Consider the following 72,089-nt stretch of genomic DNA (forward strand, 5'->3'; position numbering starts at 1 on the left):
AGCCGGCTTCTCCAAGATTTTAAGATGAGGCATAAGGCCCAAAAGAATGCTGCTGTGTTTCAATGTAAACAAAAGGATCTTTATAAAATGTTTTGTTTTGGGTTCTCAGATTTCTAGTTCTACAGAGAGACAATGACACCGCAAAATGACATGTGAATAATACTAGAAGAGAATAAGGAACAAAATATGGAAGTAGGTACATATAAATACGTGTTGATTGGACAGAAAACAATGAGATGTAATATCCCAAACCAACAGGCAAAGGGCTAGCAGGAAGGGGCAATGTGCCTGACTCTGTTGCCAAGTATGGCAAAGCTTCACTGTGTATGGGGTTGAAAGTCCCAGAGGGAGAGCACTGGGTGGGAAGAGGGCTGGGCTCTGGAGATGGGTGCTTATTTGATTCTAATTACGTAATTTTCTCCAGTGTCAAAGTTAGACCTACTTCGTCAAAAAATTTAAGGATAACTTATTATTTACTGAGCACATGGAGAGGTGGCAGAACATAAGCAAGATGTTGGTGCAGCCTGAGCCACACTTGCCAGGAACCTCTTAACTCATTATTTCTGGTTCAGCCATAACTGATGGAGCTAACCATGTTGGAAGAAGTTCTTGATAATGAGAGCCACGTTGTCAAGCACATACAATCCAGACACCATGCTAAGCATTCTATACCCAATATTTCCTTTTGCCCTTTTAAATGTCCTTTGGGGTAGCTTGGCATACAAGTCCCCAAGCTCATTGCACAAGAGAGAGATTGGAGCAGGAAGGGTGAGTTTCTGGCTCAGGTTCTCTGTGGTCCAGACTGGAAGTGCATGATATTGCTCTAGATACAGCTTCTCATACCACTTCACTATACACTTACTGGCTTTCAAGGGCTTTAGATTTTTCTTTGGTCATTTAAGAGAAAATTTAAAAATATAGTAAGGAAAGAGACTAAAGTATCCTTTCTCTTTTCATTGTGTTGGTGGGAGGGGGTAAGTAAGACAGTATTACATGGCCCAGGCTGGCTTTAAACTCATGTAGTTGAGATGACTTTGAACTTTTGATTCTCCTGCCTCCACTCTTGGAGAGTTGATACTGCCACACCCACCTTTTCTCATGTACTTATTTGTTTTGAGATAGGATCTCATTGTGTTGTCCAAGATGGCCGCAAACTCACGGTAACCCTCCCCTTCCCAAGTGCTGAAATTATAGGCACAAGGTGTCATGCTCAGATTTTTTTATCTTAAAGATTCCTTTAAAATTTCCACCAAACTTTTAAAAATACACATTTTAAGTATTATCAGTATATAACCTAAAGAATAAAGTGAAAACATGAGTTAATGATGATATAAAAAATAAATGGAGAAATAAACAGAAGACTATCTCTTCTGTGCATAAGGATTCCAGTGAACCACTGTAGAAAGAATGAGAGAAATAGAATATTACCCGTGTAACTCCAAAATGAGAGTTGTTATAGGTAAGAGCCATTAATGGCTTAGTTGATAAAAAGTTTGAGAAATAAAACATTAGCACAGTGACCAAGCAGAACTCTTTAAAAGTCACAGGTAGGAGAAACTGTCACAGTCTGAATGAGACTAAGGAGACCTGAGAATTAAGCACATGTCATCCTGACTAGATCCCGGGACAGTAAAGGACAACACGAGAAAAACAGGTAAAATCTGAGCGTGACAATGTAACTTTAATTGGGTGGCAGTCCTTCAGTCATTGACAATGCTACCCAGAAGGAAAGCTAGGTAGAATATGAACTCTTGTTTAACTTGTGCAGCTCTTAATGACAATATTATCTTTTTTAAAATTAGAAAAAATAATCATGAGGTTAATTGGATAGTTTAGTAGAATAAAAATTACAGGCCATGGCAAATAACCTCTGACTATTTCATGGGTTTGGCTAAAGATAATATTTTTATTATCTCATGGAACTCATTTGCACCCCAACCCTTCATTGCATTGACCCAAAACAAAAACAAAAAACAACCAAACAAAACCCCCACAGTTCACTTCCCAAAGTGCATGGCCCCAGTTTTGAGGTTGAGAGAAACATCAGAAAAAAAAAAAAAAAAGAAGTTCCAACAGAAGGATGTTCAACAGTTCAAAGGTCTTGGAGACAGTTACCTTTATGTTCAACTTGATGATGCTGCAATGCCCAACTGTTTAACCAAACACTAACAGTGTGTCATTGTGAAGGTGCTTTATAGATGTAGTTAGCATCTATGATAGGTTTCCTAAAGGCAACCAACCATATGTGGGTGGGGCCTCATGCAATCAGTTGAAAGTGTTAAAGCAAAAGCTGAGGTTTTCCTAGGTAAAGAAAATACTGCCTCTGAAAGGGCTGCAATACAAAAGGGTTACATCATCAACCACGCCAGCCTCCTGTGGCAGGATGAGTCAAACACGGGGCTTGCAGCAGCAGCTCCTTCCTGTCTACTCTAGCCTAGACTCAAACCATACCAGTACTTCCTTAAAAAAAATAGACAGAGAGACAGAAGATAGAGATGTAGAGAGATAGATAGATAGATAGATAGATAGATAGATAGATAGATAGATACATAGATACATAGATACATAGATAGATAGATAAATAGATAGATAGATACATAGATAGATACATAGATACATAGATACATACATGGATACATAGATACATACATGGATACATAGATACATAGATACATAGAATGATTCTCCTCTACTGGTTTTGCTTCTCTGGAGAACATTGACTAACACTCTTGAAAAAGAGAAAAGTCTCAGAAGTGGTAACAGCCAAGAAGATCCCACAAAAGTGTGACAACTGAATGCAATGTGGGATCCTGGGTTGAGACCCTGGGATAGAAAAAAAGATGTTCAATAAAACTAGAAAGCTTGAAGAGAATATGAATTCTGGCTAATAATAATGTATCTTTATTACTTATTATCCAAAATAACCGACTCATTTAAGATGTTGTCACCAGGAAAGTTATATGGGAAGTCTCTGTTAAAAAAAGTATAATTTTTCCATAAGTCTGAATTATTTGAAATTAAAATTGTATTAGAAAAATAAGTACAAAATAAACCTTTCCCAAGGAACTAAAGTCTTCATTCAAACTTTGCAGGGTCTGAATAGGTTACAGCTACCGTGCACTCATGTTAGTTAGTCAATGTAACTTTATAGGTTGGTAAGTATTACTCAGGTTATTCGGGTATTTAGACCCCCTTTAACAGATCACTGAGGCAAAGTGACAAGAAAAATATATTTGATGTTTGGGACCCAAAGACTCTTCAGTGAACACTTCTGAATTTTCTCCCTAGAGAATAACCACTGTTCTTTGGAACTGTCTCATCATGATCAAAGGAGTCTGAAGGTCACGGGAATTGGGGGGGGGGGGCAGGCAAAATTCCAATGCTAGTGCTCATAAAAGGTTCCCTCGGTCCCAGGCCTGCTCATGCATGGACCTGACTTCTGCTGCTGCCTTTGACTGGAATAGCAGGCCCAAGGAGCTGCAAAGAGACCCTGTGGTGTCACAATGTCCAAAACACTTATTCATTTAGCCTAATGCAGAAAAGGCCATGTGAGCCTTACTATAGGTGACTTACTATACTCTCCATGTTATGAATATACATTTGGATACCCAAAGCACAAGCCTATGCTAGTTACAGAATCATAAAGCCGGTCACAGACCAGTTTGGGGGAAATTTGAGAAAGCTATCAGCTAAACCATGTAAAAATCTGAATTTCCATGAAAGACCCGCAGAGGTGAAGCTGCCTTTGTGCTATGTATAGAAACACATTTCTTCAAAAGAGTCGTAGGCACCTTCATACTTGGCGGCCAAGCTGGACTCACAATGAATGATCCCTTGGTTTCCCCCCTCCCTCTCCTTTCCTTCCTCCTTTCTCTCCTTCTCTCTCTCTAGTCCTCCTTCTCAATCTATCTTCTCCAAAGAGAAGGATGGTTAGCTCTACCTGATAAAGGAGACCTTGTGCACAGCCTGGGAAAGTAGGAAGAAACTTGATAGGGAGCAAAATGCTGATGAAGATTCAGAAAAATCATTGGGTGATTTTGCTCACAGAACCAACTTGGTTCAATTCATTCCCCAACACAGACTGAATATCTAATTTCCCAGAACATAATGGGTGGCATGATTTGTGTGTGTGTTCAAATCACAAGTGTTAAATCAGACAAGACATAAATGAGACTGGCAGGCCTGTGATAAAATATGTTAATAAAATAATAATTGTATCTACAAAACACCCACCATTGACTGAGAGCTGTTCTCTATTTATATAATTAGCTTTTAATACCATTACAGCAAGTCTATAAGATAGTGTGCTTTCAAGCTGGGCGTGGTGTCGCACGCCTTTAATCCCAGCACTCGGGAGGCAGAGGCAGGCGGATTTCTGAGTTGGAGGCTAGCCTGGTCTACAGAGTGAGTTCCAGGACAGCCAGGGCCACACAGAAAAACCCTGTCTCGAAAAACCAAAAAAAAAAAAAAAAAAAAAAAAAAAAGATAGTGTGCTTTCTATGTGTAATAAAAGAATGTACTAGAGCTTAGAGAAGTTACATCTGCTGGGGACACCAACTGGTCTAGGTTGGATTCATGTCACAGGTAACCTTATTAAACTCAGAATGCCTCTGTTTGCTTTGTTTTGTTTTCATGTATGTGTTTCTATGTTGAAGGCATTTTCTTCTAGATATGTACAGCCTTCTCTCTAAAGTTGTCTAAGGTATACTGAAGACATGGATGAATCAGGGAAGAAGAAAAGTTTAAGATTATTATGATGGAAACAGGGGTTAAGCCCGGTTTATTTTCAGCTTCAAAATCTAAAAGTAGATTTTCAATTCATTCGTAAGAAAATAGGCTTGAAATCCAAGTTTGTCGACAGAGAAGGGGCTTCTCGAAATCCCCTGTGTCCTCAAGAACAATTTCTGGGAGCAATGTGCTCTGGGTGTTCTCCAGTTTTACCGTCAAAACGTGAGGGAAAACGAACTGGCTCTCTCCACAGAAAAAATAGTAAGCTTCCCAAAAGCTTATACTTGCCTGGAACAAAGGATGTGATGGCGTTGCTTGAAGAAGACCTCACATGCCCAATTTGCTGCAGTTTCATGACCCCCGAGTGTTGCCCTGCTCACACAACTTCTGCAAAAAATGCTTAGAAGGGCTCTTAGAGGGGAAAGTATGAAATTCCCTGCGGAGACCATCTCCATTCAAGTGTCCTACCTGCTGTAAGGAAACCTCAGCTACTGGAGTCAATTGTCTGCAGGTCAATTACTCCCTAAAGGTTATCGTGGAGAAATACAACAAAATCAAGATTTCTCCCAAGATGCCAGTGTGCAAAGGACATTTGGGGCAGCCTCTCAACATGTTCTGCGTAACTGATATGCAGCTGATTTGTGGGATCTGTGCTCCTCGAGGCGCGCACACCAAGCATGTCTTCTCTTCTATTGAAGATGCCTACGCTCGAGAAAAGAATGCCTTTGAGTCCCTCTTTCAGAGAGACTTGGCGCCGGGGAGATGCTCTTTCCCACTTGGATACTTTGGAAACAAACAAGAGGAAAGCCCTCCAGTTACTCCCTAAGGATTCAGATAAAGTAAAGGAGTTTTTTGAGAAGTTACAGCACACCTTGGGTCAAAAGAAGAATGAAATCCTGTCTGACTTTGAAACTATGAAGCTTGCAGTTATGCAAACCTGTGACCCAGAGATCAACAAAATCAACACTATTTTACAGGAGCAGCGGATGGCCTTCAACATTGCTGAGGCTTTCAAAGATGTCTCAGAACCTATTATATTTTTGCAACAGATGCAAGAGTTCAAGGAGAAAATCAGAGTAATCAAGGAAACTCCTTTGCCACACTCTAATTTGCCCACAAGCCCCTTTAATGAAGAAGAACTTTGATACCAGTCAGTGGGGAGACATTAAACTAGTTGATGTGGATAAACTGTCTTTGCCTCAAGACACAGGTGTGTTCAGTAGCAAGATTCCCTGGTACCCCTATCTGCTGCTCATGATGGTAGTTCTGCTGGGTCTCCTCATATTCTTTGGCCCCACTGTATTCCTGGAGTGGTCTCCACTTGTTGAATTGGCAACTTGGAAAGACTATCTTTCAAGCTTCAATTCTTACCTGACTAAATCAGCTGATTTTATAGAATGATCGGTTTTTTACTGGGAACAGGTGACAGATGGGTTTTTCATTTTTGGTGAAAGAGTAAAAAAATGTTAGTTTGGTGGCACTGAACAAATGTGGCAGAATTTATATGCAAATACAAACTATTATAAAGTCTTTCAATTACACAGTTCTGCTTCTTGATGGGATTGTTGGAGAACACAGGAATAATTCAGATCTGATCAAGATTTCAGTCTGTTTCTTTTTAAAGTATTTCTTCAATGTCATTTGAAGTTTAGTAGTCCTAAGCCTTCCCTTCCTTCTTAAAGACAGTTTTAAAATAAATATTGTTTCTCTCTAAAAACAAAAACAAAAACAACAAACAAACAAACAAACAAAACAACAACAAAAAAACTATTTCTGGATGACTTGCTTGGGACTTTCATACAGGAGCCATCACCCAGGAAAGCTCCCTGTGGCAAGGCGGACAGAACTCGGTACACACAGTGGGATACACCCCTCATCTTCTCTCACTGCCAAAGTCCATGAGAGAAGGGGAAGAGTAGAGACGGTGATTAGAAAGCTCAGTCTGAGGAGATTTTACTCTGCTTCTGTTGAAGACTTGAGAAGAACCTCCAGCGTGAACTGTTCAACTCCAACACGGAGGCAGCCATGCTGAAGTGACCTCAGAAAGGAACATGTTGGGCAGGAGAAAGGGTGCTCTTAGGTCCCTAGAGAACTTCAGTCCCATGTGGTTCAGAGGGCCTGAAGAAGAGAGTAGAGTCTAGCTTGGGAGCTTGTCAAAAGCACTCATGTGCAAGGTGTCCTCCTGCCCCATTAACACCAGGTAATGTGTAAGGGTAGAAGAAAAAGACCGACCTAAGAAGACCAACCTGAGAGAGGAGAACACTCCCTAGCTTAGCTGCAGACAGCAGTGTAGCACCTGATACTCTTGGCAGTTGCTAGTCCAGATGTGGCTCTTGGGGACATTCTGGTACTCAAACGATGCACCCCCTACCCAAGTTCTTTAAGGCACAGTACAAGCTGGAGGAAAGGTACCAACAATATGACAAACCTGAACATCTCCAAAGAGACAGAATATTATTACTAAAGAGGCAATTTAAACTATCAGCTTGAATTTGATTATTTCATGAAACTAAAGTACATATAAAGTATCCTGTGAAAATTAAGGAGAAAAACTTCACTCTCAATGGAAGTGTTCAGGCAGAGTCTGAGCACAATGGGGTTAAATTGGTCTGATCCCCGACCCAGTGTTCTGTTTTACTATTGTTGGTTTGTGTGTGTGTGCATATACAATGTGTGAGAGTGCTGACAAGCATGCAGAGGTCAAAGGACAACTTTCTTGAGTTGGTTCTCTCCTTCTCCATAGTGGGTTGCAGAAAACTCAGGTCTCAGAGGTGCTGAGGGTACTCATGGGTCTGATGACTAAGTTGTCAGTCTGTTGAGAATGCCTGGCACCGATTGGACACAGATCTTAAATGGGTTCAATCACAGTGAAAGCTGGTGCTTCTACTCGATGTTTTGGGGGAAAACCTCTCTTTGGATACTGTAGTAACTATAACTGTGACCTAAAATTGCTGTCACCAGTTTACCCACTATGTCTTTTAAGCTGAATCAGCCATTCTCAAATTTCCTGTTGGAGGATAATTTTAATTCCTCCCGAAATTATTGGTGACTCCAAAGATCCTTCATTTCTCAGCCTCAGTTTCCTGTATCCTAAGTTAATAATGAGATCTTTTACATTGCTACTTTATCTGAAGTAAAAATAATAAACCTCTTGTAGAGTCACATAAGCAACCTTATTTTAAATTTTAAAGACTAAATTTTAGAAAGTGATGAGATGGTGTTATTTTATATTTGTGTGAGACCCTTTAATGTCTGGTTTTAATGGAGGACAACTGGATTCTCATATCTAATACAGTCCATCTATTGTTACAAAAGGCCATATACTCTTTGGAAAACTCCACTGTATGCCTAGAAACAAAATAGGAGTCTAGAGGACAAATGTTACATACTTAACTGGTCTCCTACTGCAGCTATAGCAAAGTTGCACAAATTCAGTGGCTTAAAACAATATACATTTATTATCTTACACTCCTGGAGGTCAGAAGTCCAAAAGTGAGTTAAAATCAAGGCGTCAGAAGGCATAGTCCCTTCTGGAGGCTCGAGGACAAACTCCAACTCCTTGTCTCTTTCAGCTTCTGGAGCCTACCCACTTTGCTGGGCTGTGGCCCCTCCTCTATCTTCCAAGCCTATGATATAGCATCATGACTTCTTCCCTTACTCCACTGTCTGTCTTTTATAAGGACACTGTGGTTTTATGGGAACAGCTCACATAAGCCACTCTGCCCATCTCAACTTACTCACATTTGCAAAGTCCCTTTTGCCGCATAAAGTAACATATTTACTAGCTCCAGGAAATAGGGTATGGCTATCTTCTGGGGTCAATATTCAAATTACTATAGCATTATCAGTACAGTGCCTGCCACACAATCATGGAGGCTTGAGTTCAGATCTCTAATATTCATGTAAAAGCTAGGCATGGTGGCATACATTTATAAGCCCAGCTGGGGAACAGGAGTGAAGGTGTCAGGGGAATTATATATAGTCAGCCTCCAAGAGCTCATTGGCCCACCAACCCAGCTGAAATGATGAGCTGAGAAGGAGATTCTGTCCCAAACAATAAGATGGAGAGTACTTGAGAAAGACAGTTGACATTGACCTTTGGCCTACACACACACACACACACACACACACACACACACACACACATCTGGGCTTCCAAGACTCAAAAGAATCTTCAGCACACCAGAGGTCCTAATTTCCTGATCTACAGAGAACAAAAATAACATTGGCTTTAGTAAAATGGGTATTTCTTTCTTATTTACAACATAAATCATTCAAGACTGCCATGGAAGTTCTATAGAGTCAGAATACAGAGTGCCTTCTTCGTGTTCTGCCTTAGTCTTTAGGAGTCAGATGATTTTGTTTGTAAAGTTATCACCATCTGTGTGGCTCAAAGTTACTCATTATCATATCACAGCTCTATCTATGAGCTCATTGGCCCACCAGCCCAATGAAAAAAAAAGGAAAAATGATAGAAGGAAGGTCCTTCTCCCTCTCTCTTTAGTGTGCTTTCTGGACATGTGGTCATGCCTAACATCAAGGGGCCCTGAAAAAGTAATTTCTTTTAATAGTCAACCATGGTTCAAGCTAAGATTTCTTACTATAATTAATTATTAGTCCCATCTCAGTGTTTATAAAGCAAATTGGGGCTGACAATTTAAACTTAAAGGTCAGGAGAGCCAAGACATTATCAAAGACGTGACTCCAAATCAGGTTCCCATGACCAAGCCTTTTCTGAAGCCCGTCTTTGAACTTGTCAGTTGCCCAAGTCACTCTATGTGACTTGGAGTTTCAATCATTTGTAGCCAAAGTTATCTTCATTTTCTGCACTGTTTTCCCAGTCACAGAGAGGAAACATGGAATTTTGTAAGTTCACACACACTGCAGGACCAGGTAGGCACATGACTGGGATCACTCAGCACTCATGGGGAAAAAATGGTCATTAATCTGATTCAGGCTCTCCAGTTGCTGAAAACTCAACCATGTTTCTTTGAGATACCTTGAGCGTCATGGATTAGTGAGTCTAACTTCTTATTTGGACAGCCAGTAAGATGATAAATAGACTGTTACCATGCTATAATTCAATATAAAGTCAATGATATTTTATTGGAATGATACAGAGTCTTCGTACCAGGTTCAGGGTGCTGGTTCCTTTATTACATGTTCTTAACTTGACAGTGCTTAGTTGTAAACATATGACCTAAAATAGCTTCCCACAACCTCCGGACAGCTCATCGGAAGAGAAAAAGAGAAGAAAGCCAATTTTCAGTGCCCTATAGGACATGAATTTTTAAATTAGAAATGACTACATATATTTATGATGGGCAGCCATGAGACCTAGTGTAGAAACGTGTAGGTCTGAAGAAAGCTTCTCTACTTCTGCTATATAGGGCCCAAGAATCAAACCTAAACTTGGTGCAAGCACTCCGGAACCCTCTCTCCAGCCATGGTTTTCGTTGAAGGAAATCATGTATTACTACTTTTTCTTTATAAAAATGAGAATGTAGATAAATATCATGTATCTAATATATTTGAATATTAAAATGATATTTTCATCCTATAGCCATAAAATAAGTAAAAACAAAGAATTATAGGAATTTGGAAGTGTTGAGGTGAAGGAACATTTTAGAAAATTAATTCAGGTCAGAAAAGGGATAATGGTTGTTGTTATTTAGTTGCTTTGTTTTGTTTTGTTTGGGTTTTTGTTTGTTTGTTTTGCTGGGCGATGGCTCAGTGGATAAGGCACAGGGTGACAAGCCACATTAAATCCCCATGCTCAAGAAATAAATAGGGGATTTCCCTTCCAAGATGAATAGCTAGATCTGCCAGAATCGACAAACTCCAGAGCTCTGGGAGTGATCCAAGAAGATACCTAAGATCAACTTCAGGCCTCCACATACACATGCACCCATGAGCCTGAGCACACACACATACATCTGTGCTCACACAAGTTGAAACATGCATACCCAGATGCACAACACACACATGAAAAAAAAAAAAAGAAAGAAAAGAAAAAGGAAAGAGAACTGTCTAACTGCTGCTGACATCTGCACTGTGAGCCAGAATCTTGCAATGGGTATTCAGGGGACTCCCAAGGGATATAAATAGATTTTGTTTATCTCTGCTGTCAAAATTGTTCTCCTTAGAGATACAAAGAAAAAAATCTCTGTACTGGCTGGTTTTGTATGTCAACTTGACACAGGCTGGAGTTATCACCAAGAAAGGAACTTTAACTGGGGAAGTGCCTCCATGAGATCCAACTGTGGGGCATTTTCTCAATTAGTGATCAAGAGGGAAAGACCCCTTGTAGGTGGTACCATCTCTGGGCTGGTAGTCTTGGGTTCTATAAGAAAGCAGGTTGAGCAAGCCAGTGAAAGCAAGCCAGTAAAGAACATCCCTCCATGGCCTCTGCATCAGCTCCTGCTTCCTGACCTGCTTGAGTTCCAGTCCTGACTTCCTTGGTGATGAGCAGCAGTATGGAAGTGTAAGCCAAATAAACCCTTTCCTCCCCAATTTGCTTCTTGGTCATGATGTTTGTGCAGGAATAGAAACTCTGACTAAGACAATCTCTAAGAACCAGAAGAAAAGGGGGTGGTGGTGGAATGAATTCTTTCAAATTCACAACAAAGAAACAAATTACAGGAAGAAAAGGAAACATTAGCCACCAGAGAAAAATTTACCATCCTTCATCCCTGGATCCACTTGGTGCTACACAGCATGTTCTTAAAAAAAAAGACCTACATATTTCAACGTTCTCTGTGACAATCTGTGACATTCAGATAGTGAAAGGACAAACTGACATGACTGAATTTGTTTGGGGGGCTTTTCGGGCTTCTTTAAATAGGCAAAGAGGTATTAAGATAAAATTTGGAGTTAGTCATGAATTTAGAGAATAAATTGCTAAGCCAGTTGCTATTTGTGTGAAGGGAATCTACAGTTCACAATAGTCTTTCTTCTAAATGTTGACTAGCTTCTATGCTGGATTAGCATGGGTCAGATAGAGTCTACAGTAAAATGCTTTAATATGAGAAAAGAGCAAGTCCAATGGGAGTCCCATTTCCTATTTCTAAAAATAGAGCTCTCCAGTCCTGAATAAAGGCCACTTCCTGGCTGGCAGGTGTGGGCCAGTGGTGGAGTGCTTGCCCAGCAGAGAAGGGCTCAGCACTGGAAGAAAAATCAGGTTTTGATCAGTATTACGTTTTGTCAAGAAAGCTATCTTTTCTACAAAAGGGGTTTTGTTTCCCTCCTGCTCATCACTTTCCCTTGTGTTTCTAAATGCTTAACTTCAGCATAAAGAGTGAGTGGACTAAAGTTGAAAGGACTTGCTTATTTACTTACTTCATACTGGATTCAACACAACATCTAGCAATTAAAAATTGCAACCCCCGAATAAGCCGTCCTAAATTTGCAATGAGTTGTAGTACACAGAGGGTAATATAAGTCAGAAGACTGCAAATCAGATCTGATCTTCTCATGGGAACCGTGCTTCAACAACAAGGCCATGCTCCTAACCAAACCTTACATTCCATACTTAAAAAAAAAAAAAAAAGACCACGTTCTTCCACTTAATCAATGGACACTGCCCATTAATCAGATGATACATTTGCAAGGTGCACTTAAGTCACATGCCAAGTCCATCCGATAGTGAAGTATGAGCGCTGTACATTGGTAAGGCAACCTACAGAGGACGGTTGGCAAGATTAGTACTGAGGCTCTGGAGAGACATCCGGTTACCCTGAGAGGCGGCTGTAAAAGGGCTTAGGAGGTAGAGAGGCTCCTGGACAACGATCTTTATATGGTCAAGTAGGGGAGACAAGCTAAGCCCTCAGTTCAGCCTCGTACACAAGTTGAGAGCACAGGGAAGTGGTCTATTGGTAGTGAGGGGAGAGCCGGAGGGCCTAACAGCCTGCCTCTCAGGGAACACCGCTTGTTCTAAACTTTGGTTCACTGAGAATCTCCTCTGGAAACTTGTCTGCTTTGCTTAGCTGCTCTCTGCTTCTAGTTCCTCTTTAGCAGTAGAAACAAAAGTGCCTATACAGTTTTTGAGTGCGTCCAGAGGTTGGAATTTATGCCTCTCATCTACCAAAACTATTTAAAAAGAAAAGATGGCTGCTTTTAAGATACACAAAAGTTGACTGCAGCTGTCCTTTTCTAAGTGTTTTGCTCGATCCAATCTTTATGTTGACAGACTTTTGATGAACTTTGCAGACAAGTAAAGCTGTCACGGTGAAAACTGGCCTTCCTTTTCACCCTCTGTGTATTTCCACCATGCTATCTTTATAATGAGAAAATTAGACTTTTGCTTAAAAAATATATATATCCACTTCATGAATGAGAAGGAAAAGGGCTGGAGACACATGATTGGCCTGGGTCCATCAATAAAAAGTAGAAAAGACGATGAAACTGACATGGGAGAGGTAGTGAGTGGGAGATCTTGAGTGCAGATGAGAAGTGCCATCCTGCTGCTCACCATGGGTTCTGCTCTTATGGGGAAAACAGCCATCTCTAGAGCATCTCAAGGGCAGGATGAGTGGCTTTAACTAACCTGGCTCCTAACTATGCCGCTCCAGCTCTGGGGTGAGAGAAAGCAGCTGAAAGTCTTCCTTTTAGACTTATCCTGGAGCCTGAGCAGTTGGCCAACTATCATGATGCTATTTGTCCAGTCTGTGATTCCAATGTATGCTCATAAGACAAAGGGAGTTGACAAAAGGAGTGCATTTTTAGAAGATAACTTTGGTATCAGCACGCAGTATGGATTAGAGGATGAAGCCCATACAGAAAGCAAATATATATGTGTGTGTGTGTGTGTTGTGTTTATAAAATTATATATTATATACATATAATTGTAAAATTATATATAATTTTATATACATATATAATTTATTGAACACATTCTATGTGCTAGAAACCAAATTTTCCTATTTAATTTAATTTAAAAACCAGGTATGTTTGCTTATGTATGAGAGAACACAGGAAGGTAAAGAGCTCCGCCATCTGTACCTGCAAGCACGTGGCAATGGATCAAGACTAGAAAGCTGAGGTGAGGGGGAAAGTCAACAGACACTGAAGAAGAGGACAGGGTTGACAGAAAGCCAGAAACAAAAAGGACTTAGAGCTAATGACAGCCCCATGAGCCATCTGGAGAGTGATGTGGGAGGAGTCAGGGGAACCAGAACATGAAGTTATAGTTCTGTGGCATCATGTGGATGCACTTCATGTGTTTAACCAGTTCTATGCTGGTAACTATTCAAGATGATTCAGGCCAGGCTACTGTTTATCCACAATCAGTGTTCACAACTATGAAATACTACTATTTATGAACACATATCACAATATGTTAATTTCTTATAATATAATTGCCAAGTCAAATTCTGTTTTTCAATTTTTTAAATAAATATTCTAAAAATATCGATAAATATTTCCAAACCCATAGTATTACTAAGAAGGGAATATGTGCATGGTCAGACATAAACCTTTGCTTCTTGCCATATTGGCACAGGAGTAGTGTTCTGCTACTCTATTCAGTGGCTTCAGAGTCACTTAGCAAGAGACGCATTCTTGTAAGAGGACAAAATATAGCAATCATTTGAGTGTCTGGGGAAGACTACAATTTGGTTTTTAAAATCATGGTCACAGCTAATGAGATGGCTCAGAAGGTAAGAGCACTGACTGCTCTTCAGAAGGTCCTGGGTTCAAATCCCAACAACCACATGGTGGCTCACAACCATCTATAATGAGATCTGACACCCTCTTCTGGTGTGTCTGAAGACAGCTACAGTGTACTTATTTATAGTAATAAATAAATCTTTGGGCCTGAGCGAGCGGGGTCTACCAGAGCAAACAGGATTGACCAGAGTGAGCCGAGGTCCTAAATTCAATTCCCCAAAACCAGATGAAGGCTCACAACTATCTGTACAGCTACAGTGTGTACTCACTGATAGGAGATCAGAAAATCAAAGAAAATTTAAGACTAAGAAAAAAAAAGAGGAATCAAGGAAATGTATCAAGATTTAGAAAAATAGCTAGAGAGAATCACTGAGTTTGACAGAGAAATGAACAGAATTAATTCACCGTTGGAGGCTGGGACTCATATGGACAAACAGACAATGGACAATATTAGAAACGCTGGTCATTTGGTAGAAAATTCCATCACAGTGGACTGGTGTAAACCCCTGCCAGCTCTTTAGTTCTTTCCAAAGATGAAGCTGGACCACTTCCAAAATGTTAAATACTGTTTGCAATAAAGTGTACTGTAGTTTCCAAATGACAAATGTGGCCATCCCACACCCACTCTGCACGCCCATTCTTTTATAGGCTGCCTACCTTTAAAATGAAGTCCCTAGCAATGGGAGGGGAATCTGTTATGATGAGGGAAGAAAGTCATCATGTTGTATTGAAACTTATAAAATTTAATCCTTCATTCCAATATTGCTATAAGAAGTCCTGTACTCCTACACATAATAAAATGAATTGAAATAAGAAGCAATAAAGAAAATATGATATGCACGAAATGAGAGTCATGAGTCCCTGGTGACTTGTCAGGCCTGTACAATGAGTACTTCCTGCAAATTCTTCAGCATCGCACCAAGCCTTCTTCCTCAGCCACCCTCTCCCAACACAAATAGCCAAGGATGGCCCTGTTGCCCTAGTCCATACTCTTCCAACTGAAAGACATTAAAAGCATATTCTACAAGATTGAGTGTTGATTTCCAGAATTCTCAAGTCTTGATTTTGATCAAAATACAGCACTAGAAAGTTTGTTTCTGGTTGGCTACTGGTTGACTCTTTTCCTTGACATTCTGAATATGAGTTACATCTGTTGTCTTCTAGACTTATCTTAATACTAAAAGGGGCTAACAAACATTTATATTAAGCTGAGGAATTATTTTATTTGATGGCTTTGACTTCTTTAGAGGCTGGTCCTTAGGAAGACCATAAGAAAAACTGTCTAACTTCTAAGCATTAATAAGAGAAATAAGAGAAGACAACTTGTGTGGGCAGAGAGAGAGGGGCAGCCAGTATGATCTGAAGAGTGATGGAATTGAATTCTTATTGTTAGCTTCTAAGATCAAGAGACTGGCTTCCCAGTTCAATTTCAAATATCCCTGCATTAAGCCAGAAAATGTTTTGATCTATTCTCTAAACCATAGAAATGTAGTCAATGCAGGGAGGTGAGGGATCTGTCAAGTCGGTTACTTTAAATGGCCTTAGTATATTTTTTTTTACAGAAATTCTCATAACTAACCAATTGCATCACAATATTAACACTGCAAACCCTGCTATCTAACTTCTCACATTTCTTTTACCTTTGAGAATCTGCTAGAAACTATGAAATGTTCCCTCTGAAATAGTCACACTTACCAATCACAAGCACTTTCTAAAACAACTTTTACATTGTTATTCTCCTTTTTTATATTCATGGGTGCTTCACCTTCATGCATGTCCACATATGTACCACATCTGCTCATGTGCCTGTGGAAGCCAGAAAAAGGCCACCAGATCCCCCAAAACTGGAATCACAGATGGTTGTGAGCTGCCAGGTGAGTGCCAGGAGTTGACAAATCCTCATCTCCTGAGAGAGCACCCAGTGCTTTCAACTGCTGAGCCATCTTTCCAGGCCTTTACATGTATTTTTGTCAAAATGCAATAGGAACCCTGGATTCTGACCACCAATCCCTCAGTTACATTTAAACTGAATTTAAATTCTGGACACCTTTTAATTGAAATAGACTTACATCATTTTCCTTCCTTCCTTTTCTCCCTCCAGCCCCCCCACCCCCCGCCCAGGTGCCTTCTAATCCCTCTCATGTCCCACCCACATCCCCACCCTCAAGTTGGTAGCTGCTTCTTTTATTGTTTTCTACATATATATGTATGTGCAGAAACATAAAAACAGTTTCCTGAATTCATTTTTGCTGTTTGTGTGTATAGAGCTTCAAGGTTGGCCACTCTGAATTGGACAGCCAATGCAGGGGCTCATCCCTAGGAGAAACTGACTCTCCTCCCAACAGTCAGTAGTTACCTATGATTCTTTGTGGAGACAGTAGGACCCCATGAAAATTTTTCTCCTTTGATATTAGCATGACCATTATTCCAGTCCTGCTTGTGCAGCCATTTCTAGGAGAGGTAGCCTCACAGCAAACTTCCTGGTGTTCTGGTTCTCACAATCTTCCCATCCCCTCTTTGACAATGCTCTCTGAGCCATAGATGTAGGAGCTGTGGTGTAAGGGTATCTGTTAGGGTGGGCTCACTGTGATCTGTTGATCTCTGCATTGTTTGCAGTTGCCATTTTCTGTGATAGTCACCGTTTGCTGTAAAGAGAGGCTTTTTTGATGAGTGGTAGCTACACTTATTCAGGGAATCATACACAAAGAAGGTTCTGGGCTGTGGAGCTGGGACTCAAGCTCTGAAAATTGTATCCAGAACTTTGAGGAGGGGTCAACGTAAGTGGCAAGCATGACTTTTAGGGTGAGACAGTAGGATGATATCTTGTTACTGGATGTGAGAGCCTGCCTCTCAGTGGTGCTCTAAGCCCAGAATATAATTTCTGAACAGCCCTGTGGATAGGAAACTTGATGGCTTGTGAGAACACATCAATAATCTTGTTAAATTAAGCAAATCTTTCCCATCATTAGTAAAGAACAAAATTTTAAAAATTGATTTTATTTTGTAAATGGAATAGAATTGAGATTTTAGTAGAAGCTTGAAAGTGTGTTTTTTTTTCCATTGAAAGCAAGATCAGTCTGGGCACTGGCTGAATGCCCAGCTCTGGGCTAGGCACTTGGAATAGATAGATAATAATATGGGCTAGGGAGATGACGTAGTGAACAAAGTACTTACTGCACGAGCGTGAGGTCTTGAGGTTGGCCAGCTCTTACTTAAGAGCCAGCCACAGAGGCACGTGTCTGTAGGCCCAAATGGAAGATAGACGAAGATAGACAGATAGACCCCAGAGGCTTCACTGGCCAGTTCACAATGCTGAGCTGTGGATTCATTGAGAAACCTATCTAAAAAGTAAGGTGAAGGAATGACTGACGAAGATGCCTTGATGTCAACTTCTCTCTTTGACATGAGCAAGTACCACACACACACACACACACACACACACACACACACACACACACAAAACCCACTGACCATCTTCAAGAAATAGAAAGGCTGGAAACCAAGAGGGTTATTCAAGGCATCATGCAATTCCAAGGATAAAATATGGCAGGAGTTAAAAAAAATATTTTATTTACTAAGATATTTGGGGAAATCACCAGTAAGGATGAACTGTTATTAGTTTAAGGTGGTTTCAAATTATTTGCTTCTTTTTTAAAGAAACAAACATACATCATAATGGCCCAAACTTAAAATTGATAATACCAACTGTTAGTAAGATAAGGAACAAGTAAAATTTTCCAGCAATGATGAGAGTCATAGTTAATAAACTACTTTTTCAAAACTACTCTACAGTTTTACACAGCTACACATATTTCTGTCTCATGGCCTAGAAAATTTTACAATACTTCAGAGGAATTAAACACTTGTTTACAAAACATTGTATAAGAATGTTTATAACCGTCTCATGCTAGAAGCAGTCCACAGACTCACCAGCAAGAGTATTATGAGCAAAATGTATCACATATATACAACAGAATACTAAACAACAATAAAAAATGGGCAAGTATATAGATGAGCTGCAAAAATATTAAGCTGTGTGACAAAAACAAGATAACGTACGAGAACATGCTGTGTCTCCCATTTATGTGAAGATCAAGAGTGAGTCAAACTCGTCAAACTCATCAAACTCACGAGGAAATCAGAATGGAGATTGCTTCTGGGAGTTAACTGGGATTGGCTGGGAAAGGACATGATCTGGTTTACTGGTAAGATAGAAAAGTTCTCCACCCTTAATGGGGTGGATTATCCCCAAGGTGCTAGGCAGAATAATGGCTTCTGAAGTTGACCATGTCCTAATGTCCAAACCTGTGAATATGATACTTTACATGCAAGAAGAACTTTTTGAATATGATTAAGGGTAAAGACCTCAATATGGGGAAATTATCTGAGAGAGAGAGAGGGAGAGGGAGAGAGAGAGAAAAAACTATAGACAGAAGAGAAGAGAGCAAGAGCAGAGAGATGTAATACTTTGAAAATGGAAAAGTCATGAGCTGAAGAAAACAAATGACCTTTAGATCAGAAAAGACAAGGTGAGAGTCTCCTCTAGACTCCAGCAAGGAACACAACCTTGTGGGACACTGACTTTAGTCTAGTAGGACTCATCGAAGACTTCTGACCTATAAAGTATAAAGTTATAAATCTGTGTTGTTTCAGATCAAGTGTGCAGTAATTTGCCATAGAATCAATTAAAAACCAATACGTGTGGGTATAGTCATTTGTTAAAGCCCATTAAAATGTATATTCAAAACTAGCAAGATTTACTGCTTGTTAGAGACCAAAATGCATCCCTGAAAAAGATGTTGGAAATCTTGCAGGACTTCAGGTAGGCCTTGTTTGGAAATGGGGCTATTGCAGATGAAATCAAGACAAATTCCTATCAGAGTAGAATGGAATTTTGATTCAAAGTGACTAATGCCTTTCTTATAAAGGGAAAACATGGAGAAGCACAGGAAGAAAAACATATGAAGACAGGTCAAGACTGGAGTGATGCTGCCAGACAAGGGTCCAAGAGACGAAGGCCATCAGTGGAAGGTAGGAGAAGGCAGGGAGTATTCTGGCCAAGGTCTCACTGCAACACTGCTCTAGAAGTAAGGGAAACTTCTTCTTCCTCTTCCTCTTCCTCTTCCTCTTCCTCTTCCTCTTCCTCCTCCTCCTCCTCCTCCTCCTCCTCCTCCTCCTCCTCCTCCTCTTCTTCTTCTTCTTCTTCTTCTTCTTCTTCTTCTTCTTCTTCTTCTTCTTCTTCTTCTTCTTCCTCTTCTTTTCACAGGTGTGTTCATGGTACTTTGTACCAGCAGCCCTAGAAAATAATGTACACCTCAATTTTTTTAAAACAAATCTGCAGTAGGTTATAAATCAGTGTTGTTTTAGATCAAGTATGCAGCAATTTGCCATAAGGTCAATTAAAAATTAATACGTGTGGGTATAGTCATTTGTTAAAGTCCATTAAAATGTATATTCAGAAACAGCATGTTTTACTACTTGTTAGTTACATCTTGTTATAAATCAAAATACATCTCTGAAAAAGACACTGGAAACCTTGCAGGACTTCAGGTAGCCCTTGTTTGGAAGAAAAAAGTTGAAGCCTGCTTCTTGTTCTATTTATTCCCATAATGACAGTCACAATCCTGTTTCTTTTTACATTTTCATCATATATGTGTGTGTGTGTGTGTGTGTGTGAGAGAGAGAGAGAGAGAGAGAGAGAGAGAGAGAGAGAGAGAGAGAGAGAATATTCAAGATCTACTACTCTCTTGGCAAATTTTAAGTATGTTATTGAGAGTACTAATCACAACACTGTATGTTAGAGCCCCAAGACATATTCATTTTATAATGTGAAGTTTGTATCTATGAACCAACAATATTACTTCCCCATCCCCAACAATTCCCAACAATCATTGTATAGAACATCATCTTAAAAACAAAGTGCTTTGTTTTGTTCTTTTCTTAAAAGTATGTTTTCTTTGTTGTGCAATTTATAATGTCTAGGTTATTTCCTATGTTACTTTTTTGCTATTATGTCTATGTACATTCTGAAACATATGTAATGGGAGGGATATACACTTGAGAATAGAATTCCCTAAGTCTTAGAGATGCGAATCCTTAGCCTGAGAAGATGTTTGGAACTGTTCTAGGACCAATGGCTGTGTTTATGCTCACATAGTAGCAAGAATAATGTTATAACTTCACACCCATGGCAACAGTGTCAGCCATTTGGGTTTTGGTTTTGATTTTGTTTGTCTTGTTATTTTATTTGGTCTTGAGGACTTGAAAGCAGGGCCTCTAAGCCCTAGACAAGCATTTTGTTCACGCTGTTTGACCAGCAAAAGCAAATATACCACAAAACAAATAAAGATTAAGTTTAAGAACTCTTCAAAGTTTTGCAAGGATCTATTTAAAGGCCCTATAGCAGATTGTGTACTAGAAATTGTGGCTTTCCTTTTTCTACATGTCCTATGTAAATACAGAGAAAGCCCCTCTGTTATTGCTGCTGGGTATAAAATGGTTTTCATTATGGAACACTGAATTATATTTATATTTCCTTGGTTTTCAGCACAACTGAGATTGTTGTTATACATTAACTGGTATTCTGTGGGTTTTGTGAGTTCTGCCTTTTGTCTTACTGATTTTTAAGGGTTCTTCTCTATTGGTAGTAATCTTTTTAAAGATTCAATTGGAGGGGCTGCAGAAAGCACTCTATTATTCTTGCATAGTACCTGCTGTTGATTCCTAGAGCCCACAAAGTAGTTCACAACTATTTGTAACTTCAGTTCCAGGGACCTTCTGTCCTCTTCTGGGCTCAGTAGCCACCAAGCACACATGTGATGCATCAACATATGCAGACAAAATACCCTCGCACAACAACAATATTTTTAAAATATTCAAGTGGAGCCAATTGCTTTTCTAGTCTGGAACCTGTCTTCACTTTTAATACATGTCTTTTTATGATTAAATCTTTTTTTTATTAGGTACTTATTTCATTTACATTTCCAATGCTATCCCAAAAGTCCCTCACACCCTCCCCCACCCACTCCCCCTTATGATTAAATCTTAATGATGTGCAGTTAACCATTTTTTCCTTTAAGATATTCATATTTTAGTTGGGTGGTGATGGCTCACACCTTTAATCCCAGAACCCAGGAGGCAAAGGCAAGTGGATCTTCAAATTCAAGGTCAGCCTGGTCCACAGAGCAAGTTCCAGGACAGCCATGGATATTCAGAGAAATCCTGTCTCAAAAAGCAAAGAAGAAAGAAAGAAAGAAAGAAAGAAAGAAAGAAAGAAAGAAAGAAAGAAAGAAAGAAAGAAAGGAAGGAAGGAAGGAAGGAAGGAAGAAAGAAAGAGAAAGAGAGAGAGAAAGAAGGAAAGAAAAGCAAAAACAAACCTTGCCTCCCCTCTAAAAATAAAACAAAAGAAAAAGCGAGAGCTATACGTATTTTTCTAAGTGGCTTAAGAAATACTTTTAGACTGAGATTATAGTGGCATATTATCCGCCCCCCCCCCCCCCCCGCCACACACACTTTAAAGGTTCATTTTCCTACTTTTTGTAGGAAACAATTTTGACACAGGGTCATGCTGTATAGCTCTTGCAGGCTTCAACCTCACATCCCCCTGCCTCTAATTCCTGAGTAACAAGAGATCTGACCTGGACTTTTCCATGTGGATAACCAGCTGTCTCAGCATCTTGTTTGCCATCATCTGACCTCTATGGTAAACAGTTTCAATGTATACCTTTGTTTACCACCATATAACCTCTATTATAAACAGTTTCAATGTATGTTTCTAAGACTTCCAGTTAGCGCTGCCCATTAGCTTACTTATCTCCCATATAACAAATACAGCCCTGTCATAATTATTACAGATTTTTAAAAATTATTTTTAAAATGTGCTTCATCCTACTTTTGATCTGGGAGGGACAGTATTTCATCTTAGATTACAATCTATCACTAAAGGAAGTTAGAGCAGGAATCTGGAGGCCAGAGCTGAGGCAGAGCCCATGAAGAAATATGCCTTACTGCTCTGCCTCTGGGCTCAAGACCAGCTACTTTTCTTATACAGCCCAGGACACCTTCCCAGAGACAACCAGTACCCACAGTAGCGCCCCCACCCCCCCGTCAGTTAGAAATAAAAAATGAATAACTTGCAAATTAAGTCTCTCAATTTTTTTTTTCAACTTGAAGCTTGTCTTGGCTTTTCTTGGGCTTTTGTGTTACCATATAAGTTTTAGAGTTGTTTATCCAGTTTGTAGGCTTTAAAAAGATTGTTGTTATTATTATTATATTACTATTATTATTTATTAATATTACAGCAAAATAATTATTATTATAACAGCTTTTAATTTAAATAAAAGTCTTTATGATATTGAGCCTTCACACCCATGAAAAGATACAGCAAAATTTTTCCTCAAATTTGTTTAACCTTAAAGATAGTCTGCAGTTTCCTCCATAGATTTCTTGTGTCTGTAGCTAAGGCTTAGCCACACTAATCTTTGTAACTTTTGTTACAAGTCTCAATGGAATCTTTCTATTAAATTCTCTAGTTGGTTATCATGAGTAAATAAAAATGCCATTCATTTATCTTTGCTCAGTTTCCATTCACCAGTCACAAACTGCTTTATTTGTTCTAAAATAAATCATTTTAGTTTGATAGTTCTGAGAGTCTATTTTTAGGTACAATATCTTCTAGTTCTTTCAGCACCCAAAGCCAAACATGCATTAAATCAAGGCACATTGCTCCAAACAAATGAGCCATACGTTTGTTAAAGTCATCAAAAGTGGGTAGGTTTTTAAACAATTCTTTTTTTTTAAGGTTTATTTATTTTATGTATATGTGCACACTGTAGCTGTCTTCAGACACACCAGAAGAGGGCATTGGATCCCATTACAGATGGTTGAGAGCCACCATGTGGTTGCTGGGAATTGAACTCAGGACCTTACGAAGAGCCATCTCCCCAGCCCCGAAAGTTGTTTTATATAGTTGTTAAAGAAATGACAGAGTCAAGTCGCGGCAGAGGAAAGATTGAGCAGGTCGGTGGTGGGGAGGCAGTCTGCAACAGGAAATGGTCCCAGGGTTTCTGATGTGAGCAGAGGGGAGTGCTCTTTCTGAAATGGAAAAGAGTTGAGCAGATTTGAGAGGGAAAATCAGAGGCTCAGACTTGGGCTTGTTAGGTCTAGATGCCGTGTGGGTGATCCTGCAGAGATCCCGAGCATATCTGGGTGGAGTTAGAAATCTAAGGACCTCTGGGGGCCGTGGGATTTCATTTATGGAAAAGGGAATGAAAGAGAACAGAGCCCAGGGCAGAGTCTTGGGAGCAGTGAAGAAGGAACAGGGTAGATGCATAGCTGGCAAAGAAACGTAAAGTGGAAGTGAAGTCGGATAGAAACACACGTGAACCCTTTAACAAGAGGAGACTGTGAAGAGTACAGCAGCAAGGTCAAAGGCTACATAAGAGGTTAAACAAGAAGGGAGCCGAAATATTTATTGACTTGAAAAACATCATCGGGATTACTGCTCTTAGCCTCGGGGTGGGGGTAGGGGGATGGGGTGGATCCAGAACTCAGACGGTTGCCTGGAATTCAAAGAGTGTTCCTCTCGAGGGCATTTATCGTACCAGGAGTTAGCTTGCACACACGTCTTTTGCAGCTACTAAGTTCTGCGGAGTCATCCAGGCAAGCAACAACACCTCTGAACCCCCATCTAAGCCGCTAGGTGAAATGTCAGGGAGATAACACTGGCATTTTTTTTTTTTTTTAAACCATGGCTGTGCAAATCTCTGCAAACCAATGAAATCTCTCTGTCACACACACAGGTGCAGTGGGTGGTTCAATCTCAGCAGGAAGTTGAGGAAGCTGTAGTCATCATCACTTCTGCTGATCAGAGACTCAAAGGTCAAGACCATATTGGAGTCTTTCCATTGTTGTAAAAGTTAATGAAAGTTAATTATTAAAGTTGACAGAAAGGTAATTTGCCCACCGCTCTACATAACCTATATAAAGACATCTATAATACATATGGATGCATGCAGAATCTATAGACCCAAGTAGATGCATACTGTCTCCTAGAACAGGACTGCTTTATCTCAAAAAAAAAAAAAAAAAAAACCTTCCCACTGTTGCTGAAGCGCCACACTGAATATATTAAGGTAGGAACTGAACTTATCAATCATTGTACTCAAACTGATTTCCTATTTATCAAAAATATTTCTACTTAACATGGTTTATTTAGAAGTTACTGTTCTAATCTTGAGTTTATAAGCATGAATGTTTTGAATGGTTTCACCAATAGGCTAAAAATGTGTCTGGAACACTAGCAATGTGAATTCAGTATTGGAGGAGCTTTAAGTTATCAAGTGAACGGTGTGTGCATTGTTAAGACTTAAGTAGCCTTTTCAAAGATAGGAGTGGGTTTTACTTTAATTGTTCAAATAATTCTGCTGATTCTCCACCTAAACTGGGTCTAACAGGTAGATTATCTCCTCTGAAGGCTTGCAAACTCAGTGAGCTTCTAGGAAAAATTGTCAGCAGGGGGGTGGAATCACCTGCACTTTTGTGAGAAGGGATTCAGAGAGGCCACCTGTCCCAGACATAAGGGCTTTGTCTTCCAGACAGCCAACAAAGTCCAGTAGGAAAGGAGAAAAAGCCACAGGCACTGAGAGTAAAAGGAGACAGACAGGTGGGGGTGGGTGGGAGAGATGGCCATTGACAGCAGTCAAGTACCCAAAGCCACAGCTAATAATATACAGGGTACCTATGCTACCAATGATCATACAAGATACCTGCACTGTCATTGATTTTTGAATCTAGACTCTGTTTTGCTCTTGTAAGTGCCAGAAATTTTTATTTTACAATGTTCCTGTTGGCTGGTTGATTTGTTTGCATAGGGTCTCACCATGTAACCCAGAGTGATCTCCAACTTACTAGGATGGTCTTGAAGTCACAGGCATCTTTCTGCCTTAACCTTCTGGGTGTTAGAATTACTGGCTCGGTCATTTGCTAGCAAGAGTCAGGAAAGCCATTTACTGTCTCTCAGTTTGTGCCTGTGAGTTGGCAAGAATGATACCTACCTTGCTCACATGTAGGATATGGAAGTGCTCAGAAAACCTCAAGGCCTTATGGGAATGGCTAGGAGTTCTCTTTAGTGCCCTTTGCACCTACTGGTCTGAAGTTTGTTAGAGTGTCTCCTAATATGTCTCTACTGATTTTTGTTTTTAGCCTGCAGTTTTTCTTGTTATCTCTTCCTGCCCACCTGCTCTTAGGCATATATGCATTGTAATGGCCTTTATGATTAAATCTTCATACATGTACACCACACATGTCTCTCCTACATGTCATACTTACCCCCATCACTGTTGCCCACCTCCCACTCCTCCTTCTTCTTCCTACACAGCCTCCTCCACTTTCATTTAAGGCAGTACAAATACGGACTAAGCCATGCTTCTGAGTCTGCCTTGTTTGGTTGATGACCTCTGGGGGGTGGGGTCAATCATTTTCCTGCAAACTGCATCATTTTCTTCTTCCTTATGGCTGGATAAAGCTCATGTTTGCAAATCTGTCCCATTCTCATTACCTATTCATCTATTATTGGACACCTAGACTGGGACTTAACTCAGCTATCGAAATGGGGCTGCAATAAACATAGGTGTGCAGGTGTTTCTGTTGTGTGCTGACTTAGATTCATTAATGTGTAAACCCAGGAGTGGTTTAGGTAGATGATATGCTAGCTGTAGATTTAGTTGTTTTAAAAAAAAACCTCAGTACTGATTTCCATAATTGCTGCACCAATTTACATTCCCAGCACCAGTAGGAGAGCCCCACCCCCACCCGATATTCTTACTATCTCTGCTAAGTCCACGCTTCTTTCCCACCATCCTTTGCAAGGAATGGGATGATGTTTCTAAGGTCTAACTCATGGCACAGATCTGCATGAAATGCTTCTCAGTTCCTACCCAGATTCACAATCATTCTTTCAATTTATTAACTGTCCCAAACATTTTATATGTATAAACTTGAGTGTTAGGGCTACATCACGTGTGTGCAAAATATTTTGTTCATATTTTACTTCATTTCAGAAAAACCTTCTCTCACTCTTACCACATTACAGGACATTTGCAAAAGGAAAACAAAACAAAAACCCCTAAGATTTGAGCTTTGCTCTTAGGAAACTCAAATAATGATAATACAGCATGATATTGAGTAGAAATATGTCTAGGGTACTTTTCCAGGAAGCTTTTCAGCATCTTTTTTATCATATATTACTGAGTTCCTGACAGACTACATAGGTCAATCAATGCCTGTTGAAGGAATGAAGAAAGGAATTAAGAGTGGGGCCGGCTAAATATTTTTAAGGATGAATAGGAACTTAGCAGGTTTGGGAAAATATCACAGATAAAGAAAACAATGTGGATAAAGACATAGGTGCTAAATTTCATGGTGTTTTAGGAACTTACTACTGTGCTTGTAACAAAGCAGGAGAAAATAGTTTGTATGATAAGTAAGAGCCCAAATATAGAGCGTCTCCCAGGCCATGCTAAGTTTAGATTGGTAGATTTTTCAAAAACAGGGTTTAAAACCTCGGTAAGAGTGGAAAACTGCTACATTTTTTGGAGCTAACCTCAGAGTAAACCCGAGAGTCATAGGAAAGTTGACAGCATTACTATGAATCTGAGTTAGGGTTTCTATTGCTGTGAAGAGACACCATGACTACAGCAACTCATTTCATTGGTTGTGGCTTACAGTTCAGAGGTTTAATCCATTATGGTTATGGTGGTATGCAGGCAGACATGGTGCTGAGAGTTTGACATCAGGATGGCAGACAGCAAGAAGAGACAGAGACACTGAGCCTAACTTGAGCATCTGAAACTTCAAATCTCACCCCCAGTAGCACACTTCCTCTAACAGTGCTGCATTCTTCAAAAAGGGCCACACCTCCTAATAGTGCCACTCCTTTATGAACCTACGGGGTGGTGGTGGTGATGGTGGTGGTGGTGATGGTGGTGGTGGTGGTGGTGGTGGTGGTGGTGCATTTTCTTTCAAACCACCACACTATGTATCCAACAAGTTTTTGTTCTGTTGCATAGACACAGTTGCAAATTGGGTCTATATTGCTACATAAAACTCAGTCTTGAAGCTGTTATGTATGAAATCAAGGCTTAGAAATCTCTGTGCTTTAGCCAACCTCATAGAACAGACCCTATCAGAAAGATAAACAGCTTCTTCTTTCTAAAATTAAGAAACTCAAGGCTGGGATCATTTGTCATAGCAAACCCAGTTCATCAACAGCAAAGACGTGAAGCCAGGCATGCTTACCTGCCAAATTCTCACTGTGTTGTTTGAGGCAAGCTGGCCTCAAACCCCTGATCTTCCAATGTGATAGAATTACTAGTATGTACCACCTGACTGACACAAGCTTCATTCTTTTCGGTGTACTTCCTAAATTAGACTTGACTCCCCCTGCCCTGCATTATATGGACAATATAATGATGGAAGTTGATGGAAAAGCAGACAGCTCAGAGTCTAAAAGCTAAAAACTGAGCTGAGTTTCACAAAGGTGTCTGAAGACCACAATGTATAAATAGACCTATTAAACTAGCAATGGAAGGCATGTGTTATGCATGTTCTTACCCGTTATGAACACTGAACTGAGATGTGTGAGTTAGTCACATAAACATGACTGTAATGGCTATTCCTGGTTGTCAACTTGACTATATCTGTAATGAACTACAATCCAGAACTGGAGGGCTCACCTGTAATCCAGATCTTGAGGCTGGAAAACACAAGTTTCTGACCTGGATCTTGGCATAGAAGCCGTGAAAAGCTTAGGCCCAGGCAAGGTAGTATGTGCCTTTAATCCCCAAGACTGAGGCGAGGAGACCTCTGAGTTCAAGGTCAGCCTGAGACAAAGCAAGTCCCAGATCAAGGCATGGTACACACCTTTAATCTGGGTCATACCATCTGCCTACATAAGGACATTGGAAGAAGGAAGATTCCCTCTTCTTTGCCTGCTTGCACTTACTTGCCAGCACATCTGTTGGAACCTACTTCTACAAAAGACCAGCTGAAACAACTAGCCTGGTGGGACTGGGCAGCTACTAGATTCTTGGACTTTCCATTCACAGCTGACCATTGTTGGGGTAGTTGGACTACAGACTGTAGTCATCACAATAAATTCCCTCAATATAGAGAGACATTCCATATGTTCTGTGACTCTAGAGAACCCTAAGAGAATGACCACAGCAGAAAACAAAACACAAAACATGCCCTTCTGCCTCTGCCTCCTCAGCAAATCCTACCGGCCTGTGCCACCACAACCTGCAAAACATGTCCTTTAGCAGTCTTGTCTTGGACACATGGAGAAACTTCCTCCACCCGCTCTGTCCCCCTATCCTTGTCCTGACTATCAACCCCATTTGCATGGAAAGATTCTGACTTCTAAACAATCTTGGAAGGGTCTGTGGGATGCTAATGGCCTTCGAGGCAATCATCACACAAGGGCAGGAGGGAAACGAACAAATGTTTTCCATGCTTTATATAATAATGGCCATGTATTTATGTCTTTCAAAGAAATAATAGCTCAGTTGTGTGTCAATGGCATAGATGGATTATCCTGCTGGGCTTCAAAAGCAAATGGAATCCGAGAGAACCGTGGCTTTTACGGGGAAAGTGTTATCAACTCCAGACTGGTTCCTTCTGACTTCTTTTACTAACATCTCTGCTAAACCTTCCTCTGTCCCCGCCCAGCTACTCATGCTCATCTCTTGGCCTCTCTGATGCTGACATTATCCTTCCCTGACTCCACCCAGTTCACACTGGCCAGAATAAGAGCCTCTTTGTGCCCTTGATTATGGACCCTGTCTAGCAGCTGGTTGGGATCCTCATTGGTGGTGGTACTGACCGGAGCAAGTGTCCTCCTTGCTCTCCCTTCCCTCACACACTCCCCAATTTCACATCTCCAAACACTGAGCTATGCTCCTTTGCAAAGACTGAGTCACGAGACAGAACTGGCTTACCTCTGGTTCTCCACTGGCTAGCACAGGGGTGTTTTGAGATCCGTGAGAGGAACAGTGTTTTCAACGTGTGCCAGGCAATGTGTGTCCTTTTAGGGATGTCTCCGCCAAGCCCATCCCTAGCTTGAGGAGCTTTTGATGGTATCCCTGAGAGTTCCCTTGTGTAAGAAGAGAAACTCATTCCTCCTGGGTTCAATTAAGCTCAGTTGCTAGCATTGCTGGGAGAACTGCGGCGTCGAATGAGTTGCTTCCCAGCAGAAAAGGACAGAGCTCTGAAGCCAGAACTCTAGAGAAAGACTGAGTTGAAAAGGCCAGGGCCATAAAGCAAGCCCTCTGCAGAGCGGGGCAGATACAGTGGGGGCTCCCAGGGGACTAGAGATGGAACTGGTCATAATGAGATGGACCTGAGAGGGGGGTGTAAGGACAGCATGGTGTCCATTCCTGGAGCTGTCAATGCGTTACTAACCCATAAGAATAGCTCAACTGAAAAACTGGACTTCAGAAGTTAACTCTAGGATTAAGTTTCTGCTAAAATATGTTTTCTTTCAAAGCAGAGAATGATAAATGTGTGTGATTTGGCACCAAGGCATATAAATCTACATATATGTACATGTGTGTCTATGTGCACCAATAGATACCAAAAAGGCCAAATAAATTTTAAAAGATACAGCTTGGGAAAGGAAATAAAAATGGAAACATTTTCAAATAAAGCCCAAAGTTCCAAGATTACTGGGAGCCAACTGCTCCAAGAATGAATTCCAGTTACCTAAAGGCGTTGACAGTTTAAGGAGCTTTGGGAATCTAATCACAGAGGTAAAACAAAAGCATGGAGAATCACTAGTGCGGGTGTGATGGTTGAAACAGAATTGCGGATTCCAGGAACCAAACATAATTTTTCCCCAAGGATTTCTAGAAAGAAAAGTGAACCGCGTGAGTGAAAAACAAATTAATAAAAGCACTTGAATTCTTAACAAAAGCCCGTTGCTCCCATCAAGTGCAGGCAGGATGAATGGCAAGCGCTGTCCAGCTCAGCCGCTCCTAGCTCAGCTGCTCCTCGGAGCTGCGAGCTGCGGCTGGGTGATTGGCTAGGGGCTCATGGCGTTTATTTCCTGTTAGGTGTGAGACAGCAGTGTCAGGAGAGCAGTGGGCAAAGAGGCTGGTTCCCAAGCTCTCATAGGTCTGGACACTTTCTTACACTTCCCTGACTCTTACACTCGTGCAAACCCCTGCCACCATGTGTCCTGTGAGGAGGAAGCAGGCTCCACTGTGCAGCAACAGATGGCCAGAGTTCTTGATCTTGCTGCAAGTGGGAGGGGCGTTAGAGAGCCAGCTGTGGTAACCTCGGGAAGGGGCTAGATAAGAAGTTATTCCTGCTATCGCTGGCACTGACAAAATCTGAATGAATGAATGAATGAATGAATGAATAGATAAATAAAATGCTGGTTTTGCAGAAAGAAACTATAATGTCTAGAAGAAAAAAAGATGCACTGTCAAAGTTTTTTCTTAATAAGAAAAACAAAACAAAACAAAACAAAACTAGTAAGCGTCTGTGAACACCTCAGTAGAAATGTGAGCAAAGCAACCAAACGGAAATATTTCCCCTGTGCATTCATAGCCTCATACAACAGAAGGAACATCCCGAGTCCTCATTGTAAGGTTGACTGCTTTGGAGCCCTTACTGTAGACAGCTTTGCCAGACATTCACGGCACCAGAAGTCACTGACCATAGACTGATTCTAAGTGCTAATGTCCCAGCCGCAGTGTGGGCAACTGGCCAAGAGACAAAAATCAAACAAATACCGGGAGATTTACTACAAAGAGCAAGCCAAGTACGCTTGAAGAGAAAGCTCTGATGTGAAGTACTATACAGCAGGTGGGGTAGGAGGTAGGAAGTGAGAAGGAAGGTTAGAGAGGGGACAAAGACAAGTGACACCAGGCTGAGAGGGAGACTCAGAAAGAAACCTCACAGGAACATTCCAGATTCAATAGGCTGGAGAACAGAGCGCACACTCTCAAAGGCTAACTCACAGGGAAAGTTAGAGGATGTTAGGAAACTGGCAGGGGAAAGAACAGTGGGTGGTCAAAGAGAGGTTCGGGGAGACCAAGAATTGAAGTCAGTCTCTAGTTCCTGTGACAATGTGAAGGCTGCAAACATGCAGGAAGGACTCTGTGGTAGGAGAGAGCACAATGTATGGAGATACAGTCCAGCATAAGGTAACTGTTAATCACCGTGATTTAAGTCAGAGACCAAAACTGGCCTCCTGGGTAGGTCTGCAGAACCGAGATTAAGAGGGGAAATACCAGCAGAATGTTCGCCAGCCCTGTTCATAGTCGACAATCAATTTCACGTCATAGAGTAAAGGTCTGAAAATGGAGGTCACATTTTTGACATAGTTAGCTATATAAAGAAAAGATACTTAGATTGTGGTGGGTACATAGTTATTTTCTCATCAGTAGGATAAGGATAATAAAAGTTAATGCCTCAACTGTGAGTACTAAACTAATAATGCGTATAAAGGGCTTTATCAATTGATCTTCTACTATTACAGAAACAAAAAAGAGACATGAATCTAGAAAGATCTAGATACCTCATATCAGTGGTTTTCAACCTTTCCAATGCTGCAAGCCTTTAATACAGTTCTTCATGTGTTGATCCCCAACCAGAAAATTGTTTCATTGCTGCTTCATATCTATAATTTTCTAGTTATAAATTGTAATGTAAATATTTTTTGGAGATAGAGTTTTGCCAAAGGGATCATGACCCACCAGCTGAGAAACGTTACCTTATATAGAAAATGTTATTTTATTTTTGATTGATTGATTGACCTACACATCAATTTATTTTTGTAGTTGTAGGGATTGATCCTATGGCCTTATATATGCAAATGTACTGAGCTATAAGCCAGCCCGAGAAAATGTTAACTGTTACATAATAACCACCATGTGGCAAACACCTGGAGCATGTCATATGCATTAGTGGAAGCTTTGAAACTTTTGAACATTCTCAGCCTTCACAGTCACCTTGAAACATGAGCATCATCTCCCAGTGTATATCAGAGGCTCAAACAGGCTAAGTCAGCTGCCCACAGTCTTTCTTAGAAAGAAACTTGTCATTCCTGAACTAAGTAAACAAAGTCATACTTTGTCTCTACATAGTTTCCTCTGACTTCCAGGAACTTAGAAAAATAAATGGACAGTATATTTGGTTTTCACAAATTAAAACCATTTTGAGGTCTTATTTAAAAACAAAACTCTGGTGAGTAAGTTAGAACAACCTTGATTAGAATCAAAGGGGATTGAATATGCTTTGATCTGCCCCACTGTTGCGGTACCATACCTTTGGAAATATCTGTAGGGGAAAAAAAAAAAGTTGAGAAGGACTCTCAAGAACTGTTTAGTAAGTTTATTGCTTTTTGGCTGTACACCTTTATCTTCAGCATTTGGAAGTCAGAAATGGGTGGATCTCTGTAAGTTCCAGGTGAACCTAATCTACATGCCAAGTTCCAAACCAGCCAGGGTTACATAGTGAGACCCTGTCTCCAAAATAAGAATTAAAAACAAAAACAAGAAATCCTTGCTTAGTTTAACCCAAAGGAGCTGTGTCTGCTCGTTGAAGGAAAAAGTTGTATTGCTGTGGCAAAAAAGAAAAAAAAAAAAAAAGAAAGAAAGAAAAAAGTGACCTAGGTCCCTTAATCCTGCCCTCTTTTGATCTCAAAAGGTGGTAACATTCAGTTCGGAGCTCACTCATCTGTAAATTGCATCACATTATCTCTGAGTTATTTAAGAAGCAAGCTCTGTTTGGTTTCAGGCATTTTAACCTGCTAACAGCAAGAAGAGCTCACCACATAGTTTCAAAGGGCTTCCTTCCCACTAGCCACTGTCACCAGGGAAGGCAAAATGATCGAAGCCATAGGGAATCAGTATGTGGTGGCCAGACCGGTGTACTCCACAAAGACTTTTGGAGAGGAGTTTAAGAAGACGCACAGACATCACAAGACATTCCTGGACCATCTCAAAGGGTGTTGTAGGTAAGAGACTCTTGGAGTACTGGAACGAGGGAGACACGAAGCAGTTTCTCCTACATTTTCTAGCGTTTAAGCTGTCCTTTCTGGCTCGGGTCCATAGCTCCAGGAGTCTGTCGTCCTCACTTTCCAAACCTCTCACTCCCCTGCGTGAGGTGGAAGGCAAAGGGAACACCCCCCCAACAAACACAGCTCTTCCAAGTCAGAGACTAACAGATGGACTCAGGCGAGTTCTCAATCGAAATGCTGCACAGGTCAACTCAGGGCGGCACACAGATTCTTTTCTATCTGAAGAAAAGCTGGCATTTTCCTTTAAAAAGAGAAAAACTTCTTTGGTAGTGACCAGAAAGCTTTTGGCAGGGGGAGCGAGGCCATTGTTAGTGGAAGTGAAGTCACCACTTTCGTCTTTAAGATGATGTCATCTTTGCCAACTTTCTACCTACTTTTCGGAGCCTAACTTAAATTTTGATGTTAATTCACTGACCTGTGACTTTCAATGTTTTCAGCTGCTCCTCACAGAAGGCCAAGAAAATCGCCCTGTCTTTGTTCCCCATAGCATCTTGGTTGCCAGCCTACAAGATAAAGGAATGGCTTCTCAGTGACATCGTCTCTGGCATCAGCACCGGGCTGGTGGCTGTACTGCAAGGTAACTTTTTCTTCCTTTTTTCCTCTGTTACTTTTTCTTTTCTTTTTGAAGATATAATTTGCATATTATAAAATTCACTCATGATTCATGTGTGTGTGTGTGTGTGTGTGTGTGTGTGTGTGTGTGTGTGTGTGAATGTGTACACCGGTATGTGCTGGAGCAAGGCCTCGTACCTGCTAGCTTTGCATTTTACTGACACGTTCTACACCAGCCACCCTTTTGATATGTATAACTCCATGGGTTATTCATGGAGGTTGAGCATCTAAGATCACCAATTCTAGCATACTTACCACTACCTTCTCATCCCCCCGCCCCCCCCCCCACACACACACACATGCACACACCAAATCCTTTATCATTTAATGTGTGCTCTTCGTACTCCTTCTGCCACTCATCATTAAGTCTATGGCTCAGCCTAAAAGGTGACCCATAACAGTCACTTCTGTGTCTTTAATGGGCTTAGGGGAGAGTAAGCCCAGGGCAGATGGACTTCCAATCAGCTTCAGCACAGGTCCCCAAACGCTCTTATTTTGCAACACTGTGGAGTCAAACTAAGGCATCTATAGCTGCGCTAACTCCTTTGATGATAGCAGCACTGTGATTAAACAGAGAGTCTACATGTTAGGCCCTTTCATTGATCCAAGCATTTTTTATTTTCAATTCTTTGATTGATTGTGCTACACACATCCTTTCTGAGAGACTGTTGCCTGACCAAAGACTGCAGATTCATACTCGTGAGTTCTTCTGACACTGTTAGTCTTGAACACATTTTGAGTTGCCGTGGTAACCTATTTCAAAGACCCAGTCTAAAATACTAGGAGAACCTCATGAAACCTAATGACTCGGCTGTTGTCTTTCCAGGTTTAGCATTTGCTCTGCTGGTCAACATCCCTCCAGCCTACGGGTTGTACGCAGCCTTTTTCCCAGTCATAACCTACTTTTTCTTGGGCACATCTAGACACATATCTGTGGGTAAGTCATTTACTGCATTGATATGTGATGACTTTGTTCGCTCTTCATAAATTGTATTAGAAGCTCGCTGTCAATCCCAGATTGGGCATCATTTGGAAGATTCCTGTTTCCTGTAAGAATTAGGGCCAGGGCTGGTTGTACACAGTAGCCTGTTCTATGCAGTTTTGTGATTGAACTGAATGGAGCGCGGGCGTAGGGAGGCACCTACTGACCAGCATTTACCTCTGGTTATCTAGGTCCATTTCCAGTTCTGAGTATGATGGTGGGAGTTGTCGTTACAAGAGTGGTCTCGGACCCCAATGCTTCTTCAGAGTTGTCCTCAAGCTCCACAGAAAATGACTCGTTCATAGAGGAGAAAGTAATGGTGGCTGCATCAGTAACTGTTCTTTCTGGAATCATTCAGGTGAGCCCCATTTAGTGTAATTTGTTTGTCTTGACTGGTACCTGTCTTTCTGTCTCTTCTTCCTCCTGTGAATCCTCCTCATTTTTTATTTATTTACTATTTATTTATTTATTTATTTATTTATTTATTTATTTATTTGTGGTTTGCAAGTCCCCATTGGGTGGACCGTAGAAAGTATTTTAAAATAATCTCCTTATTTATTCTTGGAGAATTTTATATAATGTATCTTGATTTTACTTACTCTCTTCCCTTCCCCTCTCCTCCCTCCCCTAACTCCTCCCAGATCCTCCCAGACTTGCCAAGTATTTGAGTCATTAACCACAACCAAAAGCTAAACACGATCTAGATAGAAACAGATAAACACAATCTAGATAAAAATAAAAGTGATAAGATAATTTTAAAAGGTATACATGGTAGGGAATGAAATGCTTAACGCAATAAAAATATCCTGGACTCAGTATGACATTCAAACATAATGATAGATAGATAGATAGATAGATAGATAGATAGATAGATAGATAGATAGATAGAGAGATAGAGAGAGAGATATTAACTTTGCAAGTTTTTTCTTTCTAATGCCTCGGTTACTGCTATAATTTAGTGGGGAGGATATTGGTGTCTTTTTTTTTTAAACTATCCATATAAAAGACTTGGGGGAAAAAAACCTGGAAAAGATTATGGTGAGCCTGCACCTTCATTCCCAAGCTCCAGGGCCAATATCGGCACGGACAGTGAAACCATCATGGGTCTCTCAAGATGAAAGGAAAAGTCAGTTGTATGAGGTCACACGTGTTCAGCCTGTTGACAAACTTTGTGCTCATTTGCTTCTCGAACACTTCTGAGTGTGGAAGACCTGTCAAGGGTCTGAGAGAGGCAGTGTCAACTTAATATGCTCACTCTAAACAATAATGATGTGGGGACAGTAAGCGCCTTTGTTTCCTGGCTAAAACCTTACTCTTTTAACATGCAGAATGCAGTTATGTATGCACTTTCTTACATTTATGTATTTATGTGGGGGAGTGGGAGTAGGGGGTTCCATAGGGGAACTTTTGGAGGTTGGTTATCTCCTTCTACCACGTGGGCCCCAGAGATTAAACTCAGGTCATCTGGCCTGGCAGCAGGTACTTTAACCCTCTGAAGCAACTTGCCAGCCCCAGTCACATGTTTCCTAAGTCACTTAAGCGACCTGTTTGAGATATGAATGGGTGCTCACCCATGCATGCCATAACAACATATTTGCTAGGTAAGATTTTGCTCCAAAGGGCTCGTGGTGAGTCTTCTAAAGACACTGCACCCAACAATGAGGAGGAAGGAAGGAGGTCTTTGGTGGGTCTGATACTTCTTGAGCCATGGTGGACTTATGTAGTAGCTGAACATCATGTAATAACGTTCAGTCTGACAGATGGAAGAGAAGATCAGGAGGAATCCTTAGTGGTAGGTGTGCCAGGAGGCAGGGGCATTGGCTTCTGTTCCCACGGGCTGAGCATTACATCTTGAAGTACAGCGGCAGGTTTGCACCTTTGGCTTGCTTGTGAGCTTGGTCTCTAACAGGCTTTTGTCCTCTCTCCAGTTGCTCCTGGGGGTTCTGCAGGTCGGCTTTGTGGTGATATACCTATCCGAGTCCCTAATCAGTGGCTTCACCACGGCTGCTGCCATTCACGTTCTGGTTTCTCAACTGAAATTCATGCTACAGCTGCCAGTCCCAGCATACAGCGACCCATTCTCTATATTCAAAGTAAGTATTCCTGACATTTGAAAATACTGAAAGCCAGACATGGTGGTCCTTAACTCCATCACTTGGGAGACAGAGACAGGTGGATCTCTGTAAGTTCAAGGCCAGCCTGCTCTCTGTCTGTCTGTCCATCTGTCTGTCTGTCTCTCTCTCCCTATGTCTCTCTCTCTGTGTCGCTATCACACACACACAAATATATGAAGTTTCTTGTTCCATGTCTGCACTCCAGTACAGTTAAGCACAAATTAAGCTACTGTGTATGGAAAACGGTTTAAAATGTGTACAGAAACAGCTTTTGGACATACTAATTTCTCCCTTTTGATCAACTTTTTTTTTTGAGATATTAACTAGGACTTTGGACACTGACATCTTTCTCTGTTACTCTTCAAAATGGTCTTATTTGGTCTCAAACCGCACTGAGAAGTAGCAGAATAGTGGGCTTGATAAGGTGGTAGTCAGATAGAACAAAACCGAAACCTGACTGGTCTGTGTTGGATCACTTCCCTCTATTCTCCCTTCCCAGACTCCATCCCAGTATGGATTGAAGCAGACACAGCTACCTTATTAGGCTAAGTTAGACTGTGCTATCCTTTTGTTGGGACGAAAGACTATTATGTTTTGAATCAGTCTGCTCCCTTTAACTGTCAGCTCTGTTGTACAGTATTTAGCATGCACGACTCCATTTTGTTTGGGTCTAGTCTGTTGGGGTTTAGTGAGGCAGTGTGGTACAAATCAGTGCCATCCTTAGTCTTTCTCAAAGGACAATCTTCAGGGTTCTGAGACAGCACCTGCTCCAAACCCTCTCATTCCCACAGAAACGTATTCCAGAACTGCGGTGTGCTTGAAATCCAGCTTGGGTCTCTTGAGCTCTCTTGGGCCTTTGGGTATACAACCCAACTTCCTTCAGGAGGTAGACTGCACAGTGTAGGCAGTTTCCATGTGACCCAGAGCAGGCCTGTCTTATGAAAGGAGTCCTTTAAACACACACACACACACACACTCACAAAATGCTCAGAAACTAGAAATGATTCTTTGGGCAAATCAGTGGCAAACTGTATGAAATAAAAAACAATACTACTGCCTAGTGTGGGTGAGACCTTAGATTTTAGTTCAGGCTCTAATTAATACTGCAAACAAAGTGAACAAACAAAAAGCAAATGAGACGGAGGAGCGGAGGGAATTCACAGTAAAGCCATGAAAATACCCAACAGGATTTGATACTAGCCAAAGATCCTTTTAGAAAAAAAAAAAAAAAAAAAAAACAAAAAAAACAAAAACAAAGACAGACACATCCCCAAAGCAGTGCTCGGTTATGCTAATTTACCCCCATTGTACCTCAGGACTACCCCTTCAGTTTCAGGGCTCACAGTTGACAGCAGCTGAGCATCGGAAGGCTGTAGCTATGTGCCAGTCTTTGGCTGTGTGTCAGTCTGTTGCCCATTTTAATCTGTTTGGAGAGAAGTGTGTCTGAATTACAAATTCACATTGTGCTTTGGGGCACCTGTGCTTCTGTCGGTAGGTCCTGGAGTCGGTCTTCACACAAATTCAGAAGACGAACATCGCAGACCTTGTGACATCTGTGATTATTCTAGTGGTCGTGTTTGTCTTTAAAGAAATCAATCAGCGTTACAGAAGCAAACTTCCGGTGCCCATCCCCATCGAACTCATCATGGTATTGATTGTCATCAGAAGACTCTCACTCATAATCTAGAGTTTTAAGGAGAGAAAGCCGTCTTGTACTCCAGGTTGCTGTGAAGTGAGCACTAGCACCAGTCTCTGAGTTTAACATTTAGCATGGGTTTCTCTTCATCGGAATTTACCTTCCCTTTATCTGGGTTTGTTCTTTCCAAGGTGGGAATAGCAAGATCTTCACAGCCAAGCTATATTTAAAAAAAAAAAAAAAAAAAAAAAAGAGCTTTTAAGCTTGAGCTGTGATGCCTGTACAAATCAGAATTGTCCTGGGGCTTCGTAAAATGTAAGTAGGTCTAGGGTAGTAGTTATTATTAGTTTTTACCTTTATCCCATTGATTAATTAATTAATTAATTAATTATCCCAATTGCTGTCCCTCCTCACAGAGTCCCCATCCCCTTCTCTTCTGAGGGAGTGGGCCCTCTCCTAGGTATCCCCCCCCCCCCGCCCCTCTCTCAGGGTGCACCAAGTCTCTGCAGGACTAGGTGCACCCTCATTTCACTGCAGCCGGACAAGGCAACCCAGCGGGGAACGGATTCCACAGACAGGCAACAGCTTTAGGGACAGCCCTCACTCCAGTTGTTGGACCCACATGGAGACTGAGCTGCCCATCTGCTACCCATGTGCCATGGTCTCAGTTCAGCCTGTGTATGTTCTTTGGTTGGTGGCTCAGTCTCTGAGAGGCCCCAAGGGTCCAGGTTAGTCTGACTCTGTTGGTCTTCCCGTGGAGTTCCTACACCCTTCAGGGTTTTCAATCCTTCCCCCAACTCTTGCATAAGAATCCCAAAGCATTATTTAATGTTTGGCTGTGGGTCTCTGCATCTGCTTCAGTCAGCTGCTGGGTGGAGCCTCTCAGGGGACAGTCATGCTGGACTCCTGTCTGCAAGCATCACAGTATCATGAATAGTGTCAGGAACTGGTGCATGCTGGAGGGATGGGTCTCAAGTTGGGCTATTCTTTACCTTTTTGTTACATTTATCTATTTATTTTGGATTGGGAGAAGAAGTTCAGGATTTGATTCTCTCTTCCACCCAGTGGAGCCCAGGGATCAAAAGTAGGTAGTTAGGTTTGGCAGCTGGTGGGGTTGGGTTTGAAACAATGGTTTGGATTTTGTTGTTGTTGTTGTTATTGCCTTTTTGTTTTATATCATTCTTAGTTGCACCTCACATTCTAATCTGGGCAATTTGGAATTCTGCAGACTGTAATTGCCACAGGTGTGTCCTATGGCTGTAACTTTGAAGACAGGTTTGGCGTGGCCGTGGTTGGGAACATGAGTCTTGGGTAAGTGCGTCATCAATGCTGCCGTCCTTGAGCACACAAGGAAGAGGCACTCGTGGTTACAAGAACCATACAAGCTCCTTGACACATCCTCGCAGCCCCTCTCTTGAACAGGCAGTCATAAAGAATGCCAGGATCCCCGGCACTTACAAAGAGTCCCCTTATTTAAAAAAATACAAACAAACAAACAAACAAACAAAAACCCTCACAAACCAAGGACTCAAAACAATAAAAACTGGGGCTAGAAAGATGGCTCAGCAGTTAAAACCATTTGCTGCTTTTGCAGAGAGTCTGACTTCGGTTCTCAATACCCACATGGCAGCTCACAGGGTATGTGACTTCCTCCTATGACCTCAGTGAACATCTGCATCCAGATGGCACACAAACACAGACACATGCACCCTCTAAAAGATTTTTTTAAAAATTAAAACTAGAAAAATAGTAAAAAATTAAAAAAAAATGTCTCCCTTATAAAGAGTCATCAGCTGAAATCAGATTTCCTGATCCATAAATGACAGTAAACAACATGGAGTGCTTCGTTGAGGTCACCAGAGCCACGTTCCAAACATCCAAGAGACACACAGAAGGCGTACTACCTGAGTAGTGCAGACAGCACACTCTGTCCTTTCTCTGGATCACACACAGAGCGTCACTGGTGGGCTAGCTCTCTGCAGGAGGACGGGAAGCTAGGTGCGGACATCTAGAGCCTCGCTTCGTGTTGTGTTCTCTGTCCCACCTCTAACCACAGATAGTATTGGTTGCTTCAGCATCCTAACCAAGGAAAGTTACTTTCCTCTTAAATAAATAGAAGACAAGTTCCTCTCTCTAGGCCTAACACATATTTGATACTTACAGGAATTATATAGATATAGCCACTATATCTACATCTATCTTAATATAGCTAAATTCCTTTAAGAGCCGATAGGTGTGTGGCTTTTAAAGCAGCATATATTTATACAAATATACATATCTATGTGTATATCTTCATGTGTTCCACTTACTCAAAACAATCATTTTTAGCTTTAAGAAGCAGTGGGAAACAAGGCTGGGGAAGGCTGTCTCTGGGTTGCTTCCTGCCTGCAGTTTTCCAGTGATTGACTGAACTTCACTTAAATGTCTTAGAGACATAAACCCCAAGAAATATAAACAAATGCAAACATCAAAGAGAATCTTGTCAGAAGAGGAAGGTTTTGAAAATAAATGATAAACCTAAGATCATTGAGTGATAATACTTATTTAGTAAATATATCAAGCATTCGCGCACTGACCCCGCCAGGTGTGTGGGGCGGGGAAGGACATAGTTTGTTTATTAACCATAAATTCTCCAGAGAGGCAGCATGACCAGGGACTCAGTGCTCCAGTGCCCGAGCACCTGAAGCTGATGGACTTCAGAATTCCTATCCTTGGGCAAATTCACTAAACTGATACCTCCATGCACGTGGTTATAAAGAGGAGCTAAGCATGGTAAAGATCCTGGAGGCATTAGATGGGTTTATGTCAAAAAAAAAGCGGTGGGGGGGGGGGAATAAATATGGAGTGTAAATAAATAACTCAATTAATAAATGATTTCACGTATGTGCCATGGTAAGTGCCCAACTTCTATTTCAAATTCAAACATCGCTACTTGCTGGCTTAGTACCTAAATGAGATACAAGGCACATAATGTGTCTTAGTACATTCTGTTTCTTTTCCTAAGTGATAAAGTGGGCATTTTAAATTTTTGTTGACCGCAAATAGACTATTACTCAGGGTAATGATTATTAATTCTTGCTACCAGTGCGTATGCCACCTTGGAAATTACTTTTGTGGAATGATGAAGCCCAAAAGAAGGAACAACCCAGAGGAGGCCATGTTAAATTCCAGGGGTGTCTTACAGGCATCCTCAGTGGGCGTGCTGTATTTGATGACGTACAGTGCTCACTCATCATTCTAGTTGGCCTTCCCACACAACTATGAAGACAAGAGAACAGTATGATTGTTTCATTTGACAAATGAGGAGGCAGGCTCAGGGAAAGTAGAGCCAAGGGATGGAGCCTTTGGCCAGTTAATTCTGTCATACTATAATGCTATATTATAATGCTCAGAAGTTAAAACAGAAGCAAAATTATAATAACAATAGAGGCCTAGTTATTTTGATATAAAATACAATCTTTAATTTTGTCTCTGCTGCTAGGTTGGTTTCTGAAAACTAAATTGCAATCCTCCTTTCTAGTTTGCCTGGACTAATAGTACATTTTCAAAACTATAGCTGGGTATTTATGATCAAAGACATAAAAGATAAAACAACAATTCAGACACAGTCGACTGGATCCAATCGTGCCCTTCCAGTAAGCATCGGGTCTGAAGCCGATGCTGACGGGAGCTGAACGTTTTAGTAGCTCGATGCCATTTGGGACAGACAGCTTTTATAATACAGCTGGCAAACATACTTGCTGTTGGAGCTTATGAGCATGAAGTTTCCTGAGGGAGGAACACTTATCTCTAAAACCTTATCACCTGATGCTAAGACCTGCTCTCCTCTGGGTGTGGTGGACTCTAGCAGTTCTACAGAGCTCGGGGCAAAGCCCAAGGCCTGCCTATCAGGCAATGAAAAGTTAGTTACCAGCGGGAAGAAGATTTTTATTTTCTTGTCCCAGAGTTGTATTTGCACAAAGAGCCTTCGCCCTCAGCCGTGGACAGTTATTGAGGGCACTGAGAAGAATGCTTTGAGCCCCATTCATAACATCAGCTGGAACCTAAGACACTTGCCTCAAGGGGAATAAGAGAACACGTGATACTCAGAGTGCGCTGGCAAGATCATACCCATCTTACCATTATTGCCAGGCTGTATTGTAAGGTTTATCAATACAGGCAGCATTAATTACTTCATGACAGTGAGAGGGGAAATGCCAAACTTTTCAATGAAATCAAGTTCTTAGGCCATACTTAAAAAAAAAAAAAAAAAAGACACAATTCAATTCAGCCCAGACGGTATCCATTCATTTATTTGCCCAATAATCTTTTGAGTTACCAACAAGTTGGTAGCCTATAGTTTTGCTTGCTTTCAATTTCAGATTTCAACCCCCTATTACACCCAGCGTGGAAGTTTTCCAAGACACCATAGGAGACAGCTTCGGCATCGCGATCGTCGGCTTTGCCGTGGCCTTTTCCGTTGCCAGCGTGTACTCCCTCAAATACGATTATCCGATTGATGGCAATCAGGTAAGCCTAGTCGGGCCCAATTAGGTATTCCATGCACATAATACTCTTCTGAAAGAGACCATTTCAGAAAAACCTTCCTCCCCTGTCGTCTGCAGGAGTTAATTGCCTTGGGAGTGAGCAACATATTCACTGGAGCATTCAAAGGATTTGCAGGGAGCACAGCCCTTTCCAGATCAGGGGTTCAGGAGAGCACGGGAGGCAAAACACAGGTATTAGAGCAGCTCTGTTGCAAGGCCAGCACAGTGCTGATGACTGGGAAACCCAAGCCAGGAGGAAAGCGGCAGCCATCATGGGGATTGTTTCATTTCTCGCAGGTTGCGGGGCTTCTCTCAGCTGTCATCGTGTTGATCGTCATAGTTGCCATTGGGTTTCTTCTGCAGCCGCTACAAAAGGTAATCGTCTTCCCTTGAGGGGATAATATATCTCTCTCTCTGCGGTGCTAAATCTAGCTCTCAGGTTCTGAAGACGAAAGCTACGCTAGGGGAAATGAGTTCTTGACAAGCTCTCAGACCCCCTCCTTAGTCAACACTGTATGGACCAAGAAGGTTTCCTTCTCCTGGCACCCGATTATGAAATGTTAGGAATGCAGACGCCCAAACCACGTTATCTACGCTACTCTACATAATGAATGTTCAAGCAGAGAGGTGCTTTGGCATGGTAGCTTCAACCTAGGTTGACTGAAGTAAAGATTTTCTTTTTTAAAAAATTTTATTAGATATTTTATTTATTTACATTTCAAATGTTATCCCCTTTCCTGATCTCCCTCCAAAAATCCCCTTCCCTCACCCTTCTCCCCTCTCCCCTGTTCACCAACCCATCCATTCCTGCTTCCTGGCCCTGGCATTCCCTTACCCTGGGGCATAGAGCCTTCACAGGACCATCCTGGGTCTCTCCTCCCGTTGATGTAGGCCATCCTCTGCTACATAAGTAGATGGAGCCATGAGTCTCACCATGTGTACTCTTTGGTTGGTGGTTTAGTCCCTGGGAGCTCTGGGGTTACTGGTTAGTTCATATTGTTGTTCCTCCTATGGAGTTGCTAACCCCTTCAACTCCTTGGGTCCTTTCTCTAGGTCCTTCATTGGGGACCCTGTGCTCAGTGTAATGGATAGCTGTGAGCATCTTCTTCTGTATTTGTCAGGCACTGGTGGAGCCTCTTAGGGGACAGCTATATCAGGCTCCTGTCAGCAAGCACTTGTTGGCATCCACAATAGTGTCTGGGTTTGGTGATTGTATATGGGATGGGTCCCCAGATGGAGCAGTCTCTGGCTGGTCATTCCTTCAGTCTCTGCTCCACACTTTGTCTCTGTAACTCCTTCCATGGGTATTTTGTTCCCCCTTCTAGGAAGGATCGAGGTATCCACACTTTGGTCTTCCTTCTTCTTGAGTTTCATGAGGGTTAGGTCATCAAGCCCTCTATCTAACACAGAGAGTGGTGCTACCAGCTCCACACCTGTTCTTAGGAACACGCCCTGCAGCTCCAAGGAGTTTGGTTTGATTCCAAAACCAACACTGTCAGCTTGTAGGAGGGGAGCAAACAGCCAGATACACCTCTTACCCTTGAGCTCCCTGTCTATCACTGGGTTTCCTTTAATAATGGTAAACAGCCCCAGTGTCCTGGAAACCACTAAGCCTACACGAAAGCAGATGATAGTAAAGACAAGGTCATTGCTCTCTGGGGCATTCACAGGGCTTCGAAGGAGTGCACAAATGGGCCAGGCAACCCTAGCTCTATGGCTTTTTATCTGTGTGATTTGAGATCAATGCTTCAACTTCTCTGAACCTCAAGTCCTTCACATCTAAAACAGGAAGGGGAAAGTACTTGCTATCCAGAGTAGTTGTGACAATAAATGATGTAAGGCACATGGAGTCCTTAATTGTACTGATAATTAATATTACTATCCAAACATTCCATCATACTTCTGACTGCAAGGGACTTAGCGATAACCCAGCCACCACTAACTGTTGTTTGCTCTCTGGGTCCTTCTTCCATGTTGGTTGATAGCTGACATGTGTACTCACCCCAAGGTGGGAGGACTCCTGGTGTGGTCACTTCTAGGAAGCGTATTGGCTGGATGTGTCTCCAAGCATCACAAAGCACTATTTGCCAAAACCATGTCTTCCACACCCCCAAATCCTTAGCTTCAAAACAAATGTCATGAAAGAGGTCAAGAAATCACCACTAAAGAAAAAAAATTAACTGTATAGCTTAATAAAAACAAATTTACACACTCTCTCCTCTATATAGAGAAGAGGCCCTGTGGCTTCTTCCATGTGTAAGTGTAAATGCAGATTCTGCTTGTCCACATCAATGTGGAGATACAAAAGAAATAGTCACCACTTAAATATCTCGCTCTCTCTCCCTCTCTGTCTCTCTTTCTCTGTGTCTCTCTTTTTCTCTGTCTCTCTTTCTCTCTTTCTCTCTCTCTCTCTCTCTCTCTCTCTCTCGCTCTCTCTCTCTCTCTCTCTTTCTCTGGGTCTAGAATGCTAATCAAAGCAATCTCTATAGAGAATCCAGGGGTAAAAAAGTATGTAGAGAAAGAAAAGTATGTACAATGAATGCCTTGTTAAAAAAAGGGGGGGGGGAATAGAATAGAAAAATAGAATACAATTGGTAATGTATCATTATCATACTTTTCTTTTCCTCTACAAAAGTGGAATGTCTTCATGTTGCCTGAGTCATAACTCTGCCTCCTTTCATCCTATGATGTCAAAACAGCCAGGAGCAATAGCTACTACTGAATATGTATTGGAAGTTTCCCAAGTGTCCACAGATTCTAAAATCACCCCCCCACACACACACACACCTTGCCTATGGTTTCTCTGTGCTATGCATGTAGCATATGTGTTTTACTATTAATTGCTTCAAATTGTTTCCCCACAGAAAAATGCTGGGGAAACACCTAATGAAAGTAGAGTGACTCTAACCAGACACTTGAATATTTTCATACATAAACATGGGAGCCAACTGTACAGTATAGCTCTGAATAGGTTGCACCTCAGAGGTGGCAACCTATATATCTGCAGTACAATAACAAAATCAGGACATTGAAAATAGAAAAGTACTTTTAGGTACATCACCAATTGTACTCTATTTTTCTATTCTATTCTATTCCTTTTTTTACAAGGCATTCAGTGTATCTCTCTCTCTCTCTCTCTCTCTCTCTCTCTCTCTCTCTCTCTCTCTCTCTCTCTCTCTCTCTCTCTCTCTCTCTCTCTCTCCCTCCCTCCCTCTCTCTCTCTCTCTCTCTTTCTTTCCATGGAAGGGTAGTTTTGCCCGTGTATGTCTGTGTACCACATGCATGCAATGCCTGTGGAGGCCAGAAGAGGGCACCAGATCCCCTGGAACTGGAGAAAGATGGTGGTGAGCCACTCCATAGGTGCTAGAAATCGAACCCAGGTCCTCTGGAAGAGCAGCCCCTCCTCTTAATCACTGAGGCATCTCTCCAGCCCCCCCCCCCCCGTTTTAATGTTACTTAAGACTTCTAAATGTTAACCTCTACTCTCACAGTGAATCAAATGAACTAAGTAGATATTAACATAAAAATGTTAATTATAAAGATTAAAAGTATCTGGGCCAGTTAAACTGTGTTCAAGACATGAAAACGAAAGCCCTGTCTGGTTTCCTTTGGTTGCTATGGTTTCTCGGTGTGAATTTCAGCACACAAATCATATGCTGCGCTCAGAATGGAACCAGTTGAAATGTAGGTAGGGGAGGTTCCTCCCATTGTGCTAGACCCACATGATCATGGGTATACGTCACTATTTAGCGTGTTGTTTTCTTTTGTTTTGTTTGTTAACTGGAACAGCTTTCATAAGACTAATTGCAGTATGGGAAACACCAGAAATGATGAGCTAACAACCCAAGAAGTTAGAGTCCACCACCCAACTGTGCCAGAGTGGGGACCTTTTAAGGGGCTGTGCTGTGGGTGGTCACTCCTAGATTGGAAAATATAAATCCGCTGGCTCATGTACTCATTCAATGACCAATTGTTAAGCTCTTCCTATACACATTTACCATACTGTGCTCTGGGAACAGGGCAGATATAGTTTGAATGGTCTCAGAGCCTGCCATGGGCTTTTAATTAATCATTCCTTGATCTGCTCATTAGCTTCCTTTTATAAAACAGCTTGATAGTTGTCATCAGCAAAGCTCTGTGACTGATCTAAGACCTCAAGCTCTCCAAGATTTTTTCCCCCCAAAGGGCAACCCCCATGTCTTTGTTTAAAAAGACAGGTTGAACTAGCCTTGCTGGGAACAACTTGTTCAAGGGTTTACATGTAGGCCTTAAGATACGCCTCTCTCTCCCGGGATATGGACTAGTCTAAGTGCTATCAGCTCATCTACGGCACAGTCATGTTCAAGCTTGTCGCTGGGATAGAATAACCTTATGCAGGAAAGCACACCAGCCCCAGCCCTGGTCTACGGGGCATTGCACACCAGAAAAGGGCGAGTCCTTCCATACGCTCTGAGGCCTACTAAGGGACTTATCTCTGGCCTTCACCTTTGCCACTATATGGTTTGATTAACTTAAAAGCACCTCTGCTGTTTATGTCTTTCACAGTCTGTCCTGGCAGCGCTAGCACTCGGAAACTTAAAGGGAATGCTGATGCAGTTTGCTGAAATAGGCAGATTGTGGAAAAAGGATAAATATGATTGTGTAAGTAGATGACTGTCAGATTTGAGGAAATGAAAAATCAGGGTGGTAGCTTAACGCTGATGCAAAATGTTTGTTTACTTTGTGATTCCTGTGAAATTTTTTTTTACCTCGCTGTTTGTGATAACTGTAGTTTATTTCCTGTCTCAAAATTACATGCTCTACTGATCATTACCTGGAATTTTAACTGAAAACGACAGTGGCACATGCCCATAACCTCAGCTGGAGACTGAGGCAAGAAGAGCGCTAGTTTGAGGTCAGCCTGAGCTTCATAGTGAGCCCCTATTTCTTTCTTTCTTTTTAAAAAAATATTATTTACTAGTTATTATTTATATGAGTACACCGTAGCTGTCTTCAGACACACACCGGAAGAGTGCATCAGATCCCATTACAGATGGTTGTGAGCCACCATGTGGTTGCTGGGAATTGAACTCAGGACCTCTGGAAGAGCAGTCAGTGCTCTTAACCACAGTGCCATCTCTCCAGCCTATTTCAAACATAATAACTAAGGCTGGAGAGAGATGGTTCAGTGTTTAAGAGCACTGAGTTCTGAGTTCAGTTCCCAACACTCATATTAGGTGGTTCACAACCACCTGTAACTCAGATTTAGAGAATTAGGCTCTTCTGGTGTCCACTGGCAGTCAGACAGACAGGTGCATACATTCGTGTGGGCATGCACACATACTTACACACACACATATGTGCATACACACATGAAAAATTAAAACAAATACATAAATGAATGGGTTCTTGAAAGCAGAAAGTGCTGAGAAGGCCTTCCTTTGATCTGTCATCATAGGCCTTGTAGGTTATGCTGAATTTGGGGGTATATGTTGCATCTGTTCTTTGTTAAATGATGTGTTAGTTTCCAGAGACCCAGCGGAGGGTATAAACTCTGAACATTCCTTCTGGAAACACGTGTTCCTTTGTGAAAGCACCTACTTGCCCTTAACTTGCCTGAAAAGCAGACTTTATAATTAGGGTCAAAGTCCAGGTATAAAATTTCTTGTTGGCATACCCTATGGTACTGCAAGAGCATAAAGCAATAAGCTGCCTTCAGTCAGCTCATGTTCCCGATACAGCACTGTGTGTGATTTTTTTAACCCTCTTTTAGCATGCTCGAGGTTTTGTAAAGATGATAGCCATTAACTAAATCAATCAATAGTACAGAGCTAAGGTTAGTACAGGCTATCCCAGTCAATCTGCTGGGTTTTGCTTGCTTGCTTGCTTGCTAGTTTGTTTGTTTGATTGTTCTTCTTGCAGTGCTCTATGGGGATCAAGCCCAGAGCCTAACATGCAGGCTAGTGTTCCACCACTGCTGTATCCAAGCCCTAATTTGCTTAATTGTAAGAGTGAACTGCTCTGGAATTTTCGCCATAGCAGCTCAATCCCCTCTCCTGAACCTGTTCTGGCATAGGATAGAAACAAGCACACTGCCTGTAGAGCCTATCCGTTTACTTGCTTGAGTTTCTGTGGCCCAGCGATGAGCCAGTAGAAATGAAGTGACCTTTTGAGACATGTCTTTGTAGGTACTTTGTTCCCTGGCCCAAGATAACAACTTCCAACCTCTGCCTTTGACCCTAGACACTCACGCTTTCTCTAGCTCTGGACCTACGATACTGCACTTCCTTAAACTCGGGTGTATGGTTGTTTTCTCTTCTTACAGTTAATTTGGATCATGACCTTCATCTTCGCCATTGTCCTTGGACTCGGATTAGGCCTGGCGGCAAGTGTAGCATTTCAACTCCTAACTATTGTGTTCAGGACCCAATTGTAAGTGTTCACTGTGCTCTGCACACAACATTGCAGACTTTGATCTGCCCAATTAGGAGAGCAAAACCAAATGCCAGTGGCTAAGAAAAGAGCAGTGTGTTTGATAGCATGCGTGCCTATCAAGACCATGAGGTAGAGGGATGGCTCAGCGATGAAGAGCACTTGATACTCTAGCAGTAGACCTAGCTTTGATTCCCAGGACCCGCAACTCTAGTTCCAGGTGAACCAATGCCATTTTCTCACCTCCTTGATGAGCAGGTATGCATGTAGTACAGATATATTCATGCAGGTGAAACACTAATACACATAGATAAAAATAAGTAAAATTATTTTTAAAAAACTGGCCAATGTAATTTCCCTCAATGTCATCCTACCCAAAGGTTTGAAGGACAATAGAATGGTCTGTCACTAGATTCCAGGAGGATACCTGCTGCTGGCCTGCTTTCTGCTCTGATACAGGTTCAAAGGAGTAGCAAACATCTCTGAGTTTGCTTTGCTCACCTATGGACAGGATGTGATCCTGTCCTAAGCAGGCTTAATGTTGTTGCCTTAGACTTGTTAAGCAGGAGAAGGAGTTACCTAGAAGATGGAATTCTATGGTGGCTGGGGGTTGGGGTGGGGGTGGGGTGTGTGTGTCCCTCTTCCTCTTTAGCTGAGAGTGCTGAACCTATGAACTTCTCAAAGACCCCTAGATCAAAAATTTTATAAAAGCTTGTAGTTCCTTAAAACCATCAAATACAAAGAAAACCCAATGGTCACATGGGCAAGTTATTTTTAACCCCCACATCCTTGTCTGTACAACTGAGTACATTCGGATCCTACCTCACCAAATAACAGCTATATTTAGCATTAAACTGCCGAGGCCTTCTCGGTTACTTTGTACAAGATTGTGATGTAGTAAAGAAGAGTCACTGTTTACAAAGCCCTGGGACACAGAGATAAGGTGTTTGCCCTCCATATCCTCTAATGAGATGGAGATTCCCCCACCATTCAACTTTGAAAAGTAAGCCTGGTTTCGTAAGCAAGGTGGGAGAATCAGTGTTGGGCTTAGCAAACGCAAGAATGATATACTGACTAAACGGTGGGTTTCTTCCCCCTACAGTCCAAAGTGCAGCACATTGGCTAATGTTGGAAGGAGCAACATCTACAAGAATAAAAAGAATTATGCCGAAGTAAGGAAGACCTATTGTTATCTTTAACTTGCTAAAAATCATGTCCAAGGAAGGCAGTGGGGCTCATCTCTCCATCTTCTCTGTCTTGTAGGTGTATGAGCCTGAAGGAGTGAAAATTTTTAGATGTCCATCTCCAATCTACTTCGCAAACATTGGTTTCTTTAAGCAGAAACTTATTGATGCTGTAAGGTTCAAAAATAATTTTTTTGAGTGTCTGGGAATGAAATGTTTCCTTGTTAGTGTGAAGGTCACTGACTTCTTGGATGTTGAATCTGAGCTGTGTCAATGTTTAGTCTACATGCCCTAGAGTAGCTAACACCACCTTAAAAGGAGCCATTTCTATGTTGGGAAATAAGCCTCTTCCTTAGAGGCCCAAGATAGAATCCTTGTTCTTAGATCCTGCTGTAAAGTAAAAACATTAACTCAGACAGTAGTTAACTGGGTTTTAGCACATATTCTTGGGGGTAGCAGCATCAGAAACAAGAGTTGAAGCATTTATGTTTGACAGTATCACCAGAGGGAGCCAGGATAGCAGCTGTAAATGTACCATTGACAATGAGTGCTTTCGGATTGGGGTAAAGAAGACAAGGATCAATCTTTGAAGGTTAAGAAACAAAAGCTAGGGTCTGGAGAGATGGCTCAGCGGTTAAGAGCACTGGCCGCTCTTCCAGAGGTGCTGAGTTCAAATCCCAGCAACCACAGGGTGGCTCACAATCATCTGTAATGGGATCTGATGCCCTCTTCTGGTGTGTCTGAAGACAGCTACAGTTTACTGACATAAAAATAAATTAATCTTAAAAAAGAACAGAAGGAAGGGGGAAAGGAAGGGAGGGAGGGAGGGAGGGAGGGAGAGAGGGAGGGAGGGAGGGAGGGAGGGAGGGAGGGAGGGAGGGAGGGAGGGAGGGAGGGAGAGAACTCTGAGGATGCTCAGCCCCTCCAGCTAGTTACTATCGTCACATTCTGTAACTCTGAGGATGCTCAGCTCCCCTGTAACACAGCCCTTGGATTTTCAGGTTGGCTTTAGCCCACTTCGAATTCTACGGAAGCGCAACAAAGCTTTGAAGAAAATCCGAAAACTGCAGAAACGAGGTCTGATACAGATGACACCTGTAAGTTTCCTGCCCACATTTCCATTGGATAAAAACTTCTAGTAAAACATAATTCAAAATCTTGCTTCCATTACTTTAAAGGAAATGCTAGATAAAAATATTCTATGCGTTAATTGATGTTATATTTACTACATTTATTTATGTGTGTGTGCACATGTGTGTGGGCACGTGTGTGTGTGGGCACGTGCATGTATGTATACATGAGGAAATCAAAGCACAACTTTCAGGAGTTGATTGGTTCCTTCTTTCCACCATGTGAACCCCAGAGAGTGAGCTCAGGGCATCAGGCCTTGTGGCAAGCTCCCTTGCCTACTGAGCCATCTTGCCAGCCCCAATGTCATATTTGAGGATCTCCTTCAAAAAAAAAATTTTTTTTTTTGGTCCTGGGAAAAGTATCAAAAGCAAATAGTATAAAGTACCTCAAATCCTGCTGCTGACCCAGCTTTGAATCCAAGCTGCAGGAACTCCTGCATCTGCATGACACCACAACACGCATTTTCAGTCAGAATCATGATAAATCTGTCACTGCTTCTCCCCCACAGAAAGGGTTTATATGCACCTCTGACGGTTTCAAAGACTCCGACGAAGAATTGGACAACAACCAGATAGAAGAACTTGATCAGCCGATCAATACCACAGATCTGCCCTTTGACATAGACTGGAACGGGGATCTTCCCCTCAACATCACCATCCCCAAAATCAGCCTCCACAGCCTCATCCTCGATTTTTCAGCAGTGTCTTTCCTTGACGTCTCCTCAATGAGGGGCCTCAGAACGGTAATTTGTGTCTTCTTGGAATCAACGAATGATTTGCTAATGGCAAATTGTATATATGGAAGAAAACACCTTTAGGTGACACATACACACATATCACTCACACAAATACATATTATATATGCCTGTACAGTACACATAACACCACACACACACACACACACACACACACACACACACACACATACACACACACACACACCACATATATCTGCCCCAGGATTGAGCTAGAGACCCATGCTACCAGCCAGCCTGACTTTTTACGTGGTTCTGGGGACCACATCCTCATGCTTGCCTGACAAGCACCTTACCCACTGAGCTATCTCCCCAGCCTGGGTACCACACACTAAATTAGAGTTTGAGACTTAGTTAAGCTTATGACAAGAGGACAGGAGTGGGGAGTGTTGGCTGGAAACACACAAAATCTGAATGTGGCTTCAGGTTGACAACTACATTCACAACCTTTTTCAAGCCGGGCATCATGGGTATTCTCAGATACTTATGGGCATTGTACTCACACTATCCTGAAAACAAAGCAGACTTGGAAACGTCTGGGACGAGGCAGAACAGTGGATATATGTTCTTATCGTCTTTTCCCAACTGATGAAATTTCACTTGACTATTTAAGTGTGTATTAAATTATATTAATTAGCCATATGAAAGCATATGAAGACCATGTGATTTAAACATAGGTCTAAGAGGTCTAAAACGAGAAGTGTGGCTGCTTCCTTTTTTTTTTTTTTTTTTCTATTTAGTTTTGTGGGGATTTTTTGTTTGTTTGTTTGTTTGTTTTTGCTTTTTTTGTGTTAGTTTTTTTGTTTGGGAATTTTCTGGTTTTGTTCTGTCTTGCTTTTCTTTTTGAGTCAGGGTCTTATGAAGCACAGGGTGTCCTGAACTTGTATAGCCTAGGCTAGCCTTGAGCGGATCATCCTCCTGCCTCTGCTTCCAGAGTGCAGGGGTCCCAGATGTGTGCCACCATGCCCGGCTTTCCAACTTATATCACATGACTGCTTGCTTCTTGTTTTCTTTCTTGTTTTTGTTTTTTATTTTAGCTCACGGAAAAGAAAACAGTGCACACATTTGAAAATATAATATTAACAGTACAACAGGAAGAGCATAAATTCTGACTAGTTTTTAAAAAAATTCCCAGTTCCCAGATGGTGCCTGGAGACGTGTTTTCTGGTGGTGGTGATGGTATTCATGACCTATTCGTTCCTGTTCACAAATGAGAGATATCTTTCTTACTGTTTGTCACCTCACCTCACCATTGGCGTTTGTTGCCTAGACGACAGGAGCCTGAGTCTTTCCTCCTTGGTACTAGATGCATCCAGCTTCTGTGAACAGGAACAACAAATAGCATATGGACTAGTTTGTGTGCTGTTTTTATGTGGACAGAAAGTTCTAGCCAGGCAGGGTGGCACACACCTTTATTTCTAGCGCTCTGGAGGCAGAGGCAGGTGAATCTCTGAGAATTTGAGGCCAGCCTAGTCAACAATGTGAGTTTCAAGATATCCAGGGCCCCGTTACACAAAGAACCCCTGTCTTGAAATACTGAATTTCTCCCCTGAAATACTAGGGGAGAAAATGAGAACGTTCTAGCCATTTCCACAGAACATACCATGTTGAAGCATAATCAGAGGTGATCTTGTGAGTTTGAGATAGAACCTTTTCTTACCCTTTTCTCACGGATGTTTAATTTCTTACTGAGGGGGCTTTCCCCTTCGGGGGTTTTATTTTTATCATGTACCCTTGTTTTTAGCTTTAGTGTGTCCTTATTGACTGTTTCAAATAAGTAAGTGATTCCGACAATACTCACTCATAAGGTATTGTGGTAGTTTATGTTTGTGACAAGTGAAAACGCTTCCCTAAAGTGTATGTCTTCTGTTCTAACAGATTTTACAAGAATTTATTAGGATCAAGGTGGACGTATATATTGTGGGAACCGATGGTAAGTTCATTATTTGTTTGTTTGCTTGTTTATTATTTTTAAGACATCTTGCTGGGTAGCTCAGGCTGGCCTCAGCCTCCAGGCATGTGCCATCTTGCCTGGTTAAAGGTGTAGCAATGTTTTCTTTCCAGTCAGGGCTGGAGATGGAGCCAGGGCCTCATGTGACTGCCCCAGCCCAAGTTCCGTTAAGTGTTTTCAATGTTCAGATGGTCACCTTAGGCTCACAGCCAATCTAGACAGGCCATCCAAAGAATAAGCATGCCACAGGATCCTAAAGAAGGAAACTGAATTTCTAGTTGAGCCAATAAAAAAATCCCCATAGAAACCACAGGCTTACACTTTGCTGTTACCATGTGATTAAATGCGTCTTATGATTTGGGTCCTAATTTCATAGCTATAGCGAATGAGCGAGTGCGTTAACTACTTTTCACTCTGAACTTGCTGGGAACATTGTTTGCTATGTCCTCGTCCCCTTGCATTCTTCAGCCATAACAACCTCGCTTTGGCTTCTCATTGCTGGCAAGGCCATTCTTGCCAAAGGTATCCAAGGGTGATGTCCAATTTATCAAGACTAAAGGCCTGTTCTTAAGGTCTCTCTATCTGAAGCCTATTTGGACATTTGGCCTTAAAACTCCCCCTACTTGACTTCTGAGCCCATTCTTTTGATATCTCCCTTTCTCATAGCAACAGTTTCTTCTACTGGCGACTCTCCCAGGCTTAGCTTTCAGCCTTCCCCATGCTTCAATCTTAAAATCTATCATTGTGATTGCATGAACTCTACCTAGCCAATCTCTCCATAGTCATGTCAAATGTATCCATGTGAATCCCGGACTGTATCTCCAACCCAACTCATAGCTGAGAGCTATGTGTTGACTGGCAGTACTGATCTTGTTTGTCTTCTTAGTCCCAGTCTCTTGCCTAGTTCTTAAGAAATGCATTTAATTCAGTGAAGACTCACTGAGTACCTACTACATGTCAGATACTATTTCAGGTGAGGACACAAGTTCCTGGCTTTGTGGAGCTTAGTTTCATGGGAAAGGCATATATCATAATCAAATGAATCCAGAAATATGACAGCTGAATGGGGACATCTGAGGTATGAGAGTCAATCTTGACAGCATTTCAACACAGAGTATTTTAGGCAGAGTGGTATATAGGTCATAGAAACTGACATCTTTCCTGGCTTATAATTACCTGCTTATAATTATAACTACTCTACTGATCCCAGTAACCTGCAATTTACTGGAGGACCTCATTCCATCCCTACAACTGCAGATGTTTGTACCCATCTGTCTCTGCCACCTGATACGCCTTTCATGCTGATGTCACCTTCCTCCCTGCCCCCCTTCCTCTTTATGGGTCATCTGTTGAAAGCTTCCTATGAACTTCCACACCATTCTCCATCCCCTTGCCCCCGCCCCTTTCTCCACCTCTCTCTAAACCCCAAGCACGCTAAAGTGCTTCTACTCTGTAGTGTTTCCTGACGCACATCAGGAGGAAGCAGTCTTCACTTGCTGTCAGAATTTCCATATCTTATACTTTCATTAACTTACCAAGACAAGGTGAGGAGCTACTGTGTGCTGGTTGTCATATTTAAAACTAAGAAAACAATGGGGGGGGGGACTAGACTGTTCCTTTCCCCCACTGTTTTACTTTCCCTGTCAACAGTAGTTAAGTATAAATGTTCTTTACCTTTTTCTCTTGCTTAGCTAGAGCTTTGAACATAGTAGTCATACGGTCATGTTTGGTTGAGTGATCTGTATACACAAATGTTGGCTAGTGCCTGCGTGTATGTGACTTCTCAAGGACAATGGGAAAAGTAATGTGAGAAGTTAAGGAAGATGGTTTATAAAACCCAGCAGGCTGAGAAAACAGGCTGCAATTAAGTCACTGGTCGATAGGGGAACTGACAGGGAACACACTGCATGCAGACCTAGAGCCATGTTTTCTAGTCAGGAAGAACAAGGGTTTTTAATAACAGCCTCATGTGTCACAGTCATCAAGTATGAAAGCGTACTCAGTGGGCTTCTTCCCAAATAAAAGTGCAAGTTCTAGGAACCACTTGAGGCTTTGTCACGGACCCTTGTCCTCCTCCCTTCCATGTGAGAGCATTAGATGTGTAAAAGATACGCAAGTTACACTGCTGTGTCCAACAGTCAACCCTCCGTCAACCAAATGCACACTTACATACAGACTTCAAATAAGCGGTCTCATGAGGAAACAAGTGTCCTTTCTAAATCATACAGTGTCTTCTCTTTCTCCAGATGATTTCATTGACAAACTTGCTCGGTGTGAATTCTTCGATGATGAAGTCACAGACTCAATATTTTTCTTAACAATCCATGATGCTATTTTGCATATTTTGATGAAGAAGGACTACAGCACTTCAAAGTTTAATTCCAGCCAGGTACAGATGCTTTAATGACATTCACAGTTGTAGCCAATCATAGGCACTCAAGGGTTTCCTCTAAATTCAAACATTGACCCTGACCAGTATTTCCACTCTTCTCAGGAAAAAGAAAGGAAATTTGACTTTACCATAAATACAAATGGAGGACTACGTAATCGGGAATGTCAGGTATGATCCTTCAGCAGGTTTATCTTCTCCAAAACATCACAAAAGTGTGTGTGTGTGTGTGTGTGTGTGTGTGTGTCTGTGTCTGTGTGTGTGTGTGTGTGTGTGTGATGGAAATCCCTAGCCCATCAGATAAAGGTGCTCATTTCCAAACCTGACAATCAGAACAGCTCATTCCCAAGTCTCCTCATGATGGAAGGAAAGAGCTGACCTTCATTGACCTTGACCAGAACTCACATGCACACAATGTTGTGTGTGCATGCACACACAGATGTGTATACACACAATTTTAAGTAGTAGGTTTTCCGCTATCATCTGTAGAAAATCTAATATCTCCTCGAGCCTCTGTGTTACATCCTCAGAAACTGAAAGGAATGCTTTGTAATTTCATGGGAAATTTTGATGAAACAAATTCAGAGGAGGAAAAATAAGAAAGTGGAAAATAACAAACTAGTGTCCCCTTGAGTACCTTTCAGTTTTCAAAGTTGAAGTAGAATTTTCAAACATGGCCTTATTCTAACTTTCTTGTAAGCCCACAGACAGGAGAACCATCTTGTCCATTTGTCCATCAAAAGGTTAATGAAGTTTGGAAATAGTAGTCACCCTCTGATATACAGGTGCTCAACTCAAAAGTTGAGCTCCTTTCATTTCTCACTAGAATGAGCTACCAATAACTTAACTGGATAGTTCCAAATAATTCTAGAACATTCATTTCTAAAACATTCAGTCTTTTAAGGCAATGTCTGTAGTATAGGGAAAGTGATTTCTTTTGTAGGCCCAAACATGGTAGGTTCATTAAATTATTTTAAATCTTTAGGACGACACACGAAGGCGGTATCTTCTATTTCAAATGAGCATGTGGTTAATAAGGCTCAGAGAAGACTTAACTAATTTGTGTAAGGTCACACACTGAGTGGCAGTGGCAGAGCTGGAACTAGGAACTGGTGACAGATGCTGCACCCTGCCTCACTGCAGTATACACTTCTATCCTTAAGTGAAAAACTGGTTGAGGGCCCTCAAGAAGCTAATGGCTATCACCAAGTACAGAAGGTGGCCCGTGGTATCCCCTTAAATGAAGAAAAGCATAATAACAGCAAGCAGGAACTCAGATTAGATGAAAATCAAAGTCTTAGGGTCAGATAACCCTGGACCAAAGGGTGGTTCAAATAGCAAAGGTGAAGTGGAAGGACATTAATTAGAGACCTGAGAGGAAAGCAAGACTGACACCACCTCCATTCAGACAGACAGACAGGCGCGCGCGCGCGCACACACACACACACACACACACACACACACACACACGCACAGTTTGACTCCAGAATTGTCACCAAGTACTAAGGGATAAGGTCTAAGAACAGTATTGAAATGATATGACATCAGAATGGAGCAAGGACCATGTGGCTTTCCGTATTGGAAAATACAAATTTAACACCAGCTCCTGGATTTGCTTAAAAGAAAACAAACAACAGTTGTGGCTAGGCCTTCAGCTGTGGGCTACAAATGGACCGTGAAGGCAGAGATAGCTCAGTGGCTTGCTGAAGGCAGAAATAGCTCAGTGGCTTGCTGAAGGCAGAAATAGCTCAGTGGCTTGCTGAAGGCAGGGATAGCTCAGTGGCTCAGTGGCTGTCGAGCTTGATGTAAGTCTGATCGCTAGAACCCACGTGGTAGAAGCAGAGGACTAAATCTTTCGAGTTGTCTCCTGACCTCCACCTGTGCACCACGCATGCCCCTCTCTCCATCAAATGAATAAATGTAAAAAAGAAACTAAAAACAAGATGTCCAACTGACATACAAGGGTGACTCAAAACAAATGTAAGAAAATATAATGCTGTGACTATTGTATTGTATTGTATTGTATTGTATTGTATTGTATTGTTACATGCTTAAGATACAAATAAGTCTTTGAAACACATACAAAGTAACTCATGGATCTGTGATAACCAAGCAACAATGGAAGGCCATTAAAGATTCTTTAAGCTGAAAAGATGGCTCAGTAAAAGCACTGGTTGCTCTTCCAAAGGGCCAGGGTTCAGATCCCTACACTAGCCTGGCAGCCCATGACAATCTGCAACTCAAGTCCTATCCTGACCTCCACAGGTGCCAGGCATAATACATACACATATGTGCAGGCATAATACATACACATATGTGCAGGCATAATACATACACGTATGTGCAGGCAAAACTCCCACATAAATAAATCTTCTAAAGAGATTTTTTAAAATTATCTTTTTTTGGTAACTGCTAAGTTCCAGATCCTAGGAAACAGTTCCTGAAAGGTGAACTTAACAGACTAAAACAATCACTTTGCTTTCTTCCAGGTACCAGTTGAAACGAAATTCTAATCAAGATACAATTCGGAAGGATTCTCATCTGTCATAACAAAAACAACCTTATACCTAGAAAGTTATTGCTAAGTTCATACATTGTATGAACGATATTTTTATTTGACAGAATTATGTTTCAAACTTTGGAACGAGATTGTTCTAGCATGGTATATTTTTCACATATCTAGTTATGAAATTATGTACATATTCCTAATTTTCTACCTTGTAGACTTATCAAGGGTAGAAAAGTATTTTGTTTATTGTATTTTTGTAGCGCAGACCGATTCCTTTCCAAGTCATTATCTTCTTGCTCAACATTTTATGGTGTATTTACACCACTGCTTTGACTCCAATTTTTACAGGTCATGCTAATATGTCTCTATTTTAAACAATTAAGCTGTACGGGTGTGTGCTATTTTATTAAATGTGTCAGTTTTCTGAAACATGCTTGCTGTGGACCCCTTCTTGAGCTGAGCGCTGTGACAACACTGCCGTGAGAACACCACCTTAGGGCAGCGGCTTCTTCTACTTCTTTTCTTCTTCTTCTTTTCTTCTTCTTAAGATTTATTTTATTTATATGAGTACACTTAGGCTGTCTTCAGACACACCAGAAAAGGGTATCGGATCCCATTACAGATGGTTGTGAGCCACCAGGTGGTTGCTGGGAATTGAACTCAGGACCTCTGGAAGAGCAGTCAGTGATCTTAACTGCAGAGCCATCTCTCCAGCCCCACCTTATCATTTCTTTGACCAGATTTTATGATTATCGCTCTAGTTTCTAAGGCTTCTAACTCAACTAGATTGAGAAACACTTTCCCTAATGCCATATACGAAAGTATTATATAAATGGTTTTAAAGGCAATTCCCTACTTCCTCCCTTCCTGGTATGAAAACTATATAAGCTTATGGGGGCTATAAAATGACAAGGCAAGAAGAGGAAGGAGAGGTGACAGGTAGCCATTGCTTCCTGGCCTCACTGGGAGAGGAGCAGGAGGAAGAGGCATGTTGTATGTGTAACTCTCAGGGCAGGAAGAGTTGTTGAGCTTTTGGCTGGAGAGTGAAATCTAACTCCCTTGGGTCCCTCAGAGGGACTTGTTTGTTTTTATCATTTTTTGAGACAGGGTTTCTCTGTGTAGCCCTGGCTGTCCTTGAACTCACTTTGTAGACCAGGCTGGCCTCGAACTCAGAAATCCGCCTGCCTCTGTCTCCCAAGTGCTGGGATTAAAGGTGTGTGCCACCACGCCCAGCAGGGACTTGTTTTTCTGGCAAATGTATACTTACTAATGTGACACCTGGGAAATTAAAAAGCAGCACCACACAAATCAGGGCCCTCAAGAGCTGAAGTACTCTGAATGGGAAACCTGGGCCATTTCTCTTTTTTTTTTTTCTTAGATATTTTCTTTATTTACATTTCAAATGATATCCCAAAAGTTCCCTGTACCCTCCCCCCACCCTGCTCCCCTACCCACCCACTCCCACTTCTTGGCCCTGGTGTTCCCCTGTACTGGGGCATATAAAGTTTGCAAGACCAAGGGACCTTTCTTCCCAATGATGGCCGACTAGGCCACCTTCTGCTACACACGCAGCTAGAGACACAAGCTCCGGGGATACTGGTTAGTTCATATTGTTGTTCCACCTATAGGGTTGCAGACCCCTCCAGCTCCTTGGGTACTTTCTCTAGCTCCTCCACTGGGGGCCCTGTGTTTCATCCAATAGATGACTGTGAGCATCCACTTCTGTATTTGCCAGGCACTGGCATAGCCTCACACGAGACAGCTATATCTGGGTCCTTTCAGCAAAATCTTGCTGGCATATGCAATAGTGTCTGGGTTTGGTGGCTGATTATGGGATGGACCCCCGGGTGGGGCAGTCTCTGGATGGTCCATCCTTTCTTCTTAGCTCCAACCTTTGTCTCTGTAACTCCAACCTTTGTCTCTGTAACTCCAACCTTTGTCTCTGTAACTCCTTCCATTGGTGTTTTGTTCCCTATTCTAAGGAGGAATGAAGTATCTACACGTTGGTCTTCCTTCTTGATTTTCTTGTGTTTTGCAAATTGTATCTTGGGTATTCTAAATTTCTGGGCTAATATCCACTTATCAGTGAGTGCATATCAAGTGACTTCTTTTGTGATTGGGTTACCTCACTCAGGATGAAATCCTCCAGATACATCCATTTGCCCAAGAATTTCATAAATTCATTGTTTTGTTTTGTTTTGATTTTTTTTTTTGAGACAGGGTTTCTCTGTATAGCCCTGGCTGTCCTGGAACTCACTTTGTAGACCAGGCTGACCTCGAACTCAGAAATCTGCCTGCCTCTGCCTCCCAAGAGCTGGGATTAAAGGCGTGTGCCACCACGCCCAGCTAAAATTTATTGTTTTTAATAGCTGAGTAGTACTCCATTATGTAAATGTAACACACTTTTTGTATTCAGTCCTCTGTTGAGGGACATCTGGGTTCTTTCCAGCTTCTGGCTATTATAAATAAGGCTGCTATGAACTAGTGGAACATGTGTCCTTTTTACCAGTTGGAGCATCTTCTGGGTATATGCCCAGGAGAGGTATTGCTGGATCTTCCGGTGGTACTATGTCCAATTTTCTGAGAACTGCCAGAGTAACTTTCAGAGTGGTTGTACAGCTTTCAATCCCACCAGCAATGGAAGAGTGTCCCTCTTTCTCCACATCCTCACCAGCATCTGCTGTCACCTGAATTTTTGATCTTAGCCATTCTGACTGGTGTGAGGTGGAATCTCAGGGTTGTTTTGATTTGCATTTCCCTGATGATTAAGGATGTTGAACATTTTTTCAGGTGCTTCTCAGCCCTTCGGTATTCCTCAGCTGAGAATTCTTTGTTTAGCTCTGTACCCCATTTTTTTAATGGGGTTATTTGAATTTCTGGAGTTCAGCTTCTTGAGCTCTTTGTAAATATTGGATATTAGTCCCCTATCAGATTTAGGATTGGTAAAAATCCTTTCCCAATCTGTTGGTGGCCTTTTTGTCTTATTGACAGTGTCTTTTACCTTACAGAAGTGTTGCAATTTTATGAGGTCCCATTTGTCAATTCTTGATCTTACAGCACAAGCCATTGCTGTTCTGTTTAGGAATTTTTCCCCTGTGCCCATTTCTTCGAGGCTGTTCCCCACTTTCTCCTCTATAAGTTTCAGTGTCTCTGGTTTTTTTTTTTTTTAATTAGGTATTTTCCTCATTTACATTTCCAATGCTATCCCCCATACCCTTCCCCCCACTCCTCTACCCACCCACTCCCACCTTTTGGCCCTGGCATTCCCCTGTACTGGGGCATATAAAGTTTGCAAGTCCAATGGGCCTCTCTTTCCAGTGATGGCCGACTAGGCCATCTTTTGATACATATGCAGCTAGAGACACGAGCTCCGGGGTACTGGTTAGTTCATATTGTTGTTCCACCTATAGGGTTGCAGATCCCTTTAGCTCCTTGGGTACTTTCTCTAGCTCCTCCATTGGGGGCCCTGTGATCCATCCAATAGCTGACTGTGAGCATCCACTTCTGTGTTTGCATAGTCTCACAAGAGACAGCTCTATCTGGTTTTATGTGGAGTTCTTTGATCCACTTAGAGTTGAGCTTTGTACAAGAAGATAAGAGTGGGTCAATTCACATTCTTCTACATGATAACTGCCAGTTGTGCCAGCACCATTTGTTGAAAACGCTTTTTTCCACTGGATGGTTTTAGCTTCCTTGTCAAAGATCAAGTGACCATAGGTGTGTGGGTTCATTTCTGGGTCTTTAATTCTATTCCATTGATCTACTTGTCTGTAGCTGTACCAGTACCATGCAGATTTTATCACAATTGCTCTGTAGTACAGCTTGAGGTCAGGCATGGTGATTCTACCAGAGGTTCTTTTATCCTTGAGAATAGTTTTTGCTATCCTAGGTTTTTTGTTATTCCAGATGAATTTGCAAATTGCCCTTTCTAGCTCAGTGAAGAATTAAATTTTGATGTGGATTGCATTGAATCTGTAGATTGCTTTTGGCAAGATAGCCATTTTTACTATATTGATCCTGCCAATCCATGAGCATGGATCTCATGGAGATCTTTCCATCTCCTGAGATCTTTTTCAATTTCTTTCTTCAGAGACTTGAAGTTCTTATCATACAGATCTTTCACTTCCTTAGTTAGAGTCACACTGAGGTATTTTATATTATTTGTGACTATTGTGAAGGGCGTTGTTTCCCTAAGCTCTTTCTCAGCCCGTTTATCCTTTGTGTAGAGAAAGGCCATTTATTTGTTTGAGTTAATTTTATATCCAGCTACTGCACTGAAGCTGTTTATCAGGTTTAGGAGTTCTCCGGTGGAATTTTTAGGGTCACATATATATATATATACTATCATATCATCTGCAAATAGTGATATTTTGACTTCTTCCTTTCCAATTTGTATCCCCTTGATCTCCTTTTGTTGTTGAATTGCTCTGGCTAGGGCTTCAAGTACAATGTTGAATAGGTAGAGAGAACTGTGCCATTTTTCTAGACTGGCCTCTAAACACTTCCTGTCAAAGTATCATTCCATCCTTCCCTGAGACGGTCCAGAAAGGCTTGTCTATCAGACTTAAAGTACAAAAATGCCGAATAAAGTTATTTAAATAGTGCCTTTACCAAAACAAAACAAAACAAACAAACAAACAAAACCCATAGAAACAGCAATTTTTATTATTAAGCTTTAGAGTCATGATCACCTTATGCGACGCGTATGCTATTTTAAGATGTGTGTGCCTGTAACTCTCAGGATAGAACATTTGTTGCACAAAAGCTTCAAGTTCCCATCAAATGGTAATATCATGCCAGGCAATGGTGCTGCCTACATTCTTGCTATGGAAATCACCAGGGGCAGACACAGCTGCTCAGATCTGGTGCCTATATCATATAACACAGCTAACCTTGACATCTCAACAGCCTCATGGAACTCACTCTTAAAAAAAAAAAAAAAAAAAAAAAAGGGGGGGCTGGTGAGATGGCTCAGTGGGTAAGAGCACCCGACTGCTCTTCCGAAGGTCTGGAGTTCAAATCCCAGCAACCACATGGTGGCTCACAACCATCTGTAACAAGATCTGACGCCCTCTTCTGGAGTGTCTGAAGACAGCTACAGTGTACTTACATATAATAAATAAATAAATCTTAAAACAAAAAAGATTTATTTTATGTATACGAGTATACTGTATACAGCTGTACAGATGGTTGTAAGCCTTCATGTGATTGTTGGGGATTGAATTTTGTTTTTAGGACCTCTGCTCGCTCAAGTCAAGCCCACTCTGAGAATCCCTGCTTGATCAGGCTCAAAGATTTGTTATTATTAAACTTCAGATGCACCAGAAGAGGGTGTCAGATCTCATTACAGGTGGTTGTGAGCCACCATGTGGTTGCTGGGGTTTGAACTCAGGACCCTCAGAAGAGCAGTCAGTGCTCTTATCTGCTGAGCCACTCCTCCTGCCCTGGAACTCATTCTTAGTTGTTCCTTCTCTCCTCTAAGATATAGAAATTTATGGACCTGTACCTCGACTTGTCTGCTCCAGAGCCAGTGCTGAAATCAGCACAGATATCTCACCCCTGATCAGGGAGAGGTTAAAATACTATGTTAGTAGAGGCAGAAAGAAAATTTCAAAAAAGTAAAGCAACATCAAAAGGGAGACCAAAGAGCTGGGGGCAGATACATTACTCAAATGAAGACATTAGCTGAGGCCTGGCCTCCCTAATAATTATTTTATAAATTAGCTTTGGTAAACAGTGTTGCCTAACAGCAAAGCATATCATTTGTAAACGTTTTGGGCTGGAGCTTGACTCTACAATGTGTGAACCAAGAAAGGAAGAATTCCTTTTTTTAAGCATTTCCATGGATTTCATCAAATTGAAACTTCCCTGCAGATCTGATTTTTCATCTTTTCTCCTCTGTGACTGACAACTCTATTCTCCGTGCTCTGGAGAAAACAAAACAAAAATCTGTCAGGAAATGTTGGGCCTTATTTGGCCTTGGTTTGGACAAACCCGAGCCTGGCACGATTTTCAAGACCTGTCATTCGTTCCCACTTGAGAATGACTCCGCACTACCTACTGACCTGAATGAGACTGCCTCTGCCTAGTTACCGCTAATGTATCAATTTGTTATAGGCCCCGTGAGATCATCTCACACCCCTCGTCATCTCACCCCATACTTCTATCCCCACCTCCTTGCCCTGTCTATATAAGTAAATTGCTGCCACATTAAATGGAGTTCCTGCTTCCATAAGACTCCTGGCCCCATGTGGTTCTTCTCAATTTGCTTGACACTCACCATTCCGCTCAGGCCCGAAGAGACCAAGCGAGTCTGGGCTTCTCTCCTCGCAGCTACCTGCCCACAAAGAGCTGACAAAGAAATCCCGACTAGAATCTGTTCAACACTGAAGCCTTTAATTCTCAAAAAAATCTAAGCAAATTAAGATTCTTGGGGCCAGGGACTGAGTTCTGACCCTCATTACAAACTGCCTCTAAACTACACCCCCATTCAGTTTATTTACTTGCAGAGATGAGGATTCTTGCATCCTAGGCTGGACTGGAACCGTGTGGCTGAGGATGCCCTTCATCTCCTGATTTTCTTGCCTCATCTTCCAAGCACTGGGAGTGTAGGAGTGTACTATCCTCCTCTTACCCCAGCTCAGCTTCACATTTAGGAAAGCAAACTAGATTCAAAGAGGGAAAGCGATACTGTTGCAGAAGTTGTCAGACAATCTGACTGTACAGTCTACACTTTATAAAGTTTTGGGAAACATTACTCCCCAAAAGAAATTAAAATGTCTAAAAACTGATTATAGGTAGGACCTAACTCAGAAATAGTATAGGTACATGTGTTTGTTCCATAATTACTAACTTAGCACTGTACAAATAAACACAGCCTGCAAAGCTATTATGAATTATGTTATTTTTGTAATTTTACTTTTGTGTTTATAATCTGGTAATATATATTTTTTTAAATCTGTGTATGGGTGTTTTGGCTGCATGTACATCTGTGCACCTGGAGCACACAGAGGCCAGAAGAGAGCATTAGAGCCCTTGGGAGTGGGGTTATGGTACCAAACCTGAGTCATCTGAAAGAGCAGCCAATGATCTTTAACTGAGCCATCTCTCCATTCCTGGGAATTCATTTTTAAGGGTGAAATAGTTTTTCTGACCACTAAGTATTGAAAACAAATACTTATATATCAAAAGATTTAGAATGTAAGCTGCTAAATAGCAGGGACCATATCTACTTTATAAGTTCTTTATGTACCCACATCTAACACTGCAGGTATTCACTTTTCTGTACACACACACACACACACACACACACACACACACACACACACACACACGTCCTCAGGTTACCCAGTTAATACCTGCAATGCTACCATCATCCCTAGTATAATTACTAAAACCCTGACTGGTTTCTGCTTCAATATTTGCCTCACTAGTCTTTCCCAACATACAGCCAGAATAACTAATCCTTTCACAAAAGGCAGGTCACTCATCTTATTCCTCTATTTGGAAGGCCACAAAGGCTTTTCTTGTCACTAGAATAAGGTCCTTATTGCTATTAACTTTTTCTTGAGTTTCTTGTCAAGACTTGGAGGCCAAACAGTATGAGTTTGTGAATGCTAGCCAAGTGTTATGAGCCAGTCCTGCCCTGAACCTCACCTTCATTTATTCTACTCATCTATTACTAAAATGAGCCAAGCAAAATCCCCCACGAAGTCTTTTACTTTACAGTGCAGTTTGTAAAACTCTGCTCCCACTCAACATGACTTTCACCTACTTAAAATCTTAGCTCAAATGCTGTTTTTTCAATGCCATTACTGCTAAGTTACAACCTACCCAGGTATGCTAACTGGCTTTCCCACAGGATTCTGACACACATCTGGCATGGTACATAATTTAATACTTATAATTGGTAGTCTCTGAAGACTGTGCATCCCATGAGCTTAATGCTGTCTAGTGAGTAAATACTTCCAGAAATGAACCTTTATGTGCCACATAGCTCAGTATATAAAATTAATGAATATGGCTTATGAAATACATTCAGCAGGGATTAGAATGTTTTCTAGATCATGGAGGGTTCTGTGTAGTTTCTACTATTTTGCTTTAAGTTCTTGGTGGACCACACTCAGCCATAGCCCTGGTTTCTTGGATTCTTGGATGAAAGACACACACACACACACACACACACACACACACACACACACACACACACGTTAGCTCATTTTTAACCGGCCTTGTGGCTCAGTGGCTAGGCTCTTCCAAGCCTCCCACAGCTAGTGTGCCCTTCCCTTTACTCCTTGCTCAACAATAAACCTGCCCTCAACTTTAGTTGCCCAGTTACCTTCTCCTTGCTCAGCACCTGAAATCTGCCCTCCCTCAGCTTAGTTGTTTCTTATTTCCCACCAGCTACTCAAGGCCCAATAGGGGAAGTGGCCAATGGCCTCTCCACCCAAGATCTCACATGGCTGATGGTTCTCTCTACACTGGATGCATGACAAATACCTTTTCTTCCTCCTGTGTCTCCCAGCTTGCCTGCAGGAACCTGGAATTCCTGCCTCTTCTGCTCAGCCATTAGCCACTGCATCTTTATTGCTTGATCAAGAACTAATTGGGAAACAGGACCTTCAGTGTTCACAGGTAGATTCTTGATCATAGCATCAGAATGACTCCCTAACCTCACCTTTTCCGTCCAATTAAAACTCTTCTCACACATAAATTGAACAAAACTAAATCATGTAAATTACAACGTATGATATACAATATCTAGACCATCATATTTGTCAATTAAAGTATTCTATCATCACTCCTAACTTAATTATAATTTAGATTAAATTATAATTTAAATCAAATTATAATTTCTTGTTATAATTTTATCCCTGAATTGTTTAGGTTTTTTTTTGCCTGTAACACCACCTAAAAACCATGTCTTTCACTCTATAACCTCTCTCTTAATGTTAAACAACTTGAGTTTGATTATGAGACTATAACTAGTCTTCAACCACATCAGAAATCTTGAGAATTAAATATTATCTGTGTATGTGTGTACATGTATATACACATACATATATGAATGGAGCATCAAACATAGCTTCCAAAACTTAAACAACTATAGAGATAGCTGACTACCTGGACAGCTCCTAATTTCTTATAACATTGGAGCATCTGTCTTCAGCCTTCTGGCCCAGAACCATCTGGCAGACAATTTGTGAAGCAGGAAATATGAAGAACTAGTTTACTCTGTCTTGGCAGAGCTTAGTAGTCAACTATCCCACCTATTTGTCCTTTTTGGACAGTATATTGTCTGTAAATGATATAAGCAATTTCCGTCTAGTGGCTACCTTACTACAATAAGCAATCTTGCCTGGAGGTAAAGATGATCGACCAGGAAGCTGTCAAGAGCAAACATGTCTCATAGTCAAAAGAGATAACACTAGATGTCACAGTCTGCGGATTTCTGATGGTTTTGAAGACTAAGTCAAGCATCTCTGAACTGTTCCTCTTTGCCATTACTACTTGAATAAACTGAAAACACTTTATTATAATTAAATTACAAGCTAACATGACGGGGAGTTTACTGTCTAGCCCCTAACTTGCACTACTTCATCATCCTGAACAGTTTGTAAGGCAGCTATTAGAAGGACTGAGTCACAGCCTTGTATTCTTAAATAAGTTGCATAATGCCTATCTAAGAGTAACAATGTTAATTTTAAATTTTGTATCGATATACAGATTTTTATCAATCTGAAAACCTTAATTCTATATCAATATATAATTTCTGTACCGATTTAAGAAATTGTAACTTTAACTTTGTATCAATTACAAAGATTTTTTTTATCAATGTAAGATTATGGCTACACAATGTTTTGTTCAAGAATAAAATTTAGTAATCTATCTCTTCTCTGTTCAAAACTATGACCATTTCCAAATTATCCTTTAAAATAACAACTCATCTATAATTTGTAAAATAACCATTACCAGATGCCCAAACCCAGGGAATTGGGCTGACCACTCTCCATAGCTTTCTTCTTGTTGAATAGGGGCAATGAGATATTCTCTAAGGGGGTAGGAAAATTAGAAAAACTGGTTACTTTCCCTCTGAAGCATGACAAATACCCTTTCCTCCTGGGTCTCCTAGCCTACCTGCAGGAACCTGGAAATCCTGCCTCTTCTGCCCAGTCATTGGCCACTGGCATCTTTATTGATTGTTCAAGAACCACATGGGGAACAGAACTTTCAGCATTCACAGGCAGATTCCTGATCATAGCATGAGAACAGGCGGGCAGCTACAATGGAGCCTACTTAGCTGTTAAGAGTCATAAGTAAAATTAGATGTTAACTACCCATCAGGAGAAGCTGACCACCATGATAGCCTTGGGGGGGGGGTGCAGTGGGGATCTTACCTTTTACCTATTTTTTCTATGACTTAAATAATAATAATAACAATAATAATAATGTTTTGGAAGTAAAAGGGGGCATGGCTTTTAAATATGAAAGAAAGCAAATTAAGGACAATTTTAAAGGCAGCTTAAAAAATATAACCTTAAATGCAACAGGACAGACAGTGCCTACTACCTAGAATGGAAACAAGATGTGTTTAGGACACATAACATTTTAGGAAGATTGCTTCTCCCATAGGAAGACCCTGCCCATGTGTGAGACAACTCAACTGTACTATGTGTGTTGCAATCCTATCATTTATGTCTGAAAACTGAGATGAGACTGTGAAACTTGAAAACTAGTATGTCCTTTGGGCATAAGTGGGGAGACACTGAGATTTTTAAAGCTAAGTCTGTTTTTATTAGGGGTGCTTCAGAATGGCACTCCTCTCTAATCTTGATATGTCCAGTACTGCTTTATTAGATTGTACAACTATTATAAGTAAATTCTGCTTACTTCCTAGGCCAGATTTTAACAAATTATAAGCCAGCAAATAAAAATAAATTTATTTCAACCAGAATATTTTTGAGTATAAAACCTCCTTTGTCTGATACCTTTGATGGCTAATCTGAGAAACGTTTTTGTTTTAGGTACTTGCAATTTTCATGTACTTTCAATGTTAAATTATCTGAGTCCTTTTCTAAAATCTGTGTGCCTTTAAGCAGTTCTGTGTGCCTCTCACAGCAAACAGCCACTATTTAAGAATGGCAAAAATAATCTTTTCTATTTATACTTCCATTATATCTGACTAGTATTTACACTACTTTGGAAAAGTAGCTTTTACAGGGAAAAATGAGTATAGCTCTTTACCATCTTAAAAACAGATCTTCCTCCAAATACTGATAAAGTATTTGAAACAAACTCTGAACAAATATACCAAAGAAATACACGAGCCAACTTTTTGCTTATAAGTGTTTAAAAGGTGAATCTAATTTTACTTTAGAACCATGGAAAGTTCTGCAGTCTCCCAAATATGTCATCATTAGGTTTAAAGACTCATCTAGGCAAAATAGTATTTATGCTTCCATTTTATTGTTTTAAAGAATTAAACTGCCACCTCAGTAGTCTTAAGAGCAATTAATGAAACATACATACATTTAGACTTATGTCCATCATAGATAGCTTCGAAGGCTTCCCTGAAATGTGCTGGGATTCACATCTTTTTCCTTAAGAACAGAAACACTTAATAATAATCTTGTTATCTGTCTACCCACCCACCCTCATTCAAACAATTAACTGATGAACTGAAGTCTAACAATTAAAATTCTATTACAAAACATTCATCTGGCCTGCCTCCCAGCATAATGGTTTTTACATTGTTTTTTAAAGCCTACAAGAATTCTCATAATGTGGGATTTTTTTTTTTTCATGATACTGATTTTTTTGGTCCAAAATACAGGCTAAGTGGTTTCTTACCACACTTAACCCCAGGAAATCTCAATATAAGAGCTTCTCATAAATAGTTAAAAAGCTCTTACATGAATCTGGCTATTTTCTAACTACATGAAACAAAGGGGTTATTTGGATTTTAACAGTAATATTTAATAGCTCCTAAACAGGGGCATGAAAAAGAATCAAGTTTGCACCAGTCCAAGTACCTACAGTAATGACAGAAACACTCACCACATGTCACACTATTTCACGTCCATGCTTCTAATAACAAGAATTTCTCACTAGAAATAGTGCATGAGCAAACCAGATTCTCAAAATGCTACATGTGAAAATAAAATTATTTGCTCAAGAAAAAACTGCATTAGTTATTTCTGGCCAGCCAAGGATGAATGGCCATGTACATTATTTCTTCTGAAAGTTCAGAAATGATTTTGTATCTGATCATCCACCATGAGAATGTTTTCCTGTACCTGACAGAATAAAATGGTTAATTAGCAATCAGTATACCCCTTGTCAAAAACCAATGTTCTAAATTTATATACTACAAACTATCTAATAAATGTTATCTGCACACTACACACCATGT

At 41.2% G+C, this 72,089-nt stretch overlaps 2 protein-coding genes and 1 pseudogene across 15 annotated transcripts in view; 2 read left to right on the forward strand and 1 right to left on the reverse strand.

Moving 5' to 3' along the window:
• On the forward strand, positions 4,921-6,438 carry Gm9359 (predicted gene 9359; annotated as a pseudogene).
• Slc26a3 (solute carrier family 26, member 3) lies at positions 19,328-60,108 on the forward strand. Of its 3 annotated transcripts, none has more exons than XM_017314950.1 (21): positions 19,328-19,425; positions 33,196-33,415; positions 33,916-34,055; positions 34,917-35,027; positions 35,264-35,430; positions 37,001-37,165; positions 38,682-38,834; positions 40,051-40,133; positions 43,184-43,331; positions 43,427-43,540; positions 43,646-43,723; positions 47,894-47,989; positions 49,653-49,759; positions 50,862-50,931; positions 51,023-51,115; positions 51,945-52,040; positions 52,583-52,816; positions 54,707-54,761; positions 57,026-57,168; positions 57,274-57,339; positions 59,658-60,108. In XM_017314950.1, exons 2-21 carry the CDS (start codon positions 33,285-33,287, stop codon positions 59,679-59,681), a joined length of 2,274 nt encoding a protein of 757 aa, XP_017170439.1. In that variant the 5' UTR covers positions 19,328-19,425; positions 33,196-33,284; the 3' UTR covers positions 59,682-60,108. The 3 variants fall into 3 exon arrangements, with proteins under 3 accessions (XP_017170439.1, NP_067328.1, XP_011242114.1); NM_021353.3 differs by lacking the exon at positions 19,328-19,425 and adding an exon at positions 24,405-24,527 and having other exon boundaries at positions 59,658-60,106; XM_011243812.1 differs by lacking the exons at positions 19,328-19,425; positions 33,196-33,415; positions 33,916-34,055; ... (2 more) ...; positions 37,001-37,165; positions 38,682-38,834 and adding an exon at positions 39,290-39,550.
• A 10,906-nt stretch (positions 60,109-71,014) lies between these two features.
• Positions 71,015-72,089, reverse strand: part of Cbll1 (Casitas B-lineage lymphoma-like 1) — a 15,848-nt gene continuing 14,773 nt past the window's right edge. For 9 of the 12 annotated variants that reach the window (XM_006514940.3, XM_006514939.4, XM_006514938.4 and 6 more), the window contains exon 6: positions 71,122-72,089. This exon is cut by the window's right edge and continues 2,411 nt beyond it. The gene's annotated coding sequence lies outside the window, so the exon portion shown is untranslated. The other 3 variants (NM_001253848.1, NM_134048.2, NM_001253847.1) reach the window with 1 other exon arrangement.

Source organism: Mus musculus, chromosome 12, assembly GCF_000001635.26.
Source record: "Mus musculus strain C57BL/6J chromosome 12, GRCm38.p6 C57BL/6J".
In the NCBI taxonomy this organism is placed as follows: Eukaryota; Metazoa; Chordata; class Mammalia; order Rodentia; family Muridae; genus Mus; species Mus musculus.

Bases quoted from the DNA above. Each gene is read 5' to 3' on its own strand.
- Slc26a3 (XM_017314950.1), top strand. From the start codon at position 33,285: ATGATCGAAGCCATAGGGAATCAGTATGTGGTGGCCAGACCGGTGTAC. The intron at 40,134-43,183 runs GTAAGTGCGTCA...TTTCAATTTCAG, and splicing joins GTTGGGAACATGAGTCTTGG to ATTTCAACCCCCTATTACAC. The intron at 43,724-47,893 runs GTAATCGTCTTC...TGTCTTTCACAG, and splicing joins TTCTGCAGCCGCTACAAAAG to TCTGTCCTGGCAGCGCTAGC.